Below are 72089 nucleotides of genomic sequence, written 5' to 3' on the forward strand. Positions count from 1 at the left end.
CTACGACTTAGCGGATTGCCGCCCCCAAACTGCCCCTTTCTTCCTCACTGCCCCTCCACCCCCAGATCTATCCACCGCCCCCAGGGGGGGGGGTGAAATCGCCCACTTTGGGAACCACTGCGCTACATGATGCGCTGCGTCCATGATACGCTGCATCTCAGATGTGTTGCATTCATGATAATTTGTAGCCTACCATGGATGCAGCGTATCATGGATGCAGCGTATCATGGATGCAGTATATCATGGATGCAGCTTATTATGGATGCATTGCATCATGGGTGCAGCTTATGTAAAGATATTTACCGTTCTTATATATATTTTAATACTACGATCTACCGCGGAATTTACGCCACAATGACTATTACAACAAAAAGTAATTGAGAAAGTAGTGTTTTGAAACTTAAACGAGACCTTATTAAGTCTCTCACCCACACTCTACGCTACAAAGTTTTTCACCCCTTCAGTACGATTGGCAACTATGTCCCCAATTGCTTCATCAAGCGCATCCTCAAACTCGTCATTATCGTTATAACGTTCCATATGGGGCCCAGTGGTTACACTTCAGAGTACCAGGATTGGAGCAGAGAGGTGTGGGTTCGATCCCAGCTCTGTGCGTCAGTTTCTGGTCAGAATCGGCAAGGAGGCAAAAAAGCTCAAGCCCGCAACATGCTGTGCATGTTCTTCAATGTTAAGAATCGGCGACCGGCCAAACGCTGAAATCGCTAAATATTTCACCATGCACAGATCTCACTTGACGGCTTCCAACAACGCACTGGTAGGGTAACGTGGGGCAGCGCGCCCCCCACTTTTTTTAGACTAAATTTTTGATGAAGTTTTAATTGATACGAGGTGGTTCTTTGTTTTGTTTAAAGGTGCAACTAATGAGGAATGTATGATGTGAATTAGACGCCTATAGAGAACCGGCGGTAGAGAACACGGACCAATATCTGCCATACTTAGCGAGAAACCCGCTATGGGCCCGTGACCCGCAGTGGGCTCGCTGCCCCATGTTACCCTACTTGCGGATGCAAAAATACTGTTTACCAAATACATTCCTCGTGTAGCCTATATAAGCTTTCAGCCGGCAAACTGAAAGTGTAAAAACTTGCAGTGCATACTTGCAGCTAATACTAACCCCGTGTAGTCAGTTATTCTCGGGACAGGAGGGTGTTAGGTTATCTGGGCGCTGGCTCAGCTCGAGTGAGGAGCGGCCTGTCGACCTCGTACATGAAGATAGGAGAGAGGTCGCAGTACTTTATAAAGGCTATTTAATTGAGTTGTTATTGCATTGACTTGTAAGTAGAAAGAAGTTCGCTGATTGCGAACTTCTACAACGGATAAAATTTCGCAAATAGGCTACGACTGCTAAAATTTCAAAATATTGGAAGAGGGATCACTTTCGACCATCATGGCTTTTTTCGTTATTTGGACTTTTTCGTATTTTTTTTATGAAATTTAAATTAAATGTTGTTTAATCTGTACTATGAACTGTATTATATCAGTTAGATATTATAACTATATTTGGTTTGGGCGACAGTTTGGTGAATAAATTGAATGTCTTGCGATTTCCACGTACTATTTTTTAATTCTAATAATCATTTTGATATGTTGTGTATAATGATGAGTTGTGTGCATGTGTGTAGCATTCATCAATGTACGGATCTGTACAAACAAAATTGCTGATATTATACTGCACGATGCCAAATATTTAGTTATAAATTAAAAAATTTGATCAAAACATATTTGCTTGAAATTATCGCTTGAAAAGCATCCGACTTCTCCCTCTAGTCTCAATATTATAGCGATATACGATTTCTATACATTAAACTAAACATGGCTTATACTAAAGTAGCAAACAAGCGTGACTTACAGCTATAGTAAACTAAGCGTGACTTGAAGAATAAGTTAGCTTAGCATGACTTAAAATTATAGTAAACTAAACAGGACTAAAAAAATAGTAACCTAAACAGGTCTTGAAACGATAATAGACTAAGCGTGATTTTAAACATTAGTAAAGTAAGCGCGACTCAAAGCTATAATATACTAAGCACGACTTTCAGAGAGACATTTGACATAATATTCCATTTCGGCTTCAAACTTACCAATGCCTTGGGAATTCTAACAAATAAAAGTCATTGTCTCAGAATTAAGTGCCAAACAATTTTTGAATCTATATCAGATTTTTGTGTTTACGCTGATCAAGAATTTAATGTAAAGAGAAGAAAATATGTAAATACTAAAGATACTTGAACTGGAATTTTCTGATCGCATAAGAAAAACATTTATTGTAGGGGCTATCAGACGCCATGGGTCCAGGCCCAAATCGAGCGATCAGACATCGAGCCAAACGTCGCTTGTGGCAAGTTAATTGTCACGTTGAATTAAGATTGACCGGCCACTGCTATCTCTTATAAATACTAAAATTTAGTTCTAATTACAGCTAGCAGACCGTCTTGATCAACTTTCATCAGCATTTCACGAAGAGCAAGTTTTCTTGAGCCCATTAAACATATTCCGATTATATGTGGATACTCGGGACACTGATGAGAGCTACTCTCTACCGATATTAAAATTAAGATCATTCGAGTATGTGGCCGTTTTGTTGTATTAGCTTCTCTAATTTAGTTAAAAGGTGACTGTACATTGTACAATGGTGATGTGAATTGCTATGACCAAGTCGATGTACAGATCTATACTTGCAGGGTGATGTGCTATGCAATGTACAGGGTAATGTGCTATGCAATGTACAGGACGATGTGCTGGGTGATGCTGCTGTACGTGTGCACTTGTGCGGCGCTGGAGGACCTACGGCAGAGTGAAGGTGGGTTCTGGGTGAACAGAACCTAGGCTACGATGTGCACGCAGTAATTATCAATAAAGTTATTCAATTAGAAATTACAAAAATAATAAGTGAAGTTGAAATTCATGATAAAATTCTATTGATTAAGAAAGAAACGTTACTACTTGAATTTATTGCTGAATTAGCAATACAGGAATTATTTGCAAGTTAAACGTACAAGCAATTCCTCAATGAATTTATATAACGGTAATACTTTCTCCTGAGTAATAATGCATTCATGGGCGTGGGTACATTAATGCAATGCCAATTCATTCAATGTATTGAATGTATTTTATTCAAATTTCATGAACCGCAATTGAACTAACCGCAGTATGCATGATTGTCTCGAATAATACAATAAAATCTTTATTTTATTGTAACGTTTAGCAACGATATCAACAGCAGCGAGTTTTAGATAATTCCGATTATTACATCTGACTTCTTACTTATATAGTTGCCTATAATTACACGAGCCATTACCAGGCACGTTTTGACACATTTATTTTAGGTGAAAATAGGGAGAACAATTCAATGCGTATTTTTCTCAGCAGTATCACCTTTATCAAAGAAGTATCAAAGCAGTATCAAGCAGTATCACCGATCAGTATCAAAATCGCCTTTAGACCGGCGCGATGCAAGGTAAAATTCAACGACAGGCATTTTGGGATCAAAAAGCTTCGTAACTTCGGATGTTTACATACATATATCAATACCTGCATTAATACGCAATTTTGTAATATAACTTCCATTTATTCCAAACATTTTGCTTTTTCTATTACAATAAAATAAATTCCAATTCTAAAACATTTGTATATACTATTTTTATACTGTCTACTGTCATGTTATCTGTTATTCTTATTCTCCTCAAATCATCTTCTTTTGCGTTCTTGTAATTGATCAACTTTCGATTACCTATAGACATAAAAAATATATAACACACATCTGTTCATGGCTTATTTGCTCCTCTAGTTTATGGGTTTAATGTGACCGAACTTTATTGTCGTGTTTGTTTGCATTGTTTGCAGCCCAATCATCCAAGTCTGTCGAACATTTCTCTCATGTTTCCCAATAATCGTTTTAGGGACCTCGGCCTCGCAGCAATGGCAGGGCCCAAACAATATTGCCTGCTCGTCCTCCGAAGCTAAATAATAATATAGTCATAGATTAACTGTCCCTATTTTATTTTGAAACGATTGAAAAAATAGCTTGTTACGAAACTAAATAGCTTTACCCGTACGAACAAATAATTCATGAAAATGCGAGTTACATTATACCAACGCTTCAACCCCAGTTTCTTGTGCTCCGAACAGTCCAGGTTCAGGATGAACAGAAAAAGCTCACGATGAACAGTCAGTCCACAGTCCAGAATTCCGACGAACAGTCCAGACTCACGACGAACAATACAGTCCCAGGGCGAACAGTGCAGGCTCCCGATGAACATGCTTCACAACTTTGAACATGCTTCACTTTGCGATCAGTATAAATTTATGATGCCCCAGTTTACAACCAGTATAAATTTCTGACATGCACCAGCTTACCACTTGTATAAATTTATGACATGCTCCACTTTACCACCAGTATAAATTCATAACATGCTCCAGCTTACCACCAGTATAAATTTATGACATGCTCCAGTTTACCACCAGTATAAATTTCTGACATGCTCCAGTTTACCACCAGTGTAAATTTATGACATGCACCAGTTTACCACCATTATAAATTTATGACATGCTCCAGTTTACCACCAGTATAAATATATGACATGCTCCAGTTTACCACCAGTATAAATATATGACATGCTCCAGTTTACCACCAGTATAAATTTATGACATGCCCCAGTTTACCACCAGTATAAATTTATGACATGCCCCAGTTTACCACCAGTATAAATTTATGACATGCTCCAGTTTAACATCAGAATTAACGTAATGGCAGGTTTCAGAGGGTTGCACTTTCTGATATGAATAGGATTTAATTAAGGACTATTTAGATCATATGTTTGCTTAAATTGCAAAATTACTGTGCAAAGAAAACTTACAATAATTCACCAGATTTAATTTTTTTTCATAATTGTCTCAGCTTTTAAATTATTATTTACGAATTGTTCCCTAGTGACGAAGAAATATCTCAGCTTTTAAATAATCAAATCTTTTGTTTTGTGTATCGTGTTATTCTAGCTCTAGCATGGTAGTGAGTAGAGAGAGTTGTCAATAGGTACTGCTTAGCTTGTCACTTCAAAGGCTTCCCTCATAGAATTACTTGCAAACATTCGTTGAAGTTGACTTAAGAAACCTCTCGACTTCCCAGGGAATATCCTGCACCGGCAACAGCCGGGTTGGTACGGTAGGAAGCTTACTTCCGCGTTAAATCATTAGTTTAGAAAGAGCAGTTTCAATACTTTACTTTTCTTAGAATTTGCCAATCATAATGATTGCAATACATTAATTACATGATCCAGAAGAATAAATTGGGATCATTCTGTCTGCCAATCGATTTTATGGCAGATTTGTTTATACAATCAAGTAAGATAAACTCTTTCCCTGTAAAATAGTCCATTGTCTAGTTGGAACCATTTGAAACAATTGTTATCCAGTTGGATAAACTATAATCCGTTTGATTTAAAATTGCTGTCCAGTTGGATAAACGGTTATCCATTTAAATTACAATTGTTATCCAGTTGGATAAACTATAATCCATTCGATTTAAAATTGCTGTCCAGTTGGATAAACTCTCATCCATTTGAACCAAAATTGATATCCAGTTGGATAAACTCTATCCAATTTAAATTAAAATTGATATCCAGTTGGAAAAACTGTCTTCCATTTGCATTGAAATTTATATGCAGTTGGATAAACTGCATGCATTCATTTAAATTAAAATTGATATTCAGTTAGAATAGATAAACTGTTATCCAGACTTTTATCCATCGGGAAAAACTGCTTTCTATTTGGATTAACACGCCCTGTGCAGGCCTCATATACCGCGCAACTCCATAACTTTATGGTGAACAAGGTGCGCCTGTTGTCTCTGAGTACAGGTAGAAGCTATTCTTTTTACTGTCTTGTCAATTAATGCTTAAGTAACATCTGGGTTCAATAATGATTTTTTTCTTTTCCGTTTCTCCTTCCTCTTTGTGGCCATTCTGTACCACCTCCTGTTCTCTTCGACTCTTTCCTAGTGGCACCGCAACAACAAACATGATTTTTTCATTGCTTTCGTGTATGTTATGGTGGATCGCGATCGTAAACTCAGCTCTGGACGCAAGAAAGTCCTGCAATGGCAACGACTCTTGCGGGCTCAGTAGAAAAATGACGAAGTATGTCGACTGCGCGTATAGCTCAGAAATGAAGCAAACTAAGAGGGTATTAGCCGCACGATATCACGGCTTATTCATCCATTAATATTGATGAGCCGCACGATATCGGCATTATTTCTCATTAAGTACCGTAGTACTATAACTCATTATGGATGATACACACGGTAACACGGTATTATTTATCATAAAGGATGAGCTGCGCGTTAACTCACTATCATTTCTCATTAAGTACCGTGGTTTTATTTTTCATTATGGATGAGTCACACGCTTCCGCCGAATAATTTCTCATTATAAATTAGAAGCTGGAGAGAAAAATTTCGAGCTGGGTGTACATGCACAAAGTTGAACGCATCCTCTACAAAAAAAAACAGTCATTTAATAAAGTATACAAGCTCGCAGAAGATAGTGGGATTCGTGTAGGGTGTTTCGTTGTAAGCTTACGGTAGAAGTAGTATCATGCATGTTTACCCACACTTAAAAAATAACACCTGACGTCATCCACCAACTGCTCCTGCCATGACAAATATAATCATGTTCGTCCCGTGAAGAAAACGGGCAGATGCTTGGGATGATGTTGTGGCTGTCTCTTATAATACCAAATAAAATAATACCAAATAAATTTAATAAAATAGAAGTGTCGGCACTGAAGAAATAGGCCCATGATCTGTTGCCGATTCTTGTCCTTTTCGTGACTTGATACCACAAGGGATCCGGCCTTTGGAACCCGATCTTTCCATAACTGACGATTGATTGAGATAGTTGCTGGACTTATTGCAAGGCTCGTAAGGTGCCATCGAAAAATATTCGCTCTCATAAAATTTCAATAAACTTTTCATGTACTTTGAATCGAAATAATCATCCGGCAGTTGGGGAGTTTGACTGGGGATCGTGGTGGGGCTACGACGGTATCTCGGGACCATCGTTCTGGGGCGTGATCAACCGCGGGTGGCGGCTATGCAGTGACGGCAGGCGACAGAGTCCCGTCAACATCAACCTCAGCAACATCGTCTACGACCACAATATCGGCAATTTGGTCCTGGACGATGTTCATGTGAGTAGCAAACATGTGCGTGTGTTTTGAACTTCCAAATTGCTGTGGCAAACCTTTAAATGGTTATAACTGTATAGAATTATCTGAAAAATTGAGTCATCCTAAATACGAGTGAAGTTAATCACACATCCTTAATGAGGTGAGGAGATGCATAGTGGCGCAATTAAAATCTAGCAGTGGTCACTTTACTTTCGGTGCGTGGAGCGAACGCGCTAGTGAAGAGAACTTGACGCGCTATATATAGATAGTCACAAGGCTGTGTTCGGTGCTTGGTAAATAAGATGCTGCAAATGTTTGCATGGACAAGACAAGAGGAAAAATCGAATATCCTTCGAGAAAAACATTTCTCCTCTGTTAGTGAGAAATATTTAGATTAGGTACAGAAACGAAGCGTAATGTTTCTTGACACCAGTGTCGTCCGGACGGACTATATAGGAAGTTGATATGAATTTTTGAATCTCAATTTCGCTTTGAAGGTTCAACCGAAGCACGTAAGTCTAAGAAACTTTTATACAATTTTTAGCTCACAAATGGCTTTATTTTTAGTATTCATCGTTACATTTTCCATTTAAAAAGGATTTAAATTCATATTTACTATTTTTCCCCCTCATCTTTAGATTTTCTCATGCATGCATAACTCCTCTGAATGTCTCGTGTCAATGTACGTCGGTTATTTCTTCTTGATGAACTTTATTTGTAATTCAGTTGGACGGCGTCTTGTCGAATACTGGATTTGGACTTCGCTGGAGCCCCCATCCTTCAAAGCTGGCATCACATCCGCCGAGTTTGCTGTCACCAACTACATATTTTTCGCCACATAAGTTGACAGAGATGACAGAACTGCCGCACGAAATAATTCCCAAGGAGTTCGAATTCAATCGAGAAATTCAGAGAAGTGCAAACGACGGAAAAAGTGACCAATACAGACTGTTGTTAGACAGGCTACCATTAGGAAAAATTAAGAGATATCAGGGTAAAGATAGAAAAATGTCCTCTTCTGAATATTTGAAGTCTCTCGCAATAAATCAGATGAATGTTTCATTGCTAAACCACATAGAAGATGAGAGGAATCCGTTAATTCGGGAATATATTTCAGTCGATGACAAAAATAACCAGCATTTGCGTCATGAAAAGAATCACAGTAGAAATATTTCACCAAGAGAGCGGTTGTTCGAGAACAGGATAAGGAATTTAAAACGCATGGTCCTCGAAAATGGTGATTTTTATGCAGACGACGTGGAAAAAAATACACCCGAGCATCGCTACTCCAGTAACCGCAACACTTCGTTTCTTGACAAAGATTTCGTTCTAAACAGAAGTCATTTCAAGGAACATGAGTTTTCGAATTCTGGAAACCGAGATTCAGTTGGGGAAACTCGCAACCTAAATTCTAAGTATGATGATGATGTTTTTGTTGGACGAACTTCGAACAAACAATCCATCCCCTTGAAAAACGAAGATCGTCAAAAATTCAGTCTCGTTACCGACAAAAATATTTCTAAAAATTACCTACCAGGTCAAGTGGATAACAAGTTTGTTAAAAGTAAGGACGTAATGCACAATCGCGGAATGGTCGGTCAGACGAACTCTGTCCTGCATTCCCCCCACAAAACGCGGAACGACAGAGCGATCATCTCGGGAGGACCCTTGCTGTACCGCTACACGCTGAGCCACGTCACCCTCAGGTGGTCAGGCTCTCCTGCTGGCTCCGAGCACAGCTTGGAGAACCAGTTCTTCCCTGCCGAGGTTGGTATTGCATCTTGTTTAAGGTAACACAGAAGCCATATCCAATGTTAAACAAAGAGAAGGAACCCAGGTAATCTGTAGCAAAAAGTTCACTCTTCAAACGCTGTTGTCAAACGTGCATTTACTTCGCTGCAGCCAAGTGTATCACCATGAAATGTATCCCATTGTTCAAAAATTTTCAACGAGAAGAGGTTTGAGTTTGAAAATCATTATTTCCAATAGAAAATTGCTAACTTTAATTGTACTTTTTTACGCTGTTCTTGAAAACAGGATACAGGGAAAGACACGGCGCCTAAATTTCGATCATTAATTTTACACAATTCAATGACAGCTGCTGCTTGAATATGTGTGTGTTTCGATGTGTGAAAAGGTGTGTGTTCCGGTGTGTGAAAATGTGCGTGTTTCGATGTGTGAAAAGGTGTGTGTTTCGGTGTGTGAAAAGGTGTGTGTTTCGGTGTGTGATAAGGTGTTTGTTTCGATGTGTGAAAAGGTGTGTTTCAATGTGTGAAAAGGTGTGTGTTTCGATGTGTGAAAAGGTGTGTGTTTCGGTGTGTGATAAGGTGTTTGTTATGATGTGTGAAAAGGTGTGTGTTTCGGTGTGTGGAAATGTGCGTGTTTCGATGTGTGAAAAGGTGCGTATTTCGATATGTGAAACGGTGTGTGTTTCGGTGTGTGAAACGGTGTGTGTTTCGTGTGTGAAAAGGTGTGTGTTTCGATGTGTGAAAAGGTGTGTGTTTAGGATTCAAGGTTTATGATTTCATATAAATTATAACAAGTTATCGTCAAAGAAGCTCGCTAAATATTTCTAATTCATGCTTCAGTCTGACACCAATAATCCGCCAATTTAAGATTTAGCTACTTAATTGACAGCGAAATGAGAACGCCATTCATGCATGCACCCGCTACGCGGTCTCGTACGAATGTTTTCAGTTTGTTAATTTGAAAACATGAATTGAAATAAAATATGTATTCACCTTCGCAAAATTCATCGCGCTTCCATGAAAACCGACATTTTAAAATCATATAATGACACCTATTGAGATCATCGATTTGCTAAACTTAACTTTATTAAATTCCGTTATCTGGAACAGTTTAACTTTTAAATCGGGTATCTTTTGATTTTATTGAGTTCTTAATGCACCACATATCCACAGTAACGTATTATAATGAAATCATTTAATTGATGTTATGTTTGAGTTACACTCCGAACAACACGAATTTTTACACAAAACTCATACCTGCATACATGATATTTTTTGCCCATGGACAAATTTTCTTGCTGCATGAATTAATTAAAGGCCCGTGCAAAGCTCAAACGAGAATCGCAAAGTTTACAAAGATTGAAGAGTTTATTGCTATAACAGATTCAGTTTTTCCGGCCACCTATGTCTTGTGTTATTCTTGTGGGCAAATATTACGATCAAAATAACGATTTAGCTATATAATTTTGAGGTTCCTGGTCCAGGGAATAAATAAAATCCCTAATTTATTTGCATTAGTAACGAAATAAATAACATTTAGTATTTTTCCACAATTTGTATTAGAAATTTTCGAAATGCTGATATATAATTAATTATTATTGAAATTAATTAATTATAAATGAAATAATTATTATTGTCCAGCTACAGATGTACTTCTACAACAGCATCTTGTACTCGAACTTCACGGCTGCCGCTGAGCGACCGAACGGAGTGGCCGCGATTGCAGTGTTTGTCAAGGTGAATATTTTAAGGTGAATGTGAAAGTACTTTCACAGATTAGTGAACAAAACTTGTTGATAATTCAACACGATTGTCATTAAAAAATGAATCTTTCTCTGCTACAGCAAATGTTCAGTTTATAATTGAAACTTTTACGTCTGGCTGAAATTTGTACAAACCATTAATTTTTCTACGATTTAAATATCATATAGAGGTAAACAATTGTTTAATTTCTCACATAATTCTTGATCCTTTGGATATAATTATATTCTATCATTCCAGTGCATTTCCCCAGTTAGGTCACACCTTTAAGGCAGTCATCTGAAAAAGTTTTAGATCGCATAATTTTCTAGGTAAATGAAACCTATATATATATACTTTGTTTATTGATAATATATTTTACTTCTCTATGATTTCAAATTTTTGTCTGCAGCTAAATTTTCTGTCAAATTAATATATAAATTCGGTAGCGGAACTGGCTCGAGGCAGGTTTTTCGCTAGAGGCTCGCACGGTCGTATCACTCCAAGTGACCGTGTTTCATTATCATGGCCGTTGAACTATCAACATATCTCAACATCCGACCTATAAACAACACTTTATACACTGCAAGATGGAAGTGTTAAAACGAGAATCTTTATAGTTAGGGGGGAGATAAATTAAATTATAAACATTAAAACTAAGCTTGACGAAGGCATGAATGAATCTAATTTTGCTGCATCATACAAACGTTTACGACTTCGTTCATTCGGAACAACTACGATCAATTATCAGGGAAGATGGTCCCGACGCACAACTAAACTTATCTATGTGAGAAGTAGTAGCAATGTAGTCGAATATTGATGGAGTGTTTACTAATATTAATTAATACATGCAACACCCGGCCTGTGTGCCTTGTGCATGTAACACACTGAATAATGTATACCTTGTGCATGCAACACACTGACAATGTATACCTTGTGTATGCAACACACTGAATAATGTATGCCTTGTGCATGCAACACACTGAATAATGTATGCCCTGTGCATGCAACACACTGAATAATGTATGCCTTGTGCATGCAACACACTGACAATGTATACCTTGTGTATGCAACACAATGACAATGTATACCTTGTGTATGCAACACTCTGACAATGTATACCTTGTGTATGCAACACACTGAATAATGTATACCTTGTGTATGCCACACACTGATTAATGTATAACTGCTACAGGAAGGTGACGCCCCTAGCGCTGTGCTGGGACGCTGGCTACAGCGGCTTCCCAGCCTGCGGCCCACAGGTCACGACGCTAGGATTGCATGCAATCACAACTAATTTGCAGTTAGAAGGGTAATATAAATTAGAATATATTCGAAGAATTGTTCTGTTAATTTTATCTAATTTTCAAATAAACCTAATTAAGCTTATCGTTCACTCAATTTAAGATTAAAACGCTATGCAATTTCCGCTGAACATCAGAGAAATTAATGTAAGAAATTATTAAAATTATATTATATAGTAATATTGTTTATAGCGTAGAAATTATGTTCATTGAGAGTAATAATGTTTATAGCTTCATTTGCTTGGTGTAATTAGTGCGTTACGTCTCCAATAACTAGCATTTAAGACGGGGTGTTTATACATCACTTGAGTTCAAATAGCGCAAAGAGCGATACGATGAACGGTAGAACTTTAAGAGTAAGTCTTTTCAAGCCCACGATGATTCTTCATTGAAGGACAGCGAACGTGTCAATCAACACAAGTAAATTGTAATGCAACAGAAAAATAATACATACTTAATTTAGCTATATTTAAATATGAATTACTGCAGAATAAATTAATATAACGCATGATGAATGTTAAGGGGACCGACCTCCTCATACGAAAACTTCTACAGTTATTATCCGATTGTCATGAAACTTCACATACATACGTAAAATGTAAAAAAAAAAACATTTTGCTCCTATGAATTTTTCGAAAAAATTGATAGAAAACGTGAAATTCATAGAAAACGGCTAAAAAGCTAAAAAAAGGGGTACNTAATAGGTGAATGTAATGAAGGTGAATGTAATAGGTGAATGTAATAGGTGATTGTAATGGGTAAATGTAATAGGTGAATGTAATAGGTGAATGTAATAGGTGAATGCAATAACATAACATAACATAACATAGTGATGTCGGCGCTGAAGTGTAGGCCTGATGTGGCCTGTCGCCGATTTTTTTCCTTTTCGTGCCTGGTTCATAGATCTAATATCGTATCATTTGACCGGATCTTTTCATGACTGGCGATAGTTTCAAGTAGCTACTAGACTTCCACTGGGTTCGATATGGTGCTAGGCATTTCAAATCTGAACATATATTTTTCCATAGCTTTATCTAGTCTGTTCTTGAACGCGTTCATACTTGGTGCGCCAACGATGTCATCGGGGAGGCTGTTGCACATGTCGGTGATTGACACATGTCGGTAGTTGAAGTAATGAAGGTGAATATAATGAAGGTGAATGTAATAGGTGTACCTAATGAGAGTGAATGTTATAGCTAGCACCTTCATTATCAAAGGCGCTTTTTACTCTTCATGGACGGATTCTATTCACAATAAATTATGATTCAAAACCCAATATTCAGCAAATGAATGTGTAAGCAATAAAAATTCATTATCTATGTAGCAGAGCATGACTTTTAGCCAGATGTATAATTACAAAAAATAATTTGAAAAATATTTCAAAAATATAAGTAGGAGTCAGGGAAAAAATATGTAGCCTAACTCGTGCACAAGTGCCGTTACCAAATAATGTAAATTACAATACAATGTAAGTTACAATACAATACAATAATTTAAGTTACTATACAATGTAAGTTACAATACAATAATTTATGTTACCAATAATATAAGTATGAGTCAATATGTAGCCTAACTTGTGCACAGGCGCCAGTACCAATAATGTAGTTACTATATAATGTAAGTTACAATACAATACAATAATGAAAGTTACCAATAATGCAAGTATGAGTTAATATGTAACCTAACTTACACACAGGCGCCAGTACCGCAGCACCGCTGCCGTCACTGCAGAGTTTGCTGCCGTCGCGTCACTACGTCACGTACGAGGGATCTCTGACCGAACCTCCGTGCGAAGAGGTGGTAACCTGGGTACTGCTGAACCGTCCTCTCTACCTCACCAGAGGCCAGGTGAGTGGTGCTGCTGAACCGTCCTCTCTACCTCACCAGAGGCCAGGTGAATGGTACTGCTGAACCGTCCTCTCTACCTCACCAGAGGCCAGGTGAATGGTGCTGCTGAACCGTCCTCTCTACCTCACCAGAGGCCAGGTGAATGGTTGTGCNACACATCTAGATGTGTATAAGAGACAGAGCCTGGACAGACTGCTTCTATGCAGACGAGAGTGACACGACGTTTGTGGAGTGACAGGACGTTTGTGGAGTGACAGGGCGTTTGTGGAGTGACAGGACATTTGTGGAGTGACAGGACGTTTGTGGAGTGACAGGACGTTTGTGGAGTGACAGGGCGTTTGTGGAGTGACAGGACGTTTGTGGAGTGACAGGACGTTTGTGGAGTGGCAGGACAAATGACAAAGTCATTGAATAGTGAATTTTTTTCATCAGCATTCCATATTCATCATTCTTACATAAGGTTCGTTGTGAGCGTTCAACCTTCAAGGTCAATAAGAAGTGCTGCAGCTAAAGTAATTCCTAAAATTTTAAATTGAAATCGTTTAATTTAAAATTAAATTTTTAAATATAAAAATTTATGACAATTAAATGACAAATAATTTTAAATTATTTTTCTTTGATTAATTCAAAAAATGTAAATTATTATTAAGGTATTTAAAGTTAGATTTTATATTAATTTAAATACTGAAATTAAAAAAACATTTTTGGAAGTACTTTAAAAATTTAATAATTTTAAGTTTGAATTAATTAATAAATAAATACAATTTAATTTGTATTCAATTTGTTTCATTCAATTAAATTTCAAAATTATCCACACGTGTTTTTTATTTAATTTAATAATTATATTAAAACTTCAATAATTGCTAACATAAAATTGATAAAATTTTTGCCGCGTTGTTATTATCATTATATATATATTTATATTTGAATTACGAACTCTTTCAAATGTTGGACATTCAGGACAAGACCATTTGTTGTACAGGGTAACTGAATCTGAGGCCAAAACTCCGTAGAGTTTTACTTGAATGCATTATAACTCTCTTTTTATACGTATCATATACTATTTAATTATCGAAACATCCACATTCATTTGTTTGAAATTAAATTACAGCAAAGACACATAACATCATGGGACATCATCATAACTTATTTTGTGGGATACATTGCATTTGTATATACTGTATAATTAGATACGTTTCGTTGTTGCATATATAATTAGATACATTGAATTGTTCTTTCTCGAGTAATTGGTGACGACTGGCGAAAAATGCTGCCTCAGTCGGCACTTAGAACTGCTACATTTAGTTCAATTATTTTCACGAGTCTTTTGCGAGTCTACAATGCAGTTTATTTAGAGGAGCGAATTTAAAAAGAAATTCATCGAGGCACCATCTGTTTTTTTGTGTTAATTTTTCGTTATATTGCCTTTGAAAAATGTCTTATTTATTGCGCAAAAAAAACGCCGCTGACCGCATGAATAAAAACTAAAATCGCCTAAGCTAGCAGCGGCAGTAGGGTTGTCCGATCTGCTTCGTACGTCTGTCATAACACGTCGAAAGCGGCACATGACAGGTATTATTCTTTAGAACTGATTTTAATTTATTAAAAATACTTTCCTATAAAGCACTGATAATGTCGATGTGATTAGAATTTTTGCTGGCAATGAATGCCTTTGAAAGACATGGATATTGGATAGCTATATTTTTATTCCATTCCAGCAATCCAATAGAGTTGAGTGTCCCTTTGCACGCTTCTTTTGGGAAAACTTTAGTGGAATGTGCGTGGCAGCGCAATTGGAACTTAAAATTTCAATTAGTGAAGAATTTTGATAATGGAAATGGTATTCTATACAATTTCAGGTTATGATTGCCTTATTAATTGCCTAAAGTTAAATATAACATATACAAGAATGCGCGCGTAGAATGAGGAAGCTCACGTATAAAAGTACAGCGGTCGTTACATTTTAATAATGAGCTCCTCGCTAATATTGATACATCACTTCTGTACTTCAGTGATGCTGTACTTCAGTGATGCTGTGCTTCAGTGATGCTGTACTTCAGTGATGCTAGCTGTACTTCAGTGGTGCTGTACTTCAGTGATGCTGTAGTACTTCAGTGATGCTGTACTTCAGTGATGCTGTACTTCAGTGATGCTGTACTTCAGTGATGCTGTACTTCAGTGATGCTGTACTTCAGTGATTTTTGTGAAATAAGGAATACATGGCAATCCAAGCTTTATTCAAACAAATTTCCTGTTACCTGAAATAAGAGTAACTGACATTAAATACTAATCAACATAACAATAATATAACAACAACAAACAATTATACGGCAGATTTAAAGTCAGCGATGTACGTGGTAGAGAACTTACATTACATTACAACGGTAGTTAGAACGTGTCAGCTCGACGGGTACATTGAGACTGATACGGTATTGAAGCCAGACAATCTAACATTAGATAGTTATCTAATTATGAACTTTATTCATACAGAAATAGGGTTCATAATAATAATAATAATAATAATAATAAAGTTCATAACTTTATTCATATAGGGTTCATAATAATAATAATAATAATAATAATAAAGTTCATAACTTTATTCATATATAAATCAGGACTATATTACAACAGTGATGTTTGCTGTGCTTCAGTTGCAGCAGCTGCGGTCGCTGAGGCGGGGGGCGGGTGGGGGGATGGCGGCCCCCGCCTTGGGGAACGTGCGCCCCACGCAGCCCCTACACGGCCGCTCCCTGCGCACCAACATCCCCCACACGGTGGGTTGCCCACCCTCATCCCCCACGCGGTGGGTTGCCCACCCTCATCCCCCACGCGGTGGGTTGCCCTCCCTCATCCCCCACGCGGTGGGTTGCCCATCCTCATCCCCCACGCGGTGGGTTGCCCACCCTCATCCCCACGCGGTGGGTTGCCCACCTTCATCCCCCACGCGGTGGGTTGCCCACCCTCATCCCCATGCGGTGGGTTGCCCACCTTCATCCCCCACGCGGTGGGTTGCCCTCCCTCATCCCCCACGCGGTGGGTTGCCCTCCCTCATCCCCCACGCGGTGGGTTGCCCACCCTCATCCCCATGCGGTGGGTTGCCCACCTTCATCCCCCCCGCGGTGAAAAATGAATTTGTTTTCAACAACTTTCACGGACTTTGTTACGTTCTCTTAAAATAAATTTATGTGAATATTTTTCTTAGCGGAAAATTACAGACTAGCAAATTTGCTTCAAATCGCATGGTAATTAGTTGTAGAATTAATGAATTGATACGTGCCTGTGTTGTGCTGTTACATTGGTCAGTTTTTGCACGAGATTTCTTCAATTGTATCCCAATTATTTAAAACGTTGAGCAAAATAATCAATTGAAAATGATATAAGCTTACTTTATGTCATCGAAGTTATGATCACGCAGCACATTTGTGATGACGTTACTTTCTCCACAGAAATGCCCATCCAAGTCTCGCTCGAAGGCACTTTACCGAGGTGGGTGATAGTAAATTTTCGTTGAAAAAGTATTGGTATTTTATGTAAAAAAGTATCTGAATGTTTCTCAACAATAATAATTTTAATCTTCAGCTTTTTACATGCTTCAAATTTAGTTGACGGTTATTTAATATTGTTTCTCGATAATTGAAACGATAAAATTTCACGCACAGAGACATCTATTTATAGCTACAAATTATTCCAACCTCATATAAGTACAAACATTCCTTATAGCATTGATGGTGAATTCTGGATTCGAAGAACACCATCCAGAATAATTTTTTAATGTAATTTCAGTCTCTCATAATGTCGTGGGTTGTGTCCCATCCAATTGCAGTCACGGTGTATCTAAATTCTTATTAAATTTAATCTTATTTGAATTAGTGATTCTTTTACAAAACTTTTAAATGTTACTTTGTTTCCTAGAAGGGCAGAAGTTTGTGTTAAATTAGAATTAATTTTTCCCATATGTTTAATTTTTTTGCCAAACTTTTTTCAGTGTCGGAGAGTGACGATCAAACGTGATGATCTTCAGGCAAAGCTTTCTACAGACAATCAGTTTTTCATATATGTTTTAATTGAACTTGGAGGATAATTTCTACATTTACAGAATTAATCAACACCGATCGAAAAAGATTAATTTACCACAACTTTTTTTTTTCCTTTTTCGTATTCGAAAACTTATTCACTTTTTTTACGCTAACAAATATGAATATTTTAGGTCGTTTCATATATATTTTTATATAAATAATGGAAGTAGATTCGTTGGGTGAGTGGAATTGCGTATATAACAACTCTAAAGCTGACATGCGTACAATGTGCAATCTTCCACGTTACTTATGGTGAGACAGGCAAGAAACAGGAAACAAAGCATTGTGGTCAGCAGCCACATTTGCGATTATTTTTTGAGCCACTTCCACATTTTGTTTTTGAATTGATAATTAGAAGCATACTTAGTACGTTTCTGGGGCCATACTTTTAAAACTCGCTAAGTTAACCTAAGTACTTACGCTCTATTTTCCAGTCTATGATTGGTGGATTTTGCTTGAAAGGCCGTCGATGATTGGCTGACGAACTTACGATCTCATAACTTTTTGAGAGTATGGCCCGCCGTTCTGCGGTGTTGAGAGATTTCTCACTTCACAAGTGCGGCGTTAGCTCATTTCCTAGCAGGCAGACCTCTCTCGTCGATATCTGGTGCAACTCAATAGCTTTTACAATTAAGATTTCATCTAAAATTCACGACACTCTTTTCAACTTAGTATTTTACTTGGAGCTACTTAATAATTATGAATATAAAACAACTAGTCATAATCGTGTTTTATATTCTAAACCTTTGAATAAAATCTGACTTGAAAATCTCTTATTTTTCTCTCCTTTTGGGCAAGGGAATGGCTTCAGTAAACCAGTGTTATTCGTTCGGCAAATTCTGATTCATAGGCTAATAATCTACTCAGTGGCATGCTTGAGCACGAGAAGAATATGATTTGGTGATTTTCAGCTACAACCGGGTGACTGAAATGCTCAACTTTTGCTCTGAATAATTATTGTAAATATGTGCTTATATTGCTCATAATAAATTGCCTGAATAAAAATTTCGCGATTACAAGAAACCTCTGGCAAAAATCACAATGCATATAAAAAATTTCCACCTTACATCCGACCATCGGTGCGAGATTTCACAGTTTTAAACTAGGGAAGCTTGGGTTTGTGACCAGCTGCATGGTAAGTCAAAGGCGAGTGGAAATGCCTCACTCACTACCCAACAGCGAAATTTGCCAATGGCAGTGAGTGCGGCATGTAAGTCATGTGAAGATGGACTCAATATAAGAAGTAAATTACAAAGTCCGACTTTTATTGACCCATCTGCGAATATCTGGGAAAGACGCTCGCAGGGCATCATTGTTTTGAGCTAAGGCAAGTTGACATTTAGGTTGAATTATGTACAATTTTAAGTTGATATTCATCTAGAGAATCATTCCAGAGAATAACAGGCAAAATTAAAAAATCATTCCAAAGAATGAAGAAGAAGGAAGGAATCATTCCAAGAAAGAAGGAATCATTCCAAAGAATAACAGGCAAAGGAAGGTGCATTGCGCGCTGGATCATTACTTACTATGATATAAGCATCACATGAAGTTATTTGATGCAGATTTTTGTTTCTTTTTTTAGATGTGCGAATTTTTATTTTTATTCTGCAATTGTTACAAATTTTCCCATAGTTTCCTTCTTATCTGTAAAATAATTTTTGAAATTCACCTGCACAATAATAATAAATTTCACCTTCACGTGATTCACGTAAGCTTTAAGAATTTTCTTGGGTGTGCATGAGGCTCTCTAGCACTTTTGAAAACTTCGAACAGTTTTCAGATCTTCGAAACTTCCTCCCAAAGTTATCTTATAAAGTTTGAAAAAATATTGTAGCTCGAACAAGAAGAGGGAACGTATAAAACGTTATCAGATACTGAATTTACGTTTAGTGTTAATGTAATTTAAACTCATTTCTTTCTATTTCGCGTATATTTTATCATAATTACAATATGTATCTTTTCCATGAATTTAATTGCTCGCCGTTAAAAATTCCCAAAATTTCTTCCCAAAAATTGGTCCCGAATTTTTTAAAGATGATCAACACAAATTTACAAGTGCAACGATATGTCATTGAAAAATATGCTCATGACTACCGTGAAAGCCTATCGAAATCAAATGAAAGCCTATCGAAATCAAGTGAAAGATAATAGAAAACGAATGAAAATGTCCGATTGGGTTTGTCATTTCCGGATCGAGTGATCAGAAGTGGATGTTTTAGCGCTGGAAAAGGAATTTTGGGATATGCCCAAGCTGGGCTTCTTTAATCGAGCGAAGTCATCATGTCCAAGCTGGGTACTATACTTGTGATCTCAGCCTCACCGCACCAGCGCAGTGATCGACCAGCCTGAACACTGCGTCTTGAACACGGCGCTGAAAAATACCAGAATTTAATACGAGGCTCTTGCAGATAAGACTTGAATGAATGTAGCGGTATCAATAAGTATGTAAACTACCATCTGTCAATTCGAGTAATTTTCGTGGAAGATGAACATTCGTTACTGCAATACACCAATATTATTGGAAGTAACAATCTTGGTATACACATGCACTACAATTATTTAACCTCCAAAGCAGTACTGCATTTCTGTCTGTCTGTCTGTCTGCATCTCCCCCGCCCTGTTTCAATTCAGCGATGATGTACACGTCACTATTAATTAAAAAATTCAATCTTTTAGCGGAAATGGTCTGTGGCATCATTCATACGCCCGTCTCTCTGTCTCTGTCCATAAAAAGAATAAGTAGCCAACGCAATCTGTTGTTGAACCTGTTAGGCCGTACGTTAATCATCCTTTTGACCTGGTACTTACTACACGGTGCTCCTATACGAACTATGTAAGTCTAAGTAACCTATAGCAACTAAAAATCTTCTCACTTATTGTTTTCTCCATAATTGTGTTCATTGTAAGAGCGTGTTAACGTTTTTTCTGGTTCTTGTGTATAGATGTTTTGCATTAGTGTCTCATAGGTAATTTGTTTTCAGCTTACACGTTTACGAGTAAGTGAAGACCCCCGTCCATCTTCTTTACTCCATACGAGTTTACTGCCCGAAAGAGCGTACGACATGAACGGCTCGCTCGAAACATGGTCATTAGATCAAAAACCCGTTAAAACAAATCAGAAACTTCCCGTTTTTTAATTATGCTTCCGAATCTTCATTTGCGATATCAGAAAGTCGTTAGCTCCTCTGTGACTAAATTTTTTATGCAAACAAAGATGATTGAGACACATTCATTCAGAGGTATTACAAGATAATTTTTTCTACAAGCATGATCATAGCGGGATAATGGAATGACACATGATGTATAGAATGAAAATCCATACAGAATTAATGTTTTAATTCAATATTTACCGAAAAGATGATCGCTTTGAAACATTTATTCTTGTCGAAAAGCCGAAATTTAATTTCCATGGTTGGTGATTTTTCTCATTGAAAAAAGTTCACCATTCATAAAAAATTCTGGGACAGTTTCAATTCCCTTGCCTAATGTAAGTTTCTCATAAAAAGGGTCGCTTTAAAATAACAGCAACATAAACTGGACCAAATTTAAATTACGATATATATTTTATGTTTCTATATTCACGACTAACCAAATATAGGAATTATCAAAAGAATATATAAATAATGAAATTTATAGATTATATCTGAAAGAGAACGATTTAAAGGAAGTTTTAATCATACAACATATGGCATCATGTTCTTTATTTACCGCAACTCCGAAGGAATTCCCTTTCGATATAAATTTTTACACATTTTTAAAAATCCGTTTCGCCCGCTATAAGAAATGCCACCCGATTTCATGCAGAAAAACATCAGTAGATTCTGGGAGGCAAAAAACAATCCTCGATTCTATCTGTAAAAATAATTTTCCGTTTCATCAGCCAAAAAATAAGATAGACCCCATTAAAAAAAGCTTAGAGATTTGCCTCGGAGAAAGGAATCAAATGGCGGAAGCAATTTGGTCGCCGCTGCTGCTGCTGCTGCGTGGCTTGCTGCAGGTAGTGACTGATTGCTGCTGCTGCGTGGCCAGTTAGATGATAAATAGGTCATAATTTTCAATTTCTGGTAGTTAGATGATTAATTAGCATCCTGTTTTAATAGAAGTGTAAAATAATAAAATAGGAAATAATAGCCTTTTGCAACAGAATTTATAATCAGCAGGAAATATATGCATAAGTTTCATTTCATTTTATTGTGTATTCATTTAGTACTGGTACCAGGCACTAAATTTCTTAATTTTTCATAATTTGTATCTATATTTCAAGCGAGCATCATTGAAATGTTTTGAGCCTTCAGATAGCTTCTCCATCAGCCTCTAAACTGGACTGGAATATAGCGTGAATGTGTCCAGTGTTGCAGCGCGACTGGAATATAGCGTGAATGTGTCCGCTGCTGTAGCGCGACTGGAATATAGCGTGAATGTGTGCGCTGATTGCAGCGCGACTGGAATATAGCGTGAATGTGTCCGCTGTTGCAGCGCGACTGGAATATAGCGTGAATGTGTCCGCTGTTGCAGCGCGACTGGAACTTAGCGTGAATGTGTCCGCTGTTACAGCGCTACTGGAATATAGCGTGAATGTGTCCGCTGTTGCAGCGCTACTGGAATATAGCGTGAATGTGTCTTCGGGAACAGTTGGAATACACGTGAGCTATACACTTCTTTCTCATGCTCGCGTGTTGTCGCATCACTCTGTAATTTTTTATTGTATTATGTCACAGTTTGCTGAAACGAACAAGCGGTAAATATGGGCGCGTAGCCTGTAGTATTATTCAAGTAGCGAATTTATTCCTTTCAAGTTTCTGCATTAATGCTTAAATAATTGAAATATAACTTGCATGCATTTTGACGTGGGTGGTTATTACGATGTTTCAATCTGCTTAAGACAAATTATAAATAATCGAGAATATTCTCTTTGACATCCAGCTGGTTTACGAACCTTTTTATGTGTATCCGTTGAACCTGCGTTCTCGGCACAGACTATACGTCTCTGTATGGAAGATAAATAGCCCCGTATCGACAAGTACAGCTCGACGCGTAAGGTTTTAACGCTGTTTTTCGCCCACATTTGGTTGTTTATCGTCGACTTGCCTGCCAATTTCGCTCCAGGCCGATACCACAGGGAGAAATATGGACGAAGCCTGGGCTTCTGCCTTATTTATTTTTTTATCTTCTGCCATTTGTCGTAATTTAGAGCGATGGCAGAAAGAAAATTCGATTAATTTTTAAATTAGGAAATTAAATGGGAAGCTTTCGTCATAATTATTAGATCCAATTCAATTCACTTGGAAATGGTATAAAAATATTTCTATGGAAATCGGTTTTAGTTTGCCTTAATAAGTAAAATTTTATTATTTAGAAGCAAGTGACAATTTAATATTTAAAAAGCATCCTTCTAAGCGAGGGGACATTTGCATTCCATTCACCAAATGACCCAGGGCCAATGAACGGACATGCTCACCCAGGACCAGTCCAGTCCTGTCTTGTGTGTTATTGTCTCATGTGAAATACGAGATTAATTTGTACTAACATGTTGTTTTAATACGAAATACATTAATGATAATATGAAATACATTACAAATGCCACAAATGGAATCGCAAATGGAATCGCAGACACAGCTTGCATTATGTGAGTTATGTTACCTAAATTGTTTTGTTTCCTAGAAATTTGTGGCCTCTGCTAGTGGCAACATTCGCTTCACGATGTTGTGAGCAGATTTTACTGTAAAATTTGCTTGACGTTGAATAGCCCCAACATTTCATTATCATGAATTATGAAATGAGTCTTTATTTCTGGTTTTCTATCATGTCTATTTTAGAAGCAGTTTTTTCCATATGGCCGGAAAATGTATCTAATTTAGCGATTCCCTTCATCCATTCATTTGGCTTTATTGCAGTTGGTATCATAGATGCCCAAATTTTAACGGCTGTTACGGGATAGTCAGTTCTTCATAGACGGTGGCACAGTGGCAAAGACCAGCCTAGTGTCCTGCAAAGATCACCATCCTGGACCCATGTAGTGAACCGCTGCAGTGGCTCGAATTTTACGCGCATTGTACACTCGAACACATTAATAATTCTCTAGGTTCCCTCCAACACACAACCATGCACGCTTGCCTGATAATGCCTCCTGCAGCTGCCTGTCCAACACGCTACAACGCACTCCTTCTAACGCCTCTTATAGCAGCAGCCTCTCTGTCACGCTACCTCGCACGTCTTCTAACGCCTTCAACACGCTACCCTACACGCCCTCCTAACGTTTCCTGCAGCTGGCGCTCCTGTCACTTCAAGTGACGCGTCAGTATGCAGGTTTTCAAGGATTCGAGTATGCAGGTCTTAATCGCTCCGCATCCGAACTGCTTCAAGCCAACAAATTCATAACATATTTCTGTATTTGCATTGCATAACTAGATTGATTTTTCGTTGCGCCTTCACATTATTAATTAACGCATGTACTGACGTACTTGATAAACAAAATATAAAAATTATTACTTAATGAATCATGAACGTCAAGAATTCAAAACGAGTTTTAACAGCTGGCAGAGACATCGTGTATGCGGCACTCGAATGTTGTTGCATGGCGGTAAGTCTTTGGCAGCAGCAGCGCTCTCTTCTGTGCCAGGGGCCTCCGAATAACATCTCTGGCGCACATTTTAGATTATGGAATATTGAAACTCGGGACAGTCGCCTTGGTATTGCAAATTCGATTGTCCCGCGAGATGACGCATAATTTGTGGCTACGCTGAAGTGTGACGTGTTCGCCACGACCGCGAAGTGTCAAATGGATTTAGCACTTTGATGAGTATATTATTATGAGTATATTTAGCACTTTATCGAGCGATGTGCACATTTTTGGTACAGATTTTTGATCGTCGCATTCAGTGGTCATAAGTTTTCTGGTGGGTTGAGGTTGAGTTTGAAATTTTATTTTCGAGTGAATTAGCATTCAGCCTGTTATTATGTCCTTATTTTGTGTTGAATCCCATCGAGGGAATAGCATTACAATCAAGGAACTAACTGCTTGTCTGAGGTAGTAGAGGATTACCCTCATGTGGCTAACCAAACTTTTCCATCAATTCGCCCGAACAAGGCCAAATATGAAAAGAGCCTAGTAAATCTGATTCACTCGTAAAATTTACCCGAAATTTCTAGATCAATATGGATCACACGACATACCACATGTGTGGTGTGTATCACATGACATAAAACATGGTGTGGTGCGTATCACGGTATCACACAACATAACACATGTGTGGTGAGTATCACACGACATACCACATGTGTGGTGTGTATCACACGACATAACACATGTGTGGTGCGCATCACACGACATACCACATGTGTGGTGCGCATCACACGGCATAACACATGTGTGGTGTGTATCACACGACATAACACATGTGTGGTGCGCATCACACGACATAACACATGTGTGGTGTGTATCACACGACATAAAACACTTATGGCAAGCACCCAACATGAGTCATGCGTGAGTATCAGATGGCGTCTCGCAATAAGACGTCGCAGCGGTAACTCCTCTATTATGTATAACTGAGTCACGTACTAGGGATAAATCCAAGATATTTCCACTTGAGACACGAGCTGTAGCGAAGCCATATTGTGCTGTCAGGCTTGGAAGCCAGAGATTTGTTCCGCACGAATAAATTTGTTATTTCTTAGGATGAGACTCATTTATCACGTGAAATTTTAGACATTCTTTAGGTGTAACATGTAGATATTGCTTAAACATTCATGCTTCTCAGGCTATGCGAGTTGCTGTTTCGAGCGATTGTGTGGAAGAGGTGGAATATATTTTCAACTGACTAAAAATAATCGTTGGTATTTTAATCCGCCAGTTTTCTACAGGACCTTTCTCAAAATAATTCCGGAACCTTTCCCAAAATTGCATTAGTGGAAGTCATTATTCATGTGCATCCAGGACACAAAAAATAATATCTTGACATTTTTTGGTTATATTTTTGGGGAATATTTTTACTTGGAATAATCTTAAAACTTTACTTAATTAAATGAAGACAAGTTTAGTCAGCGGAAGCAACCTATACGTAAATACTTGAAGATGATAAAATAAGGCGCTTCTTGTTTCTTGGTTGCTCAAATGTCGTCAATATGCTGGAAATGGCAGACGCAACATGATCTCTTTAATAATATGAATGTAATAATCTTTTCTCTAATAGCCTGGAAATAACTTAATAAACATGTTCTATTTATTAGCAGGTCATACTAAGGTGGATGAAAGGGATTTACTACATATGTATACTGCATCCAATCCTGGCAAGGAGGTCGGCTGGTAATTTTTCCGTAGCACATGCATAACTTGCGGCGGTAAGCAAAGAATACTATATAACATCCTCACTAATGATAAATGTTCCATGATGCATGTCAATGCGCTCAACACACTAGCATTGTATTTGTTCCTATGTTCATATTATGGTGCAGTTTCACAGCGCTGCTGACACGGCAGTCTAAGCGGCGGCTGTATCATCAAAAGGCTTATTCACATAAGAAGTAAATTTCATTCAATCCATACATTAAAATTAAATAATGCGAACTGAATACATATTTAACTGCAATTATTCAAAATAATGAAAGATTTGCAAATTGCCTATTGGGACCCTACCAGCAGTGATAAAATATGCATTACACAATTACGTGGATGTTGGGAAATTTATATGTAATCAAGAAATGGAAACGATTTTGTCTTGTGGGAGAAATAGTTGTAACTCATTAGAATTTTCCGAAATTGCTGTGCCAGAGAAAAGTTTGCCTAGCAATAGTATAATATATAATATGAAGCTTCTACTTTTTCAATTATGTCCGGTATCAATCAGGCGTCGCATATTATTCCTTATAATTATATTCTAAAATTAAATCATCTGCAATTGAGACGTAATGTTCTTTATAGACGTGGTGGATATTGATGGAAAAGTACTACACTTGAGTCAGCATGGACACCATCACGTGACATCTTGAAATGTTACGGATTATACATTTCAAGTCTAATAAAATATTTTTCGCAAACGATTTCAGTCGCGTAAAAAATCAGACAAGAATAAAATTGAATGAAATTTTCGAGAAACTCGACTGTATATTGTAATTGAATGTATCAATTGTAAAAATTCGTTTAATATTAACTTTTTCTCGAATTCAATACAAAGTTTGATGTTTTTCCTCAAAAGATCTTTCATACGACTTCCCAAGCGTTACGGTAGGCCGCGATTAGTTCGTAATCACGTAGTTCTATTTATGAATAATTTGTAATTAGAGTCAAAATAAGAAAAATCAAACTTTGAGGTTAAAAATAAATAGCAAAAAAGTCAAAATAGTTCATATATAAACAGAATTCACAGGACAGCGTAGAATGCATTCGAAATTCTTAGACTACCTCATTAATAACGCGAAAACGAAACAAAGGTTCGTTCGATCAGGTAAACAAAATATCACCACACAATTTTGAAGCTACGCGTATTACCATGAACTTCTTTTCATTTGAAGGTAAAAATTCTTCCAAAATCGTCACCTTTTATGCAAAAATCAAGTAAAAAAAACTAAAAAAACCTCCAGAAATAATAGTTAAATTATTAAATGGAAATTCGCATTACATAATTAAGTGCAAACAAAAACATTTATTCGGTCGGATTCTGTTTTCAAAGCGTTTTTTTTTTCTTTTTGCAGGATTCTAATAGGCAACTCTCTTAGGTCTAATATTTTTCAACAAAAAGTAAAACTTTACCTGTGCTATGTATGTATTATATACGACACGTTTCTTAATTAAATATGTTTGATTTAAGATAAATTTGTTTAGAAAAATCATAGATTCATGACACGTTTCTTGGAACATCGCTTTACTTTCAGGACATGAATTTTTTATAAGACGCTTTTTAGTCACGTCGTTGTCTCATGACACGTTTCTTTGTACACGTCGTTGTCTCATGACACGTTTCTTAGTACACGTCGTTGTCTCATGACACGTTTCTTAGTACACGTTGTTGTCTCATGACACGTTTCTTAGTACACGTTGTTGTCTCATGACACGTTTCTTAGTGCACGTACTCAACTAAAGACATCACTAGTCAATATTAAAGTGTGATTCACTGCCATCAACTCGTGACCCGTGTTGTAGTCGACGTTTTCGAAGCCCCTTCGCATTTTTGGAGTTTCCCCACAAGTGTCATTCCTCGTACCAGTCATAGGACCGCCATGTACACAGAGGTCCCAACTTTCACTTTCTTTGTCTGAATAGAAGCCAGCGTGACCTACTTGTGTAGTATGACTCATTTCGAAGCCAGAAAAGACGCTCTTTTTGAGAGACCCACTTGCGCCGCTTAGATTTCTTCGTTAATTACAGCAATCGAGTCGACACTCGGTGTCTGACTGTGAAGGTGGCAACAGAAACCAAAACGTCTTCCAGAAAAGTTAGTGTTTGAAGTGAGGTAGCGGCCAGGGAAGAGATTTAGTAAAGTTTTGAAATTGTGAATCTACCCTCGTGAAAAGGTAAAAATTTGCTAAAACGGTGTAATTTTCCATGTAATGTGTGAGACGTAGATGATTTTTAGTCGTCACTCTTCAAGTTGAAAAATCATTCGCGTTTATTCGGTTGCATTTATTGCGAAGCTTCAAGAACATAAATTATTCATTGGAATTCCAGGATGAAGCCATAGACATATGTTTTAGAGGTCTAATATTTTTAAATTGAATTAAAATTTCAGGGCAGAGTCAGGGAGAGAAATTTGAGAAGTAAAAATACATTATTCAGGTTTATTATTTTAGTAAGACACTTTTCATCTTGAATTTCACAACATGACTCGTTTGCATTTATATTTTATTAATATTGAGTAATATATACCATCAATCGATCATTTTATGTGCTGAATCTTACTCAAAAATATTTCTTTTGAATCGCACTAGAATCATTCATGAGAATGTAGATATCTTCGATGAGTTATGGAATATTCGATATTTTTTATTGCAATATCCCGTTACAGTTTCCGAAAACAATTTTTATCAGAATCTCTGATTATATTTCGTGAATATTAAGTGTGGCGTTAAAGACAATTGAGGCGATAATTCCGAAGTCAAATATTTGTTTCATCAGATCATTAAGTGACCATTTTTGTTGTTACTCGCGCGACAGGATGCAGAGAAGCAGCGCGTTGTCTGTGGTGTGTGCCGTGCTGGTGGTAGCGGTGGGGGTTGTGAACGCTGCAAGTTATTACCCTTTCCCGTGCAATGACTTGGACTGGTGGGTCGACCCACTCGCTGAGACCATGGAGGGCAAAAACATTGTGAGTCGCCTTTACTTATTTATTGAGGGTAAGAATATTGTGGGTCACCTTTATTCATTCATTTATTGACGGTAAGAATATTGTGAGTCACCTTTATTTATTTATTTATTGAGGGTAAGATTATTGTGAGTCATCTTTATTTATTCATTCATGGAGGACAAGAATATAGTGAATATAATAAACATATTAATTTATTTAATTATAATTAATAAATTCATTAATTTAATGAAGATAATTTGAATAATGAATTTAATGAATTTAATTTGATTAATTCAGTAATTTTCTTTCATTTTAATAACGAATTTTAATTTAATTTGGAATCAATTCACTTTAATTTTAATATTTAACGAACGAAGTAAACTTGCACATCCGCCAGAATTGATTTAAACATTTAAACAGTGCTTAATTTTACAACACTTCTCTTAACTTCTCTTTTTGTTGTTAGTTTGTTTGTCTGTCAGCTACAAATCTTATAATCGATATTTAGCACACTTCCATACCTGTCCAATCGATCTGAAATGTTGCATACTTGCGTAAAGTTAGGGACACTGCATGAATGCATTGACAGAATTAATAATTTCGAAAATTTAAATTTTTAAATATTAAAAAATTCAAAGATTAGCTTTTTTAATGTATGTGAACAAAATTAGAAATTCATTGTACATGCGTAACATGAGACACTGAATTCTTTAGAACTGTTGTCCTTAAAAAGAAATTTTTAAACGCATATTATTATTATTACACTTCTCTCCAACTTCACTTTTTGTTTGTTTGTTTGTCTGCTACAAATCTTATAATCGATATTTAACACACTTTATACCTGTCCAATCGATCTTAAATTTTGCACATTTGCGTAAAATCGGAGACAGTGCTTGAATCAATTGACATAATAAATAATAAAAATAAATAAATAATTTTTCAACATTAACATGAATATTCTACAATATTTCTTTTTAACATTAAAAAAAATAATTGTACATTAGTAACATGGGAGACACTGGCCTATTAGGAAGTGTTGTCTTTAATTAACAATTAATTTTTAAACGCATGTTATTACTGTTTACTGAGATCATCCATCGGAAAGTATCATGAAACGTTACCAAAGTTAGAAGGAAGATTTTTTGGTTGGTTATTGTTATTTTAATTGGTATTGGATGGTAAATGTATTTAATTGGCATTTGGATGGTAAATAGAAGTTTTGTAGCAGCAGTAATTAGGGTTATAAACTTATATATTAAAAAACATAAACGGTTTGCAACATGTTATTCACGAGTCAATGTACAGTGATGTGTCGTAATAATCACATCGATATATCTTGAAATAATCAGGAAAAATCTTAACTTGATTTCTAGTACCGAAACTAGGCACCGACTTCATTGATTCATTGACAATCCATTACTTCCGATTAAGCTGCTATAATTCATAATTTTCATGAGAAGTAAAGAAAAAATTTTGTGACGCACTATACTCTGTAACGATTTTTATATCAATAATAATCACACTACAGCTAGAGGTACGATGCATTAATTTAATTACTGTAAATACCTCATGCACAGCTGAGCAAGCTCGGGCCCATGCACGTCATGCTATGGGACCCAACCGACGCTGAGCAGACGGCTTTCGTATGCGCTTCACTGCTGCTCGATGTTGACGCGGGAAGCTTCAACGCCACGGCCATCAAGAGGTTAGTCTTACTGTTCACTGCTAGTTAGGTGCTAGTTAATTTTAATGCTCAGTAATACATACGGTGGCAAGCTTCAACGTCACGGCCATCAAGAGGTACGTCAGTCTTACTGCTCACTACTAGTTAGGTGTTAGGTAATGCTCAGTGATATTTAGGGTGGGAAGCTTCAACGCCACGGACATGAAGAAGTTAGTCTTACCGCTCGCTGCTAGTTAGGTGCTAGTTAATGCTCAGTGATATTAGGGTGGGAAGCTTCAACGCCACGGCCATGAAGAGGTTAGTATTACCGCTCACTGCTAGTTAGGTGCAAGTTAATGCCCAGTAATAGTTAGGGTGGGAAGCTTCAATGGCCATGCAGAGGTTAGTCTTATCGCTCACTGCTAGTTAGGTGCTAGTTAATGCTCAGTAATAGTTAGGGTTATGGGTTAATTGAGGTTTTATAAGTAGCGTGCAATGTTTAATAATTAGCTTGCTTGGAGTACCTTGCAAGTAGGAATGAATTTCTAGGGAGAAGAGCTGTGACTTTCTTTTAGCAGTGACAAACTAAAGCCTCTTTCACACAAGGCGGCAAATACCGCCAGCGTAAAAAAACGCGATGGTATTTAACGCGTAATCATTCACACGACGGTTTTTAACGCTGGAATTTTATTATATAGTCTTGCAGTGCTGTTTTATGCACCATCACTCTATCTTTATGTAACACTATTTATGTTTATGTAACAATATATCTTTATGTTTAAATAATGGAAATATATCTTTCATGAAATATATCTCTATCAGTTTATGGAAATATATATTTATCAATATATATCTTTATTTTTATGTAACAATATTAGTCTATAATCTATCAGTCTTGCAGTGCTGTTTATTATTATGCACATTAAATACGGCCCCACTGTCTGTACCATACTAGCCAGTGGCGTAACGATATCAGTAATGATTTCCAGTCCCGGATAAACTGCAAAGTACTAGCAATTTAAATTGAAAACTTTCCAACATATTGAAGAAAAATATGGAAAAGAGAAACGTTATTGAGTTTTACTTCTTTCCCCCTCCTCCCAGCGACAACTCGTCCGTTTCGGTGACGGGCAACCTCACCTACATCATGGGACCGCCAAGCTCATACTTCGAGCTCACGATGTACGAGGTCGTCCCCGATGCTGTGGGATGTGAGTTGATATAGCGGGGGAGGCGTGGCAAGTGGGAGCACGGAAGGATGGGAGGCTGTGGGATGTGAGTTGATGGAGCGGGAGAGGCGTGGCAAATGAGAGCAGGGAGGATGTGGGATGTGAGTTGATAAAGCGGGGGAGGCGTGGCAAGTGGGAGCATGGAAGATGGGAGGCTGTGGGATGTGAGTTGATATAGAGCGGGGGAGGCGTGGCAAGTGGGAGCATGGAAGATGGGAGGCTGTGGGATGTGAGTTGATGTAGCGGGGGAGGTGTGGCAAGTGGGAGCATGGAAGATAACAGGGTGAAAAAGAAGGAAGATTAAAAGTGAAAGGAGGATCAGATGTGGGATGTGTTGCTACTGTAATGTGGGGAGGTAGAGGCAAGTTAGTGTAAGGAATACTAGAGGACTGTGGAATGAGAGTTGGTGGTGTCGGGAGCGGAAACAGTTATCCGCTCTGCTCCCTTTTCTTTGCATTTATATTATCCATGACTTCTATAATAATTTATTGTATCATGGTTTGCGCTCGCAGTGTTCGGGTTCTCCAGCAGCGGCTCCATAACGCTATACCCTGAATTCGTCTCCTCGACTGAACTAATTCTACTCAGCTGCAGGAATCGCTTCCTAGGCCTCACGAAAATCCGTGAGTTATTTATTATAACATTCAACTAATTCTCATCTCGTGTTGAGTGCTAGTTACACAATGATTGTGGAAGACTTTTTTGTTTGAAATTGAGTTTTTGTAACTTGGTTCTTTAACACCAAGAAAAAAAATCATTATTGACCGTCTTGGAACGCTAGGGCAAATTGTGATTTTAAAGTGCTTATTTACTTATCGCAGCACCGAAAGTCCTTTAGCTCTGCAAATTATTGAAAAATTTTCATTAATTATTTAAATTAATTTCTTTTATATTCAATGGCTTTCCTACGCACAATTTGGCTTTTCATAAATTCAGGCATTCCAGCCATCATGTTCATTGTTGTAGTTGCAATTGAAAGTGTAGTAAATGAATTTCATAGTTAAACAATGAACATTGCTGCTGTCATTGCAATACGTTACACCATGAGTGTAGCCGCAAATGTTGTTTTGTCTCCAGTCGTTTTATAGATAGCTTTACATCACGATTTCTTGCAATATATGAACAGCTTATTCATTCCCTGAAATGAAAAACTGTACTTATTAATTATTCTATCATCATCGTATATATAATATTCAGAATTAGAACGATATGATAATAGTGGAGGTTGCATGTCCCACAGAGACGCTGTACGTCTTCACGAACCAGGACTTGACCGCGCTGGACAACACGTGCCTGATGTCGCACGTGGCCACCGAGACAGAGGTTGATGTGCAGCCTGTCCCCAACCTGGCCAAGTGCATGCCACCTAAAGTCGAAAGTTCCGGTGACGAGCAGTAAATGATTATTGCCTTAGGGTACGCACACAGTGAAAGCAGGTTTGCCCGCGCGGGCAACCTGCTCCAACCTGCCTCAAGAATGAACATAGGATAATAATGTAAGTGTTCACAGTGAAAACCTGTACGAACAGGCTTCTGTATTCTATGGTTTCAGGCACCAGCCTGAGTAGGTAACCAGTACGCTGGCAACCTGCTTTCACTGTGTGCGTACCCTAACATCGCTGGAGATGGCCAACACAATTACATCTCTAACAATGTGGTGACCGCCTATAGGAAATCTCTACGGAATAATATTCAAATATAGCCGAACAAACAACGGCTAAAGAAATGTAGAGGTGGAATTTTTTCCTTTTGATATGCATTATTAAAGTCGAGAGGGGATTTAAAAAAATATGGGATAAAATTTATTTTTATGAGTTTATTTAATATTTTTATAATCGAAAAATTCGTACGTCTACAAAACTGGCCATCGAATAACTTTGTATCTTTCTCGATCTTGAGCTTCGCGAATATCCTAGGTCTATGTTAGTTTTGGTCTTTATTAAAAGAATACATAAGGATATGCAAATGAAAATTTTACATTTAGTTTTCCTCTATAGCGTAAGGTGACAATTTTATTCAGAAATAACATCGTTGTGCTTAAAAATCAAATGAGCGTGTTAACTTTTCCATTAAGGTTGTAGCAGAACACAAATGCATTTTCAAAAAGTTGCCAATAAAATTGAATGAATCACGGAAACTCTAGTCATCTTTATTTCTCCTTCTAATTCTTTATGATGGAGCTGTTTGCCAGGCAAACTGGACAGATATACATGTCTATAATTGCTTGCTGTCGACATTACGGCAAAAAAGCTGATTGATTGAGTCAGCTGATTCTTCACACATTAATTAGTATATTTTCGAAAATACTCAAGGAAGAAGAGGAGCTGTGATTGACCATTTAGTTTAAGTTGGAAAAATGCAAAACTGTTAAGCGAGCCAATTTTCAGCCGCGCTTTGATCCACATGCGTTTAGGTCTAGTGAGGCGTCGTACTTCCCAAGACGACTCATGCCAAAAAGAAAGTTAAGTTTCTTTTGAATTGGGCTGCGAATCGTCTGCAGCGGAGCTTGAACTACAATCATGTTAACTTTAGGCTCTTAAAAACGACATTGAAGGCTCTTAAAAACGATTGAGCTCAATTCTGTTCCCGAATGAGCATCATTGTTACAAAAATTCCAGAAAATTCAAATTATTACAAGATTCCAGAACAATATGAAATATGAACCAACACCAGGGGCCATGGCAATAATCTCAAAAATTACGGTGCAACTCATTCGTGCAACAATATTTCTTTTCGCTTCGAGTCACCGACACGAGGAACAAACACTGCTCGCATCGTTGACGCACCGAGTATAAATGCATTCAAGAACAGAAGGCAAAAGCTGTGCAGAGGTAAATATATATTCAGTCTTGAAGTGCTACCCCATAGACCTGATAAAACTCCAGGTTTTTCAATTCAACGTAAATTTTAGAAAGATCTGTTCAAGAGACGTTTTTAAATTTCCTGTGAACGAGTCGTAAAAATTACAGTATTCGGCGACAGACCAAGTTTGGCCTATTCTTCAGCGTCGACACTAATTTTCTAATATGCTATATTATTTTCATATTTCATATGTCAACAACTTAGAAGTAAAGGAAACGGCCAGAAAATTCACCATTTCTTATGAAGAAAAACGTTTTGGAGTCCAGCTTCATCGTCCATTCAAAATCTAAAACTTTGCGCTTCACTAAAAATTTGCACTTCAGAAAAGTACTTCACTTTGCACTTTAGAAAGTACTGTGATCTTCTGTAAGGAATTCATACAAGCATAACGGCAATTTTATTGAAACTCCAGCGAATAAACTTCGGATCCAGTATATAAAGTAGAGTACAGAACTGCAGTGGATGCAGTTGAGGAAACTGAAACTAGAAAAAAATAGACTTTACTAAATGAATGCCCCAGAGATTGAGAAATGATTATAACAATTATGCTCAATAACTCCAATTTAGCGGTACCAAACTTGACAGTGAACGCATCTCCCAGTCTAACCTCGAATGAAATAATGTAAACAGCAGAAATAATGTAGCACTGGCTGCACTTGAGGCATATGGAACACACAGCAAAAGAGATGCGACGAGAATACCGGAGGTTATACTGTAAATTAACGGTTAAGAATCAGATTGGACAGACAAGTAAGCGCTATTGTATCGGATTCAATTATTCATGATGGGTGGCCCAGTGGTTACAGTTCAGAGTACCAAGATTGGCACAGAGAGGCGCGGGTTCGATCCCAGCTCTGTGCGTCAGTTTCTGGTCAGAATCGGCAAGGAGGCCGGGCGGTTAAGCACAGCAGAATTGAAGCAGTGAGTTGCGTGTTCGAGACCTCAAAATGCTGTGAGTGTTCTGCGATGTTAAGAATCGGCGACAGGCCTACGGCCTAATAAAACGCTGAAACCGCTATTATTATTATATTATTATTATGACGAGGATCAAGATATATGGATCAAGTATACAAAGCAAGATTAAATATTTCGAGACTAACCTTTCTAAATTATAACCGCTGGGGGCAATTTAGAAGTGGCTGAAATCCGTTTAGAGGTACAAAGGTGTTTGACAGTGCAATTGAGTGCAATGGTTAGAAAATTAATGAATGGTCGACCCAACTTGTCTAAGTTAGTTAATATGGTTAAAGCGCCACAGGGCTTAAGGCTAAAGGCTTGAAAGCCGGCAATACTGCCAAGTCTACTTAATGCGTTAGAGACGTCTTAAAGTGTTGGGTCAGAACAAATGATAACGTGGCATTAACTTGAAAAGTGGCCCATAGCATGCATTAAATCAAATAGATAATAGGAAGTGAATTGCACTCTGGTCACTGTGAGCAATACATGAGCCAAGAACACCATTTGAGTCACCTTCGTATCATATAAGCTGTCAAAAGATTGATCCTAATGCTTCAGTAGTTCTCTCGAAGTCAATAATACTAATCTAACTTAATCTTTAAAATCTCCGTTAAATTAAAACGGAATATGAATTTAATTATACGGAACAAATTTCTAATATACTCCGGGGCGACGGCATTGCAATTTTCAATTGCAGTTGCGCAGGCGCTCGCGGCAAAGTTCGGCTGCACGTCGAGGAGGCCTAGGCTCACTGCGAAGAACAGGAATGTCGTTTGCTTGAGCAATGGAATCAGTAGGAGCATCGGACTTAACCGTGCTCAAAGACAATTCAAGCGGATACAAAAGTGATATTGCATAAATACCTGATGAACGGTCGGGACGTATTAATTCAACTGATCTTGTTCGACCATCTTTCCCCGTTAGTAGCTTAGTTACCCTTCCCATTTGCCATAAGGGCCTAGGTTTAATTGGAGATGAAATAAGTACAATCATCACTACAATGTCTCCCTCGCGGATCTTATCACACCAGCCATCTTGATATAGATATTTACTCGATTGACGCAATGAAAGCAAATATTCAGAATACCAGAGGTCTCTGAATTAAGCTATATAGTACGGTACTTCCTCCCGCTTCTCCAGCGTCTCGACGAGCGCTTCACGTGAAGTAGGGGCTAAAGCATCCCGGTTGTCAAGTCGCCAAAAATCAAATGAGAATTTTAAGAACCGGACAATAAAAATGAACTATGTGATATCATATCCTGACTGAAATAAGATTCGTCTCTGCACGTAAGTGGTCGCGAGTTGACCGCGGTTTGTACGTCGCTCCGGGTTATGAACTGGAAATAATTCAATCTGCTTCGTCCCACGGTCTTATACAGGCAACTTTTCACACTCCTAATCAATCTCTCAAACGCACTACCAACCCACGCAGAATAGAGAGGTATTTTAAGTTGCTTGATGTTATTACATCACAAGTATTCGTTCAAATCATTATCGGATGAAGACGCGGTTAGCAGCGTCCCTGCCTGCAAGAAAGAAGCATTGTCGCTGTACAGTGCCTTTGGAATGCCGTACAGATTACAAAAACGCAAGAAAGCCATCAAGAAATCTGCCGAGGACATGGAGGGTACAAGTTTTAAATGAATTTCTCTAATATTTAGGCGAGTAAAGATTACTAAATACATTTTAATGGAAGCACCCCCAAATTGAACATTGAAATGGCCCGTAAAGCCAACTCCTACATTCTCGTAGGGACGCACGAAATTAACTCCGTCCCCGATATAATCAGTGCGCTTCGGGTATCTGAAAGATAAGTTATTGACTTTCCTGCACGGTACACAGTCTTTCAAACATCTTTTAATGAGAGGTCGACACTGAGGGACCCATAAACCAGTATTACGCAAAAAATTTAGAGTGGAGGTTACTCCCAAATGCTTGCACCGCTGATGGCAGTCAAGTATGATAAGTTCTGTCAGGAAACTCTGCTTAGGAAGAACGATTGGATTTCTGACGTCATAAGACAAATGATCACATTTGTTAAGCCTACCCTCGGATCGCAAAAGACCATGGTCATCAAGGAATAAATCCAAGTTGTTGACTAAATTAGGTACCGGTGAAGCCTGTTTGGAAGATGAAAATTTGATTTCGGTGGGAAAGTGCAATTTTTGTTCATTTCTGAACCAGTACAATTTTGCTTTCTCCATGCATTCCAAATCTGAGATGTTCAACTTCCTATACACTTCGCTGCAAACTGTAAAAGAAGTGCAATTATTCTGTACAATTTATGAAGAGAAGAGAATTTGTTGACCGGCACAACTGGCAGATCTGTAGAGTTAGTAAGAGCACACGAGATTAATGGCAAACTGTTTTCGACCTTACTATGGAGGTCAACTTTGGGCCAAGATGACAGACCATCGTTCGCTAAAAACTCAGGTACATGGCACCACAGTGGCAACCGCTTCTCGAACCCCTTAGCTGACATACCCCTGGTCAACATATCAGCTGGGTTAATTTCAGTAGGAATATATTTGGATTGACATCTGAAACCAAATTTATGAAGAAAATCATGAGAAAATTTAGAAATGTCATGCAAGCGGTTGTTGGCAAATATATTCTTAGTTTTAGTTTTACCATTGAGAATCCAAGCATGAGCAATTTGTGTGTCAATTCCAAAAACAACGTTCCTAATTTGAGCTCTGTCCATTGAAGACATTAAGGTATCAAGACATTTGAAAGCTAGGAAAACTGCTGGTAGTTCCGGAGTTGGCACACTTTAAGATTTCAATGGGGCAATTTAACTTTTCGCGAAAATTAAATTTGAATTAAAACCAGATTCGTCTACGTAGACTGCATAAGCAGGAAACCTATAGAAAGTCTTAGAAGCGTCACAAAATAATACCAATGACACGTCACGCCCTGATTCTACGATTTTACAATCAAATTTGAAATTCATCAGTTGCTGGAGATCGCCTTTAATGAATGCCACTGTTCGCACAGAGCAGAAGGCAAGGGATCATCCCAATTAAGTTTTAATTGCCAAATCTGGCGGAGCAAAGCCTTTCCCTTCACAACAACTGGACTTGCTAGTCCTAAACCTAAAGGATCGAATATTTTTGCCAATTTTAACAAGACGATACGTTTAGTGACTGTGTTAATAGCCTTTACATTGAAATCTGGTAAGGATACCGCTAATTGATCAGTGACAGGGTAATTTTTATATCCGAGAACTTTCTTGCATTCGGCGGAATGATCTGACGATCTCCCATCTGCCTTGACGATGGCCTGTAAAGCAGGGTTGTTGGTGAACCATGACCTGAGGTCAAATCACCCAGTACTCAAGCGGTCTACTGCTTGTTGGTAGGGCAGTTTTAATTGGTCAAGTGAATTACCAGTGAAAAAGAAATTGTCCACATAGACATTGTTCCTTAAAAAAATATGAACACAGATCATCTGGGAATTGGTTCAAGTGTTTGGCAACCACATAATTCAAAATGAAAGGACTTGATATGAAAGCGAACACAATGGTGGTGTAACGGTAGACTTTCAATCTGTTGTTCTTCCACCAAAGAATACAAAAACGGGATCAGCTTCTAAAGCAGTGGTTCCCAAACTTTTTTAGGCTGGCGCCCCCTTTGGCTCCCTAGTGAATTTCTAGCGCCCCCCCACAGATACATATAAAATCATGCGCCTCTTACTATAAAATTTAGTTCGCTGCAATTTTAAAAGATAAAGGTTAAACACAAATGTGTATTTCACAAATAGGACCCTTTTAGTGGACCAATGTGTTTTTCAGCTGTTTTAACCGTTTCAGCACTAGAAACCTAGGACGTCTCGGGCTAATGTACGACCGGACTCGTGCATGGCCGGTCTCACGACCAATCCCCAAATTCAGTTATCAAGTAATATCTCCCAAACTAATGAACGCAGCTCAATAAAACTTGGAACATGTATTCATCAGAACTTAACGGTGACGTTTAGCTTGCAAAAATTTGTTAAATATCACCTTCATTCGTGAGTTATATTGCGATACAGGCCGAAATTCGCAGTGATCAAAGAAATTCTTCCAATTAAACTACCGAACAGATTTGAACGAAATTTTGAATATGCATCCCTAACTACCAAATGGTGTTTCTTAGACTGAAAAAAAATTATTGTACCATCGTTTGCGAGATTTTTTTTCATTTTACCGTCATTCTTGATTTCACACTTCCTTATTCGCTTTCGTTCGCAAGTTATACAGATATAGGAGAAACAATCGGCTTTTCTACCGGCTGGTTTAACCAAGAGCCGTTTACGTACGTAAAGCCGTATAACTCACAAACGAAGGCAAAACGAAAAAATTGTAACGAGCTAAACATCACCGATGCTGAGGTTAGGTATTAAAATACTAAATTTCTTTCAAATTTGTTCAGTAGTTTGCAAGACATTTCTTGATTACTGCGAATTTAAGCACGTATTGCTGTTTAAATCACGAATGAAACTCGCAAACGACGGCACAATCGAAAAAATGTTCACGAGCTAAACATCACCTTTTGGTAGTTAGGACTATAAATTCAAAATTTCGTCCGAATCTGTTCAGTAATTTGGAAGAAATTCCTTGATCACTGTGAATACGGCCCGTGCGTATTGCCAAATAAGTATGGCAAAAACAATTGAAGGCTAAATTAAAAAAAAATTCAAGAGCTTTACATTACCGTTAGGTCCTAATGAATACGTGTACCAAGTTTCATCTAGTTAAGTTTATTAGTTTGAGAGGGATTCCTTGATCATTGAATTTGGAAATTGGCCGTGAGACCGGCCGCGAGTCCGGCCGTTAATTTGTCGGAGACGTAAACCCAGGAGTGGTTAAAAAATATAACTCAGAACTCACTGCAGTGAGTGACAGAGAAGGCATTTTCTCGTCGACGAAAACGTGAAGTCACGGACGGACATGACGAGCTAGTAACGGACGGACATGAGCACAATAGCGCCTTTTTTTCATAAATGAGTAAATGCGCTAAAAACAGATCTGGGTGAAAAAACCATCGCTGGGAGTCATGATGTGCTGCACGTGTTGTGTACAAATCGTCAAACAAAAGTTCGAACTTCTGACTTCGACTTCCGACTGCCGCCCCCCAAACGCCCTCTTCTTCTTTACCGCCCCCCAAAATCTTTCCATCGCCCCTAGGGGGGCGATATCGCCCACTTTGGGAACCACTGTTCTAAAGCAAGTTTAATTTGGAGAAATGCTTTTCTTGTGTCTGCAGTGACTAAGTAATTACACTGTGCAACAAAAAATTTTTTTTTCATAACTCAAACCAAAATACATTTCTCTAAAGGAATCGAGGTCGCTGATTTCAAATCTGCAAACAGAAGTACTCTAGCACGTATAGTTTTCGAGATATTCAAAAAATAATTTTGATGAAATTCATAAAAATGCAACATCTGGTAAACTGAACATGAATAAATAATATTGGATTATACATTTCAAACATCTTATTTATGTAATCAAAATATTAAAAATGGTAATCAAGACAGTTTTAAAACTAATCTTACCTAATTGCTATGATATTTTTTTTACAAATGCTTTTTCCTATTGATTTGCGACAGTGAGTAAATTCTTCCTCCCTTTGTAGCAACCAACAATAGTCTTCCATCATATTTGGATTAAAGCGACCTTGATACAGATTTTCCAAAAGCACAATATCTTGGTGAAAACGCTAACCATGCTCATCACTTACATATCCCCAAGGTTTTCAGGGAAAAAATCAAAGTGGGAAAAAAGCATTTCCAAAGTGGGAAAAAGCAAGGGAAATATTCAGATCATTGGAACAGCAAATGGCATACTCTTTTTTTTAGCTTAATCATTGTGTTAAAGTGACATAGCAGTTAGAACAGCAAATATGAGGTGCCCAATTTTTATCCTGGTCCCCAACTTGACAGCCAAGATAGTGCCTGTATGCTATCTTCACCTTGGAGGCCAGATTTTTTCTCTGATCTTTTGGGGTGAATTTGCCACATATGTAACAGAAATTGCCAGGGTTGTTGTTACAATTTAGAGTTTAAGACATTATGGGAAATGTAGCTGCTTTGGCTACCAGAGTCCAGATGAACTCGACAGTTAGTCATACATTTACCGTTAGAAACAGCAGGGGTTAAAGTTGGCAAAATAAAATTTGAATTAGATGAAGATGCAATGCAACAATGGTTCTGCAAGCCATTTACTTTCAACTTAGGACAAAGAGCCAAAATATGCGAATTACTTTTACAAGTCTCACAAGGAAAATCCAGTTTGGCATTGCAATTATCCAAAAAAGGTCGAAACCTACCTTCGCTGAACATGAATTTAATTATACGGAACAAATTTCTAATACTTCATCGAGAGTCGGCCTTTAGACATCAAATTTTTAATGAAATGCAAAGTTTCAGATTTTGGCGATGGAGCTAGATTCCGAAACGTTTTCCTTCATAAGAAATGGTGAATTTTCTGGCTATTTTCTTTACTTTTAAATTCTTGATAAACTCTCGATTTAAGCAGTCAAGCGATCTTAATTCTGCTATGTCCTGATGTTTGTTATAAGGTTTGATAATTATTCGTTGATTAACGGATGCTTGTACATTTTAAGAATGCAGCCATTAATTCTATATGTCACCACAGTTACTACGGGCTTTAAAAATGTTTCTGGTACCTCTCCAGTCAAAATTCAGAAGTAGCTGTTGGTTGCATTTGTTGCCACTCTCGCCTTAGAGATGAATCACGTGTGAAATGGCCGCCTTCCCTATTTAGCCGCCCGATAGAAGGTATTTCGGGTAGTTCCATGGTAAAAAATATAACGCCAAATGACACACGAAATCAGCGGCTGGTCAGGCCATCATTGGCTTACCCTGCTGAGTAGCTTGCGTGAATTCTTAGCGCAAGCGTGACAAGCCCCTGCCTTTAGTTGTGACACTGCATGTGCATTGTGCATGGGTACGAACTTATCAACACGCGAGCATTTCAACACTGCTGCATTTCGTGTACGTCAACATGCTTGCGTTACGTTATCTTCAACACGCTTGCAGTGAGTGCGTGTTGCTCACGCGAGAGTTGTGAGATTCAACACTCGTGTAATGCATGTCTGTCAATGCGCGTGCATTGCGTGTGCATAGAAAAAACTTGGGCATTGCGTTATCTTCAACACTCTTGCGTTAATTTTATGTCATTGAAAAACACGTGGGCATTGCGTTATCTTCAACACTCTTGCGTTACTTTTATGTCAGTAGGATTGCTACTGTGCCCACCAACACGCGTTTTCAGCAGCGCATGCGTAAACAGCGTTATCTTCAATACGCAATTTAACGCTAACATCACTTTTCTGTTAACGCGCTTGCGATGTGCGGATATGTACAACAACACGCGTGCATTGCGTTATCTTGAACACGCTTTTGGTACTTTTATGTATACATATGTGCGTTGCGTTCCAGCAACAAGGGTGCATTGTTTTTGCGGCAACACGCGCAAATTACATGACGCCTGGCTTTGTCATGAAATTACTGTTATAGCGCCCACATGTACATACTATTCCGTACTATTGTTCCTACGAGTAAGTTACTTCGCTCTAGAACTAATGACCATTGTTAGCATTGACTCGGCTCTTGTACGTTCAAGACCTAGAACTACTGTTCTCTTTGTAAGTATTCTGTAAATAGTTTCGTTATGTGTAAGACCTTCACTGATGAATATGTTCCCATTACGTTACCGTTTTTCATGTTTTATAGTAGTGTTACTTTGTTCCGGGATGTTGCGTTCTTGTTACCTCGTATTGACTTACCTCGCCTTGTGCTTACAACAGGCTTATAAAACCCACGCTTGCGAGGCAAGACTGATAAACAACCCCCAATAATACTCTACTCAAAGGTGGGGTTACCCACTACCTCCCAGTGCCCCACTACCCCCGACGCTCTGGTGTCGGTCCATTCACTGTCGGACTGTCAGTAGTTTGGTGCTTTTTGTCTCGTGCGGATGAATCGGGATGATAATTAGACATTCTTCTAATATCGTGTATCCTTAGTGTGAATTGCGATGCAAGCAAATAGAAAAGAATTAAGTTTCTAAAGGCAGAACATGTTAATTTAGGAATCTTTAGAAACGCAACTTCTTTAAGTGTTTGATGTTCAGTGTCTCCTTAAGAGAAGTTCTTTGGCGGTTGGAATACCCGGCATGACAACATTCAAGAACACACCGTCGAGCTTCAAGATTTTCACCGGCATATTTTTTGCTGAAAAATTTAACTTGGGTTAAATTTTAGCACTAGGCAGTAGGCTACTAGAGTGTTATTCCAGCTGCTCGTGTTCTTATACTCGAGGTTACAATTTCTTATTCTCGAACCTAGACATTAGGATCGTTTGGTGGGCTGTGGAACCGAAAGCTTAGATTCGTAGAGTCAATTGACGTTGCGTGCTCAAGTTGAGTAGGGGCGCCTGCATGGCAACCTTATCAACTGGTCGGCGGACAGCTTTCTGCTGAAGACACACGTTACAACAGGGTTACAGAGTATATTTGCAGGTAACTAAGTTGCACGGTTCCGTTATTGTGAACTCAATTCGAAGTAAAATCGAGCAATTGTTTTGAATTTGATTACAATTGAGACTTTCATTAAAATTGAGTCTGGTAGATACCTATACACTAGACTGTTGCTTGTAAATGAAGTTGGAAAACTTTGGGTTTGAGGACTGATTATTGCGTGAAAATGCTTGGCACTGGTGTATAAGTGATGGAATGTTTGGTTTAAATTGTAAGTGGGAGAATGATTTTACTGACTGGTGAATTGGAAGAATTTTTTGGACTTGCTGAATGGATATTGTAATTTGGTAGTGATGAATGTCAGATAAATGGTACTGGTGAATATAAGACTAATGTGAGAATGTTTGATTTAATGTGAGAGGATGTTAATGGTTAATGTGAGAGGATGTTTTGCGCGTGTGTATTTCGAGAATTTTAAGCACACTGGATTGGGAAGAGTTACATTACCGCGAATAATTTCTCCATACATATTGGGTACTTCATAACTGGAAATAGGAATTTGCTACTATATTGAATCTGCGCTATGTTCGAATGGCTAGAATTGAGCTATGTAGATACAATAGGCTGTTATTTGCAAATATTTTGGGAGTATTTTGAGGACGGATTCAGCTGATTGCGGGAGAGTGCTTAACAGTATATGTGAATATTTGGTGCTGGCGAATACGAGAGAAGGTTCAATACTGGTTAAGGTGTGATAATGTTTTGCTCAGCCGTAAGTGGAAAATATTTGATACCGTTACTCCCACAATATAAAGGTAGGAGTGTTGGTACGGGTAAAAAGGTAGAATGTTTCGAACATGGATGATGTTGGATAATATTGAGCGGTGTTGAATATTGGAGAATGATGATCGTTGAGTGCTATTGAATATTGAAGAATGTTCGGTTTTGGGCTATGTGTAAGAATGCTTAGTGCTGGTGAATATTGTTTTGCTCTGGCAATGTGAGAGGATCTTGGATTCTGGTAAATACAGTATTAGAAAATGTTGTGGTAATGTGGAAGTATTCACCGTAAAGTAAAGGGTGATAGGCGGGAATTTTAGTAGTATTTCGGCAACATTCTACCTTCCTGTTCCATACGTACGTAGATTTCGCCATAGTGCTGTGGGGCCCCTTGGGGAAGACTTCTGACGCGTGTCTGTGCTCGTCAGAGGTGCTATTGGATTTCGCGTTCCTAAGGGGATCGTTCCTGAGCGCCCAACCGCTGAGCTCGCGGTGTCTGACTGCGGGTCTTGGTTGTAGGGTTAAGTTATTATGTAGCTAGGATTCTTTAAATTTCCTTGCTCTGTCTCTCATACGCGCGGCCGACGTCCCGTGTAGGCGTCCTTTTGTTCGAGTGTCTTAGTTTCGATTGCTTTTCACCTGTCCCTCCTTGTCACTTCGTCTCTTTGAGATGCTAACGCTCTTCTTTCGAGCCAGCTTCAGCGAGCTAGCCATCTGAGACCTCCCGCCCCTTGTGGGTGATGATTAATTTGAGATTTTTAAATACTTGGGACCTTCCGCCTTGCTGCTACTACTACTACTACTACTGCTAGTGCTGTGGGGGCAACGTCCTCTTCTTCACCTATATATATACTAAGCACAGTTCTACATCGCTCCTGGAATAACATAATGGAGTGAATAAAAAGTTGAATTCGCATACTTCAATGAAGCGCTATAATCCTCACTATACTTATGTTTAAATATGACTCATATTTCTTTGACTCATCATAATTGTTATGATGACTCATCATGACTCATCATAACAATCAGATTTTTGGCCGAATTGAATGGGTTCAACGGATTATGATGATTTCACCTTTAATGTGTTGTTTATCTGATTAACCATCTGTGAGACGACTGCTCGCAAGAGAGTCCATCTCATGATTCGTGAAGAAAGGGAAAATTTTGAAGATTATTTTATTTACTGATGCAGCTCGTGCTCATGTTTTCATTAAAAATTAGCCTATCCCGCATCAATTTCGCAAGCAGTTTGATTTTATACCTTCATTCTACTGTGCTTCCTAGACGCCATCGGTCACTCCTTATAGATTTAGTCTTGTTGAAATAGACATGCAATTTAAAGCTTAAGCTTCTTGCTGCGCAGCTTCTCCATATTGTAGGTTCTACTTTCTCATAGCATGCTGAAACGTGGAACTTTCTTCGACATACTGATAGTATGAGCTTGTAGCCTACATCGACATACTGATATAATGAACTGTGAACTTTCTTCAGCCTACTGATAGTATATGAGCTGGTAGCCTACTTTGACATACTGATAGAATGAACTGTGAGCTTTCTTCAACCTACTGATAGTATGAGCTGGTAGCCTACTTCGACTTACTGTAAGAACGAAAGCAAGAAAATCAAAACATAAACAGTTCGAAGCCGTTACAATAATTATTTATTGCGACTCGGCCGAAACTTTGAAATGATCAAATTTGATCTATGATGCGGACTGCGCCGTAAGCTGAATTATAAAATTGCAGGATAATTGAAACTGCGACTGCCTTATATCGGTCCGTTCGAAAATTTGGAAGCGGCCTATAATTCAAATTATGTCAACCATTCACTTCTCGAATTTAGTTCTAGAAATGAAACTTATGTCGCGCGGTAAAATTTCATAGGAAGTAGGTATCAATTGCAAGTAATATAATCCGCAATGATTTATTGAATTACAAATGTTTAATAGTATGAGGATAGTTTTTAATTTTACCTGTTTTAACCTTTTTCTACCACCGGTTAAATAAAACAATTTCTTTTCGCCACTTGTTGTTGACAGTTCAACGAAAAAGCACCGTATCTCCAGCCCAGTATTGGCTGCGGTGACGGTAACTGGCAGCTCACTAAGCGCAGGTGGTCCAATTGGTTGACTTGAGTTTGAAGCCGCCGTTGCTGGGCAGAGACTTCACGGTGTTCAGCAAGCATGTTGAGTTCAATGTTGCGAGGTCATCCATCTGACTGCTGAACACGTACAGCGAATCTGTAAACAATAAATGTGTTATCTTGCTAGGAATTCTTATCAGGCTAATGACGGTGCACGCTCATGCCGATAACAAATCGAATTGTAGTACTTGGTCACCAATGACTGTCGTACATAATTTCACAGAACATTGATTATACGAGGTCAAATGTAGTCGGCACTCTTCCTAATTGATGCACATACTGTAAATAGCCTCGGACTAAATGTTGTCGAATATCAATAGTAAAATCGCCAGTGTATGTCCTGTACGAAAAGCATGTTTCCAGGCAGACTCACGGAGTGTGTTTAGAAACGTTCCACGGCAGGTCCTGATGACGATCTCCGTAGGCGAGACGTACGCGAGGTAGACGCTTGTTGAGCCTGTCGACGATGACCCCAAGACTGCCAAACAGAAACCAACGATCCAATGGGAATTAGAAGTTAATAAAATTCATAAAATAGGACACGATATAGGAAAATTTATTTTTAGGGATTTTTTAATACATGATTTTTTAATACAACTGATGGCTATCGCATAATTTATGATAGCCATCAAAGTTATGACGAAACAAAAATCATCAGATCTTCGAAACAAAAATTCGTATTTCTTTCAGCGAAAATCTCATTGACGTAGCAATAAGAAGGAATTAAGCATAAACTGCAATTAGCTGAACCGTCACCAACCCAAAGACGGGAAAGGGGTGAGTGAGGTAAATTTTTTCAGCTGAAAGACGCCGTCGACTGAAGAAGACGCGCCTTTTCCCCCATACTCTACTGCGGCCCCCCTGTTCGGACAAAATGAAACGTTTCTTTATGTCATCCTTGTCTCATCAGCTGATGAATTGGGAACTTGCCCTAGTTTTTAGTTCCTGAATCAGTTTCTTTATGTCATCCTAGTCTCATCATCTAATAAATTGGGATCTTGCCCTAGTTTTTAGTTCCTGAATCAGTTTCTTTATGTCATTCTGGTCTCATCATCTGATAAATTGGGATCCTACCATAGTTTTTAGTTTCTGAATCAGTTTTTTTTTGTGTCACCCTAGTCTCATCAACTGATAAATTGGACACTTGCCCTAGTTTTTAGTTCCTGAATCAGTTTCTTTATCTCACCCTAGTCTCATCATCTGATAAATTGGGATCTTGCCATAAATTTTAGTTCCTGAATCAGTTTCTTTATGTCACCCTAGTCTCATCATCTGATAATTTGGGAACTTGAGTTGGGAACTACCTCACATGTTGAATATCATAAGCTCTACAGGAAAATTGATATCTTGAACGAAAAATATTATTTGTCCAATGGCCAAATAAATTTCAGAACACGAACGCACAATGTATTATTGATAACGAGCCGCATAATCAATTCGCTTCGTAATTTCGACTAAATTTAAAGTTATATGATGCAACAGGGAATAGTCAGACGATAAGTATTCCAAATATTGTTTGAAATTATCATGCCTATTTAATTGACATATTTTGGGAGATACATTGGGGGCAACACTCACGTTTTATCTTTACCCGCGAGGACAAGAGTGATGTTCCTGTAGTCGGGCGAGAGGTTTAATGCCTGACATCTCATTTTGTCGTCTTCAGAGGTACCGTCGTAGGCAATCAGCTTCATCCCAGTTACGGGATTCGCTACCTGAAATGTGACAATAATATTAAATTCTTTATTGTATCTATTTTAATTATTGCAACTTTCGTAGGTGTGTATAGTTGTCATTCATCGTTAAGAGGTATGTCATTCGCTATTCAATAAGTATAATATCGTCTGCAAAGATAAACGCATCCGAGTCGAACTTATTACACTTTAACAATTTTTAGCTAGCACAGTTATTAGCCAGTTTTACCCAAATTTATGTTCCCCGAAAATATAGGCTCTGATTTTTATACACAAAAAGTTGTCCCCTGAGCCTTTGGGCCACAAATCTCTGTAAAAATGTTACAACATGAAAAATGTTTCCACGCACATAGTCGTTCCAGAATTGTTGGGTCATCACGTATGGGTCGGTGACACCAGCGCCGCCCGGGCAGGAAGAGAACACCCCTCCCAAAATTTCTGCTGATGTCAGCGTCGCCAGCAGCGACAATGTCACGGCAGCCACGCGCAACATTGTAGGGCTTGGCAAGTCCCTGTGCGGTGATATGCAATTTAAAATATACTGCAAAAATGAACTTATACAATCTGTGAAAAGTATAATGGTTTGTTGGCACCTCTGCTAAACTAGCTAAATTATCAGAAAGGTATATATAACAGATTTCCCTGATGGCACAACTAATAACTGTTGAGTGATATATCTGCGCTATCATTTGCTCTAAGAGAACTTGCTCTCCGTTAGTAAACTTCTATTGAATAATAGCAAAACTATATTTATACTGGTGATCATATTTCTCGAGATAATTGGAGTGTTATGAAAAATTGCGCACAGATTTTCAACAGATGATTATTGATACGTGAAGCAAACTTCAAAATATATGAGATCTGACGACTGTAGAAACAATTTACTAAAAACAGATGCTTTTGAAATTGAAACAGATGCTAAATTGAAGCCATGCTTTTGGGTCGCTCATGATGCTGTGGGATACGAGTTACTCTGGTGTGGAAATGGTAAATGGTACAGGTTCTGATAAGAAAATGTGAAACCCTTTTTTATGTTGTTAATTTCTGTCTTTCTGTTTCTTGGTATAACTATTTATTTTCTCCACAAGTTGTTCTAATCTCAATATTGCATTTTATTGCACGGGCAACAATTAAACTGATTTTTTATTCAACATTCAGAGACAACGGTATCAGACTTGGTCTCGTCGCGAAAATATTCCTTTTCTACGAAATAATAGCGTGATCAAGCATGGAGTTTGCGATGGTTAAACGTTTAAAATTAAGCATTTATTTCTGTACTATATTAACTTCTTAACTAACTCTATTTGAAATCTTTAGAATAGCTGTTTTATTACTCCTGTACAACTCCATCTTACCTAAAGGAGACTTTATTAAATTGACTCAAAGATCTAATTTAAAAAATGTTGAAAAATTTGACAATAGAATTTCCGGATATATCCTTTGAATTCACCCCGAAAATCAGTGCCGTCATGATCGAATGCAAAAGAGGTGCATTGCATTGCACTTCTGTGAATTTTGTACCTGAAGTTCTTGGCATGAACTTAGGAAATTCTTCAATGAAAGTCAGGAGGTGAATGCAAAACAGCCGGAAACCATTAAACTAAAACCCAAATGTGTTAATTATTGCGATTCATCACGCTGAAGTTGCCGAGCTGTGTATTGTAGGCTTCAAAGTAAAGTGACACGAGCGTCAGCGCACAGATCAATATTCGTGCGTTCTGTGTCTACAATAACATTTTTACATGAACTGCCGTAAGTTGCGCAGGGAATCATTTGAATCTGTTTTCAGCTTGGTGAAATGCGCAGTACAAGACATTAACTGATCTTAAAAAATAACTGATTATAATATATTCCACTGCTTTTGTTATGTTTTTAACAGATTCGAAGCTCCCGTCATAAGATTACCAGTTTTTTCATTTTCCGATTTAGGTACATTGAGCAGAACAGATATTACTGAAACTACAAATAGAAAAGCAAGCTTTATAGTACTTTTAAGAAACTTCAATGATTAAAAGTTGACACTGAAACATTAAAATGTAGTACAGCTAATGGATACGAGTTCAAACTCATAAAGCTTGATTTTCATTGCATAAATTATAAAGCTAGATCCAATATTTCACCAGTCGGAGAATTCTAAACTAAAAGCTTCAACGTTGACTCGTTTCTGTTTATAAGCTATGTTGAAACTTTGAAATCAAAAGATAAGACCAGAAATATTTAAAGTTCAACTTTGAAATCAAGGAATCTTACTTTTACAAGTATCGAAATTGAAGTTGGTCAATTTGCACGCTGGAAAAGTTACAATGTTCACCAGAGGCAAGTCAGTGCACGAATGAGTCTCGTATTTTGGTGTACTCACCTCCTGGACTGATGGTAGGGCTACAAAAGCTGCTCTTGAAAAGCAGTACGTCATTATTAAACAGGTGCATCATTTTTTGTATATAATTACCGCATTAGAATCGACTATCGTCATTATGAATTCTTAGCACTCGTTCTAATTTGAATTTGGTAAATCGAGAGCAACCGACACTCGTTTCTATAGCAGATCTGCTCTCGTTTATAAAGGAATAAATATTAAGTCCAAAATGTTCTATCAAAAGACGATTAGCTGAGAGGACTATAAGAACTGGAATAAGGTCTTTCTTTTAAATGGTTTCATTAGAGTGAGAATTTTTATAAAATCACAAGCATGAATACGGATTTTAGGTTCACATAATCATCATACGCAGAAATTATTTTGAATGTTAAATAGAGATATGCTTTTAAAATAAGTCATATCCATAGATCCTGGCCTGTAAGTAATGTAATAAGTAACCGCATACATCAAAGTGAAAGTGCTCAAAAAGTTTTAAAATGTTTTTACCCGAACTCGCGCGTGCGGATTCCGTTTTGAACAAAAAAGTGAACTGTTAACTGTGATTGCAAGCGAGTGCATAGACAATATTTGTATTTAAGAAACACCTAAAAATCACGGGGGAAATATGTACCTGTTGAATTTCAGTTTCTTATATATATATTGCAGTCTTGTCAACGCAAAAGATGTCTCAAATGACGCGCTCCGAACGAAGTTTGAATTGTTCTCTACATAAATTACATTATATTTTCGAATATTTCTTACTAGTTTATAACACTTGACAAGATGAAATGACTTATCTCAACCTAATTGCAATTTAGAGGGAATTTTGCATTATGTGCAGAGAATTTTGCATTATGTAGAGGGCATTTAGCATTACATATGTACAGGGAATTTTGTATCATGTGGGGAGAATTTTTCATTGTAGACTGGGAATTTTGCAGTATGTGGAGAAAATTTAGCATTATGTACAAGGAAATTTGCATTACGTAGTGGGAATTTAACCCTATTTCGAGATTATTAATCATTTTATATAATACTGTAGTCCTCATTCTCATTAAATGAACTTGCAAAAAAAAACAGTTTGGTAATTTTATAGTTAATAAACTTTAATTATTAGCTGTAAAATATTGCTGCCTCTATACGGGTATTCAATTTTTTTCAAATCTATCAGATAATCTTCAATTTCCTCTTGGTTTCTATCAGATTCAAAGAAAAAAACCTAACCATTAGTAACTTGAGATTTCGCCAAGGTGCTGTGGGGGAAGCGTCCTCTTCTTCACCTATACTGAGACCACTGGTGAGGTGCCCTTATTGTAACGCTCCGAATGAAACTTGTGCACGGCTTTCATTCGAACCATAAAGTACTTAATTTATTATTTTATTTCTGATCAATGTTTTGGATCCATTTATTATTTTGTTCCTGCTCGCATTAAACAGTTCTACATGGCTTCAGGAATAACGTAATGGATTGTATAAAAAGTTGAATTCGAATACTTCAGTGAATTGCTATAATATTCACTATACATATGCATAAATATAACTCATAATTGTTTGCAACAATCAGATTTTTGAAGGAATTGAATGAGTTCAAAGGATTGTGATAATTCTACCTATAATGTAATGCTTATCTGAATAACCGTCTCCGAGACGACTGCTCGCAACAGAGTCCATCTCTTGATTCACGAAGAAAGGGAAAATTTTGAAGATTATTTCATCTACTGATGCAGCTTGTGCTCATTTTTTACAACACTTCTCTTTAACTTCACTTCTTGTCTGTCTGTCTGTCTGTCTGTCTGCTACAAATCTTGTAATCGAAATTTAATACACTTCTACCTATCCTATCGATCTGAAATTTTGCACACTTGTGGAAAGTTGGAGACAATGCATGAATCAAATGTCAAAATAAATTATTTTGGAAAGTAAAAAAATTTTTTTTTTCAATATTAAAAAAATTGAAAAAATAATTTTGTCAGCTACAAATCTTATAACTGATATTTGACACACTTTTACCTGTCTAATTGATCTGAAATTTTGCACACTTGTGTGAAATCAGAGGCAGTGCATGAATCAATTAATAAAATAAATAATTTTGAAAAAAATTATATATTAAAAAAATTTATATATTAAAAAAATTGAAAAATTAATTTTTTTAATATTCGAAAATTAAATGAGAAATTCATTGTACATCTGTAAGATTGGAGATACTGGATTCTTTGGAAGTGTTGTCTTTAAAAAGTAATTTTTAAACGTATATTATTCATTTAAAATTAGCCGATCCCGCATCAATTTCACATGCATTTTGACTTTATACCTTCATTCTATTTTACATCTTAGACGCCATTGGTCCCTTCTTCGTATAGATTCAGTCTTTTTGAAATAGACATGTCATTTAAAACGTAAGCTTCTTACTTCACAGGTTCTCCATATAGTAGTTTCTCATAGCGCTCTGAAACGTGGAACTTTCTTCGACATACTGATAGAATGAACTGTGATCTTTCTCCGACATACCGATAAAATGAACTAGGAGCTTTCTTTGACATACTGATAGAATGAACTATGAACTTCTTCAACCTACTGATAGAATGAACTGTGAGCTTTCTTCAACCTAATTGACACTTATCCACAATAAAATATTTTGGCACCCACGGTCGGTAGAGTCAGGTAAATTATTGTGGCAACATTTTACGGAGTGGAGGCTACGGTCCATAAGCTGCAACCCGCTATATAGTAGAGCTTACTCAGCTTAGCACATCACCGATTAATGGTCTGTTCGCCTCACTTCTTTTTGGGTTTTAATCACTGCTATAAGTATTTCATATTTTATTATTGTTAGCTCAGTATACTCCTATGTCTACTTGTTTTAGTTGCGACTATATCTTATTAATAGTATACTATCTCATAGAATAGAATAGAAGTGTCGGCGTTGAAGAAATTGGCCAATGGCCTGTTGCCGATTCTTGAACTTTTCGTGACTTGATTCACAAGGGATCCAAATTTTGCTGTTCATTATTCTTGCCAAGGTGGATAACTTTACATTTGTCAGCGTTAAAACGCAGCTGCCACTTATCAGCCCAGTCAACCAGCCTGTCAAGATCACCTTGCAACTGTACTTTTTGCGACGTATTCTTCACCGTATTATAAATTTTTGTGTCGTCAGCATACATCGAGCAAACGCTAGACACAGCTCCTGGCAGATCGTTTATAAACGCAACGAATAGAATAGGCCCGAGAACACTTCCTTGTGGCACGCCACTGCACGCATAAGTTATATATAAATATATCGACTCATAAGTTCGACTATGTTGTGGATAGTTATTGCGGATAGAAAATTTCGGAAGACCTGGTTGCAACGAGAGAGTAATGATTAAAAAGTCTAGTGTGGAAAAAGATCCCGGAGTTTATGTCGACAAGGACCTGGAATTTTCTAAGCATGTTGAAACGCAAGCTAACACATCCAACAAACTTCTTGGACTAATCAGGCGCTCATACGAGTTCCTAGATGCAGAAGTGATGAAACAGTTGTTTGTTGCTGTCGTGCGCCCGAATCTGGAGTTTGGAAACGTTGTCTGGTCACCGAGATTTGAAAAGGACAAAAATTTACAAGAGAATGTTCAAAGACGTGCAACAAGGATAATTCCAGGCTTGAAGGGCAAGTCCTATGAAGAAAGATTAAAGATTATGAAGCTTCCAAGCCTCAGTTATCGACCTCTGCGTGGGGATCTCATTGAAGTATACAAGTACACTCATGTTTTGTACAAGGTCACCGAAGGATTACTAGAATTTGAAACAAGAACCAACACCAGGGGCTACGGCTATAAACAAAAAAACTGCGTTGCAATTTCTCCACGCGCCAACATTTCTTCTCGCTTCGAATCACCGACATGTGGAACAGCCTCCCCGATGACATCATTGGCGCTCCAAGTATGAACGCGTTCAAGAACAGACTAGATAGAGCTATGGAAATTGGAAAAATATATGTTCAGATTTGAAATGCCTATAGCACCATATCGAACCCGGTGGAAGTCGAATAGCTATTTCAAACTATCGTCAGTAATGAAAAGAACCGGTCAAATGACACGATTTTAGATCTTCTGTGAACAAGGCACGAAAGAATCGGCGACAGGCCATAAGGAAAAAAATCGGCGACAGGCCACATCAGACCTGTGATTCAGCGCCGAGATCACTATGTTATGTTATGTTTCAGGTTCTTTGTTCACGCCATCTAGCATTCAAATTTTGCATTAAGAACCAGGCAATAAGTCCAAGCTATCTCAAACAATCGTCAGTTATGGAAAGATCGGGATAGTATGAGCTGGTAGTCTGCTTCGACTTACTGTAAGAACGAAAGCTGATAGAAAACCAATACATAAACTGTTCGAAGCCGTTACAATAACTATTTATTGAGACTCGACCGAAACTTTGAAATCATAAAATCTGCTATTTAATGTGGACTGCGCCGTAGGCTGGATTATAAAATTGCAGGATAATTGATACCCCTAGGCACGTCTTACTTTTATTCTCCAACTGCCTTACATCGGTTCGTTCGAAAATTTGGGAGCGGTCTATCATTCAAATTATATCAACAACTCACTTCTCTGATTTAGTTAACTTTTGTCGCGCGGTAAAATTCAATAGGAAGTAGATATCCATTGCAAGCAATATAATCCGCAATGATTTATTGAATTACAATTGTTTAATGGTAGGATGATATTTGATTATGATACCTTTTTTAAAATTTTTTTAACACAGGTTAAACAAAACAATTTCTTTTTGCCACTTATTGTTGACAGTTCAACGAAAAAGCACCGTATCTCCAGCCCAGTTTTGGCTGTGGTAACGGTAACTGGCAGCTCACTACACGCAGTTGGTCCAATTGGTTGACTTGAGTTTGAAGCCGCCGTTGTTGGGCAGAGACTTCACGGTGTTCAGCAAGCACGTTGAGTCCAACGCTGCAAGGTCATCCATCTGACTGCTGAACATGTACAGCGTATCTGTAAACAAAAAATGTGTTCTCATGCTAGGAATTCTCACCAGGCTGATAACGGTGGGCGCTCATGCCGATAACAATTCAAATTGTAGTACTTAGTCACCAACGACTGTCGTACATAATTTCACAGAACATTGATTAGACAAGGTCGAATTTAGTCGTAACTCTTCCTAATTGATGCATATACTGTTAATAGCCTCAAACTAAATGTTGGTCGAATGTCAATAGTAAAATCGCCAGTGTTTGTCCTGTGCGAAATGCATGTTTCCAGACAGACTCACGGAGTGTGTTCAAAAACACTCCACGGCAGGTCCTGATGACGATCTCCGTAGCTGAGACGTACGCGAGGTAGACGCTTGTTTTGCCCGTCGACGGTGACCCCAAGACTGCCGAACAGAAATCAACGATCCAATGGGAATTAGAAGTTAAGAAAATTCATAAACTATGGCACGATTTGGGAAAATTTTATATTAGGGATTTTTTAATACATTAAAACAGATGGCTAATGCAGTGATGCATAAGTGATGATGGCTAACACAGTTTTGAAGAAACGATAAAAAATGAATGCATCAGATCCTTTGAAATTAAAATTTGTATTTAGTTTGACGTAACGATAAGAAGGAAGCATAAACCACAATTAGCTGAACCGTCACTAACCCAAAGACGGGAAGGGTGCGAGTGGAGGAGATGGCCCCAGCTGAAAGAAGCCGTCCATAGAAGAAGACGCGCCTTTTCCCTCATAAGGGGGAGGCGTCCCTCTGCTCGCATAAAATCGAATGTTTCTTCATGTCGTCTTAGACTCATCATCTCATAAATTAAGAACTTGCCATATTTTTAGCGCATTTTCTCATTTTTGGAAAAATGCACTATAGTGCTCGCCATGTCCGTCTGTCTATATGTCTGTCTGTCCGTCCGTGCCCTCAAGTTTTCGTCGACGAGAAAATGCGCTCTCTGTCACTCACTGCAGTGAGCACTGAGTTATATTTTTTAGTTCCTGAATCAGTTTCGAGCACATGATTCAACTGAATTTTTTTACTCCATTGAATACACGAGTTGCTGGAGTGGCAGAATTTTCATTAGTTATTCGTCTTATCTTATTGGTTCGACGTCGGTCACCTGTTGAGTATCATAATCCTTTAGGAAAATATATATCTTGAACGAAAAATATAATTTTCCCTATGAACATGTACATTTTATAGCCGCGAACGCACAGTGTATTATTGACAATTAACGAGCATCTCAGTTTATTCGTTTAGTAATTTCGACAAATTTAAAGTTGAATGATGTAGCATGAGAATTTCTGTGATAAGAAAAACTTTAAATTAGTATTTGATTTTACTTCGTCATAACTTTATTTGAAAGTCAGGCGATAAATGTTCCTAGTGTCGTTTCTGACTATCGTGCCCATTTAATTGACATATTTTAGGACATTCATTGTTTATTGTAGAAGACACTCACGATCCAGTTCTTACTCCCTCGAGGCCTAGAGTGATGTTCCTAAAGCCGAACGTGAGGTTCAATTTCACACAGCTCAGTTTGTCGTCTTCTAAGGTACCGTCGTAGGCGATAAGCTTCATCCCAATTACGGGATTCGCTCCCTGAAATGTGGGTATGAAATATAATTCTTTCCTATATCTATTATCTTAATTATTACCACTTCCTTAGGTGTGTATAGGTGTAATTCATCATTATAAGGTATATCATTCATCATTCAATAAATATGATATCGTCTGCAGAGATAAACACAACTGAGTTGAACTTGGTATACTTGAACAATTTTTAGCTCAATGAGAACATGAGCACAGTTATTAGCCAGTTCTCTCCAAATTTACAGTACCTGTTGACCGAAAGTATAGGCTCTGATTTTCTACAACAAAAGCTATCCCCCGAGTCTTTGAGTTCCAAATTCTCGGTAAAACTGTAGTGACATATAATATATTTCCACGCACATAGTAGTTCCAGAATTGTTGGGTCATCACGTATGGGTCGGTGATACCAGCACCGGCCGGGCAGGAAGAGAGAAACCCGCCGTAGATTTCTGCTGATATCAGCGTCGCCAGCAGCGACAATGTCACGGCAGCCACGCGCAACATTGTAGGGCTTGGCAAGTCCCTGCGCGGTGATATATGCAGCTTAAAATATACTGTAGAAATAAACTCTGACAGTCTGTAAAAAATATTATGGTTTGATAGCACCTGTTTTTATCCAGCTAAAATATTAACAAAAAGGTATTTCCCTGATGGCATAACTAATATATGTTGAGTGATAGATCTGCGCTATCAATTGCTCTGTGAGACTTGCTCTCCCTCAGTAAAATTTAATTGAATTATTGCAGTACTTTTTTATTTGTACTGTTATCATATTTCTCGATATAATTGAAGTGTTATGAAAAATTGCCTACAGATTTTCGACAGATGTTTGTTGATACCTAAAAATAAAATCCAAAATATATGGGGATCTGATAAATGATTTACTAAAGACAAATGCAATTAAATTGAAGACATGCTTTTGGGTCGCTCATGAGGCTGTGGAATATGAGTTGCTCTTGTGTGGAAATGCGAAAAAGTACAGGTTTTGATAAGAAAAATATACACTTGTTTTTATGTTGTTATTTTGTTTCTTGGTATAACTATTTTTATTTTCGAAATTTGTTGTTAGAATTTCATTATTGTATTCAATTGTACGGGCAACAATTAAAATTGCTTTTTATTAAAGGTAAAAAAACTATATCAGCTTTGATCTCATCGCGATGTTGTTCCTTTGCTATATAAAAATTCCGTGATCAAGCATGAAGCTTAGGAGGGCTAATCGTTTCAAATTAAGCATTTATTCCTGTACTATATTAACTTTGAACTTCTTTGTTGCATTGCAAGTTTGAAAATAAGACATCGATTTTTTTGCTTCCTTTAGAACAGCTGTTTTATTACTACTATAGTATAACTCCATCTTACCAGAAAGAGACTTTCCTAAATTGACTCAAAAATGTAATATAAAAAATTGGGTATAAATGTGACAATAGAATTTCCGGAAATAGCCCTCGAATTCCACGTTAATCGTTGCCGCGATGACTGAATTCAAACGAGGTGCATTGCATAGCACTTCTGTGAATTTCGTCTTGAATTACTTTGGCATGAACGAAGGAAATCTTTCAATGAAAGTCAAGAAGTAAATGCAAGACAGCTGGAAACCATTGAACTAATACCAAAATGTGTTAATTATTGCGATTCATCACGCTGAAGTTGCCAAGCTGTGCATTAGAAGCTTCAAAGTAAAGTGAAACGAGACTCAGCGCCCAGATCAATATTCGTGCGTTCTGTGTCTACAAAAACCGTCGTACATGAACTGCCATAAGTTGCCCGGGAAATCATTTGAATTTATTTACAGCTTGCTGAAATGCGCAGTACAAGGCATTAACTGATCTTAAAACATAACTAATTTTAATATATTTCCCTTCTGCTTTTGCTAATTCTTTGACAGATTCGAAGCTCCTGTCATATAGGATTAACAATTTGTTCATTTTCGGATTTAGCTTCTTTGATTAGAATAGAAAATTCAGAAATTACAAATAGAAGAGCGAACTTTACAGGACTTTTAAGAAACCTCAATGATTACAAGTATACGCTGAAACATTAAAATAGCGTACAGCCAAAAGATGAGTTCAAACGCGCAAAACCAAATTTTCATTACTTAAATTACAAAGCTAGATAAAATATTTCACCAGCCGGGGGATTCTTAACTAAATACTTCAATATCGATTCGTTTCTGTTTATAAGCAATGTTGAAACTCTAGAACTTAAAAATCAAAAGACAAAACCACAAATATCGGAAGTTCAACTCTGAAATCAAAGAATCTTACTTGTACAAGTATCGAAATTGAAGTTGGTTAGTTTGCACTCTTTAAATGTTACAATGTTCACCAGAGGCAAGTCAGTGCACGAATGAGTCTCATCTTTTGGTGTACTCACCTCCTGGACTGATGTTCTGGCTACAAAAGCATCTCTTGGAAAGCAGTACGTCATTATTAAACACTTGCATCGTTTTTGGGAATTAATTACCACAATAGAATCGACTATCGTCTTTATATATTCATAGCACTCGTTCTAAATTGAATTTTGTGCACCGAGAGCAACCGATACTCGCTTCTATAGCAGATCTGCTCTCGTTTACAAACGTATTGATATTAAATACAAATATGCTTTATCAAAAGATGAAGAACTGAGATGCCTATAAGAATTGGAATAAAGTTCTTCTCTTAAATTTTTTCATTACAGTGGGAATGAATAGGAAATGAAATTTTTTCCTTAAGGTTTTTATGGAATTTTACTTTATCGATGTTGACCGTACATTATGGATTTTATCGCTCGATCGTCAATTGCTTTAATTCTGTCAGGTTGGTGCCGAAGTGGCTTACAAGGCGCGTATGTCAGTTCTCTTATGAATAGGTTACGGCAAAAATAGTACAGAGATAGGGTTGCAATGAAACACTGACACATTTCATATTAAATTGTGAAATTCAAGTTCACAACTTACGTTGACAAAAATCTCTAGTATATTAAAAAAAGTTAAATCAGTTAACACAACTAAAATCTTCTACTTTTACCAGAAAACTTCGAGCCGTAGAATGTTCCCGTAGAATGGTACGACTCACGCAACGACCGTACCTCACGCGCGCGTTTGCAGCCGTATTCTCAGTGGCCGTACCGCAGCTGTAGCCGCGCGTCACTTTTCACAGTTGCTCTTTCTTCATAGCCGTATTTCCCGCGTTATAGTGATGTCTCATGGCCGGTCTAACCCTAGAATTTATGATGACCGTACTAAGGAATAGTGGTGTTCGTTTTCACAGTCGATTATGTTCTTCAAACTCGCTGCCGTACTGCTGCTAATGGTGAATGTGACCGTACCGATGGGAATTGCCAAACAGTGGTCTGTTCTTGCATCTCCATGATTACCGATGGTATAATCGTTGGACAACTCTTGGCTTCTCGCTGAAAGGTTGCAAATTGTATTCTAGAAGGCACCGGTTGGAAACGCTCGACAAGAGTGATAGACCGGACCTTAGACCAGTCGTTACCCAGCAGTCCTGTGTACAACAGGACTGCGTTCCTAAATTTTTGGAGTATCAGAGTGCAAGAAACGAACCCCGATGAAGGACAGCCTTCATTACACTCGCGTTGTCTCGCGGCTGAGTCACAGCCGTAGCAATGCTGTTGACCTTAGTTTCCTTAGTATTTGTTCGGGACGTAGCAGTCTCAGGCCACGATGGATCGACGCCTCTGATTATCGCTCATCCGCCTTCATTTGGGCCAGCTGATGCACTATGCTGTTGCTTGCTTCTCGCCGTCGGTAGTGGTGCAGGGGCGGTCGATCAGGGATTGTGCCCAGGAACACGTCCAGTCGTCTCTTGAAAGTCTCCAGGGTGAACTCCCCTTCTCTTAGATCCCTTGGTAGGACGCTACCCTATCAAAGTTTTGATTCCTGTCAGCCGCTGGCTCAAGGGTGCCTCAAGCTCGCCCAACGGTATAAATCAGCGGCTCTATGTCCGCTTTAGGTTCCGGTTGCCGGAGCGAAATAAGCGCTGAGGAGATTCTTGTGAAATACCTGTCGAGCCTGGGGCGATCGTGGGGCACGCGTATTTGGTACGTGATACGTTCGGGACAGACACGGCCGAATCTGAAAAAATGCGTCAAAAAATGCCCCCTCTCTTCACCCCTTTATGGGGGAAGGTAGGAAAAAACGGAAGAACCGTTGTACATAAAAACGAATAGATTTCTAGTTTCTAATAATGTTCAGCTTTTAAAATCTATAATTTTCAAGTCTAATACTTCACAACATAACTTTACACTACGATTACACTATTTAAACATTACTTGATTACACATCACTCCCACTACGATTTACAGGATCGAAATGAGAACGTGCGTCGTTAGGCGTGCGATCATCACTAGTACAACGAGCGAACTAAGCCGATCGCCGCTGCCGCCCGCGAGGCAAACGAACGTGTATCGTCCTGTGCAAACGAACATGTAACGTCTTGTAATAAACTTACTGCCTCAAGCTGCATCACGTTAAGGCCGGTCCACACGCTCAGTTTTACACACGATTTGTCTGCGCAGTTCTAATCGTTGCAGTTAAAACGTTGCGTGTGGACGGGAAAACTGCGCAGTTTTGAAGCCGCCGGGAAAACCGCGCAGTTGCATCGAAATCTGAGCTACAGAGCATAGATTTCGATGAACTGCGCAGATAAGTCGGAACGTGTAGAGTGTAGATCTGTAGACGGAAGCGCAGTTTTCCGATTCAATTTGTGCTCAGTTTCAATGAGTCTGGCGACAATGGCTGACTTTCGGTAATGTTCTCGGGAATTTATTGCTCTTCTATACGAAAGTTTTTCTCGCATTTGGCGAGTAAAATTCAAGGACTATAGTAACAGGAACAAAGAAAGTGGAGACATACGAGGGCTTAGTAGAAAAATTAAAAGAAATCGATGTAAGCGCAAACAGAGAAAGAGCTGCAAAATAAGTTGAGGAGCATTTACCGTAAATAATTGGAAATAAATAAAAAATCGATTCCATCTGGACCTGGAGAAGAAGACATCTACAAGCCATCTCTCTTGTATTTTGATTCCTCGCATTCCCTAAATGATCCAATCTCTTTTTTAACAAGGCACAATGCCAAAATTTATCTGCCTTCTCCATGGCACGTCTCGGACAAATTTACGGCCGGACTCGCGGCCGGTCTCCCCAAATTCGGCGAGCATGAAATATCTCCCAAAGTATTGAACGTAGCTCGATAAAACTTGGTACACGTATTCATTAGGACCTAAAGGTGATGTTTGCAATTTTGCCTTCATTTGCGAGTTATACGGCTTTATCTAAAAAATTGTCACGAGCTAAACATCGCCGTTGGGAGGTTAGGTTTCTATATTCAAAGTTTCGTTCAAATCTGTACAGTAGTTCTCACGTATCGTCATATATATAACTCACGAATGAAGGTGAAATTCTAAAAATGTTCACGAGCTAAACATCACCGGTGAGTCCTAATGAATACGTGTACCAAGTTTTATCGAGCTACGTTCATTACTTTGGGAGGTATTCCATGCTCACCGAATTTGGGGAGACCGGCCGCAAGTCCGGCCGTAAATTTATCCGAGACGTTACTTGGTTAAGATACGGCGCAGCACCGATGAAGGTATTAGCGCCCCTATCCGAGACGTCTCCATGGCGATATCGCGCAAAACTGAGCAAACTACTCGGATAAGTCGGCACCGTGTGGACGCTCTAAAAATTGCAACGATTTCATTCCGACTTGAAACTGCGCAGACCAATCGTTATGAAAACTGAGCGTGTGGACCTGCCTTTAAACACGAATAATATTTAAACATTTAAAGAGGCTAGCCACAAATTTTGTCCTGCGAACATGATAAAGTAATGAGGAACAAGAACCGTAAAGCTTTGGCCAGGTTTTGTCATCGAGGTTGTTTGACCTAATGACTAAACTTTTTTTAATTCGTTCAAAAAGTAGTTAGGTTCACAGAGCAGAGTTATGTACGCTATGTATAACACTCACGCCCAGTAACCGCCATTGAATAAAACGATCATATTTCACTGAAGGAATTATTTGAACCGCACCACAATATGATGCAATTGTGAACCTCACCTGAAAATATTAAAATTTTGTAGACCTTGTCTGAATAACCGAAGGTACATTGTTTAATGCCCGTTATCAGGCAATTACGCACTGTCATCACAATATCAAGCAGTTTCATCCCAACTCATAGCGACCTCAACATTTAATAAAATTCTTGTAGGCCCTGAATGCATAACCGAAAGTTCATCTGTTGCTTTTTCTGCCAATTAACAGCTTACGTATTAGTTATGTGTGTTATGACAAGAATTAGAAATTTATCTCTTGGAGCTTCACGAATTACTTTTTTACTGCCACGTACTTAGCAAGTATTTTTCTGCTCTTGCACCTCTTAATCATATTTCCATGCCTTCAAGCATGCCTTCAAGTTTTTAAAGATAGCCAATATATAAATCAAGATATTTTTATCCTATAAATAATAAAATTATTATCTTACAACACGTAAGCTTAAAAAATTAGTAAAATCAATTCTCATTTCGTTCCATGATATGCCTTGACAAACGTACGCATGTACATACATGTACATACGCCCTATATGATGAGCGGGAGATGGTCATGGTTCGCTCAAATAACAGCTTCTGTCCACAGAAGCCTGGCCAGCTGCTTTTTTTCGGTCTGACTTCGTATATTCGGCCTATCGAGCAATCGACTCCCGCAATCGGCTCGTGAATACCCGCTGAATGCAGTTAGGTGGCCTCTAAGCGCGTGATTCGCCCCTAAGCCGAATATAGTGTCACTGAGCACAGGTATCAAAACTTTGATAGGGATAACAACCTCGGCCCGGCCACGGAAAGGGATCCTTCCCGCAGGGATTGAAATCTGACCGCCGATCTGTTACGTAGTGGGGGAATCCTGCACAGTCTCCCCTTCCTTCCGTTATGGCGTGTCTCAATCCTGAAGGTCTCGCTTTCGAAGTTTGGTGCCATTCCGGTTATCATTTTCCATGTGTACAGAATGATATACCTCTCCCGTCTTCTCTGTAGTGAGTACAGACCCAGTCGTTGTAACCTCTCCCAGTAGATAAATTCCTCCATCCCACTGATCCTGGAAGTGAAGATTCGTTGGGCCCCTTCCAGTTGCCGTATTGCGCCTAGTGTGAACGGAGTCCACAGCTGGCAGCAGTATTCAAGGATAGGTATTACAAGGGTCTCTGAAGAGTGTGATCATGTGTGTGTGACCGTACATATATGGCGAAGTCGTGGCCGATGCTTAATAATTTTTGACGTTGTTATATCGGAATCGTGGTGTTATGAATGACTCGACATTTCGCGCGGCCATTATTTTGCGGCCCGCCGCCCAACGGCCGAAGCCGTTGCGGAGATAGCTGCCGACCGTACTGAAGTGACGGTCGCCCCAGTACTAGAACCTACCGCGGAGATAGCTACAGACCGTACTGACGTGACAGTCACCACCGTAGAACACCCTTTGGCGCCAATTTTAAGGTCTTTTATAGACGCTTGTGTCGCCCACATTTAAGCCTACCCTCGAAGTGACGCCGCAACAGTTTCGAAATCCGCAAGGGTCACCCGTTTGATGCCCTAGCCATTCTAAACTATAAACAAAACCTTGGTCTCACGGTCTCGAGAACAATATCGTCTTATGCAAGCTTTGCCCAGTTTCAACCCTAATTTCCATAGCCTTCCCACACTTCACAACAGCTATTTTCAATATTGTATTATAAAATAGTCAGAATTACAAACTCTTTATTCACGAATTTGACATAACCACAAGCATGAACATGGATTTTAGGTTCACAGAAGCACAAGCAAAAATTATTTTCAATGTTAAATAGAAATAAGCCAGAGAAATATATTCGTATGAATACAAGAAAGATTGTCTATATAGTCTACATGTTAAAATTTGTTTAAATATTTTTGTTGCGAAAGATCAAATCTCTTTGAACATATGTCGAGATATTTAGCGCTATCTGGACAACCATTGGTTAATAGAAAATTATTTTTGATTTATTATATCCGTTATCTAAAACATACTCTTTTATTTATATTTAATCTAAAGGGTTGACTAACTACGAAAGTAGGCTGGTTGAAAGCTGGTTCCTTAAAACTTGTCAATTTCTGTGATTTATGAATTCAAAAATTTACCTAATTAATAAGTCGATTTATTTCGGTATAGAGAGATGCGAACATCCTCAAGAATAGCTTCACTTCTCCCAGATAATCTGTTATTGAGTCGTCCATGTCCATGAGAAAAATTTAGTGCAGTTTTGTCATCACAAAAGATGTCTCAAAGGACGCGTTTCGAGCAAGGTTAAATTGTTCCCGCAATAAATTACATATTATATTTACGAATACTTCTTACTGGATATTACACTTGACAAGATGAAATGACTTATCTCAATCAAAGCGCAATACATTATGCAGAGAGAATTTTGTGTTATGTAAAGAGAATTTTGCATTATGTAGAGGGAATTTTGTATTATGTATAGAGGGAATTCTGCATTATGTAGAGAGAATTTTGTATCATGTAGAGGGAATTTTGCATTATGTAGAGAGAATTTTGTATTATGTAGAGAGAATGTTACATTATGTAGAGAGAATTTTGCATTATGTAGATTTATCCCTATTTCAAGATTTTAATCGTTTCTTATAGTGCTAAGGTCCTCATTATCTTCAAATAAGATTAAAAATTAACAGTTTGGTAATTTTATGCTTGATAAACTTTAATTATTACCTGTAAATGATTGTTGCCAGATAATTTTCATTTAATCATAATCAGATAATCTTCATGAATTAAAATGAAAAAATAATCAGATAGTCTTAATTTTTCCCCTATATTTCTGTCCGATTCAATGAAAAACGTTTTGTAACTTGAGATTTCGCCAAGGCGCTGTGGGGGCAGCGTCCTCTTCTTCACCTATACTATGCCCGCTGGTGTGGTGCCCTTATTGTGACGCTCCGAATGAAACTTGTGCACGGCTTTAATTTGAATTATAAAGTACTTAATTTATTATTTCATTTCTGATTAATGTTTCAAGTCCATTTATTATCTTGTTCCCGTTCGCATTAGACAGTTCTACATGGCTCCAGGAATAACGTAATGGAGTGATAAAAAGTTGAATGCGCATACTTAAGTGAATTGCTATAATCCTCACTATACTCGTGTATAATTATAACTCGTATATCTTTGCAACAATTAGATTTTTTACCAAATTGAATAAGTTCAAAGGATGGTGATAATTCCACCTATAAGTAATGTTTATCTGAATAACCGTCTCCGAGACGACTGCTCGCAAAAGAGTCCATCTCTTGATTCACTAAGAAAGTTAAAATTTTGAAGATTATTTTATTAACTGATGCATCTCGTTCTCATTTTCAGTGAAAATTAGCCTATCCCGCATCAATTTCGAAAGAAGTTTGACTTTATACCTTCATTCTACTGTGCTTCCAAGACGCCATCGGTCACTCCTTCGTATAGATTGTCTTGTTGCAATAGTCGTGTCATGTAAAACTTGAGCTTCTTGCTGAACAGCTTCTTCATATAGTAGTTTCTCATAGCGTTCTAATTGTAAAACTTTCTTCGACATACTGATAGAATGAACTGGTAGCTTTCTTCAACCTATACTGATAGTATGAGCTGGTAGGCTACTTCGACATACTGTGCGAATGAAAGCTGATAGAAAATCAACACGTTAACAGTTCGAAGACGATACAATAATTATTTATTGCGACTCGACCGATACTTTTAAATGATCAAATCTGCTATTTGATGGGGACTGCGCCGTAGGCTGAATTACAAAATTATAGGATGATTGAAACCCCTATAGGCACGTCTAACGTTTATTCTCCAATCAGGCGACTGCCTTACATAGGTCCGTTCGAAAATTTGAGAGCGGCCTCATTCAAATTATATCAACCATTCACTTCTCCAATTTAGTTAACTTATGTTATGTCGCGCGGTAAAATTCAATAAGAAGTAGATATCAATTGTAAGGTGTATAACCCACAATGATTCATTGAATTACAAATGTTTGATAGTAGGAGGATATTTGATTATGTTACCTGTTTTAAACTTTTTAGCTCCGGTTAAATAAAACAATTTCTTTTCGCCAATTGTTGTTGATAGTTCAACGAAAAAGCACCGTATCTACAGCCCAGTTTTGGCTGCGGTGACGGTAACGGCAGTTCACTTGCAGGCGGTCTGATTGGCTGGCTTGAGTTTGAAGCCGCCGTTGTTGGGCAGAGACTTCACGGTGTTCAGCAAGCATGTTGAGTCCAAAGTTCCAAGGTCATCCATCTGATTGCTGAACACGTACAGCGAATCTGTAAACAAAAAATGTGTTATCTTGCTAGGAATTTTTATCAGGCTGATGACGGTGCACGCTCATGCCAATGATAATTCAAATTGTAGTACTTAGTTATCAACGACGTACGGACATTCCACAGTACATTGATTAGACGAGGTCAAATTTAGTCGGCACTGTTCCTAATTGATGCATATACTGCAAATAGCCTCAGAATAAATGTTGTAAAATGTCAATAATAAAATCGCCATTGTATGTCCTATGCGAAATGCATGTTTAAAGACAGACTCACGGAGTGTGTTTAAAAACACTCCACGGCAGGTCCTGATGACGATCTCCGTAGGCGAGACGTACGCGAGGTAGACACGTGTTGAGCCCGTCGACGGTGACCCCAAGACTGGCGAACAGAAACCAACGATCCAATGAGAATAAGAAGTTAAGAAAGTTCATAAACTATGGCACGATTTAGGAAAATTTGATATTAGTGATTTTTTTAATACATTACAACAGATGGCTGATGCATAAGTGATGATGGCTAAACACAGTTATGAAGAAACTATAAAAAATGAATGCATCAGGTCCTTCGAAATTAAAATTTGTATTTTAGTTTGACGTAGCGATAAGAAAGAAGCATAAACTACAATTAGCCGAACTGTCACTAACACAAAGACGGGAAGGATTCGGATGGAGGAGATGGCCCCAGCTGAAAGAAGCCGTCGATTGAAGAAGACACGCCTTTTCCACCATACGTGAATGCGCCTCCCCTGCACGTATACAATGAAATGTTTATTTATGTCATCCTAGTCTCATCATCCGATAAATTGATAAATTTATCAATCTGATATCAATCATCATATGATAGATTGATAAATTGGGAACTTGCCCTATTTTTTAGTTCCTGAATCAGTCTCGAGCACAAGATTCAGAGGAATTCGCTTATAAGCGAATTTGCTGGAGCTATACTCCATTGAATACACGAGTGGCTCGAGTGTCATAATTTTCATCAATTGCTCGTCTTACCTTATTTGTTCAACGTCGGTCACCTGTTGAATATCACAAGCCCTATAGGAAAATTTACATCTTGAACGAAAAATATAAATTGTCCAATGGACATGTAGATTTTATATCCACGAACGCACAAGGTATTAATGATAACGAGCCGCTTAGTCAATTCGTTTCGTAGACAACACTAACGTTGCATTTTGACCCGTGAGCCCTATAGTGATGTTCCTATAGTTCATCAAGAATAGGCCAAATTTCTGACACCTCATTTTATCGTCTTCAGAGGTACCGTCGTAGGCGACCAGTTTCATTAACGTGGGGACCTGCAATGTGATAGTAATTTATAATTCTTTATTTTGCCTAATATCTTAATTATTACAATTTTCGTAGGTGTGTATAATTGTCATTCATCATTATAAGGTATGTTATTCTTCATTCAATGAGTAAAATATCGCCTGCAGAGGTAAACACAACTAAGTCGAACTAATTAAACCTGATCGATTTTTGGCTCGCTGAGAAACATGAGCACACTTATTAGCCAGTTCTATCCAAATTTACGTTGACCGAAAATATAGGCTCTGATTTTTCTACACAAAAAATTATCCCCCGAGTCTTTGCATCACATTTCTCTGTAAAAATGTTACAACATGGAAAATGTTTCCACGCACATAGTCTTTCCAGAATTGTTGGGTCATCACGTATGGGTCGGTGACACCAGCGCCGGCCGGGCAGGAAGAGAGAAACCCGCCGTAGATTTCTGCTGATGTCAGCGTCGCCAGCAGCGACAATGTCACGGCAGCCACGCGCAACATTGTAGGGCTTGGCAAGTCCCTGTGCGGCGATATATGCAGCTTAAAATATACTGTAAATCTAAACTCATATAATCTGTAAAAAATATAATGGTTTGATAGCACCTCTTTTATCCAGCTAAATTATTAACAAAAAGGTATTTCCCTAATGGCATTACTAATAGATGTTTAGTGATAGATCTGCGCTATCATTTGCTCTGAGAGATTTGCTCTCCCTCAGTAAACTTTAAGTGAATTATAGCACTACTTTTTTATTTTAATGGTCAATACATTTCTCGATATAATTGTAGTGTTCTGAAAAATTGCGCACAGATTTTCGACAGATGGTTGCTGATACTTGAAGCTAAACCCAAAATAAATGTGAGATCTGAAGAGTATAGAAATGATTTACTAAAAGAGATGCAATTAAATCGAAGCCATTATTTTGAGCCGTTAATGAGGCTGTGGGATATGAATTACTCTTGTGTGGAAATGGGAAAAAGTACATGCTTGATGAGAATATCTGATACCTGTTTTTATGTGTTTTCTTCCTGTTTCTTGGTATAACTATTCACTTTCGCCATCTGTTGTTGAAATCTCATTAAAAATGCGACATTCAGGTCGACCGGCCATCAATGGTGTGCTTATTGGTAAACGTTATCTGATCCGGGATTTTATTCGCCATTTGAAATGGCGGTCCTTCAACTTATCAATATAATCCAAATTTACTAGTGCTTTTATTTATTATAAATTAATGGTAATTTTAATATATTATATTATTTTATTTTATATTATATTATATTATATTATATTATGATATTGTTACAAAAGGTATTATTATTTTGAAGGTATTATGTATAAATGAATGAATCTTGCATGGTTTCTGGGTAGCAGCGATTGTCAAGATCGATGAATCAGGCGAGATGCGTAACGGGCTATTGAAGCAATGTCAATGCCATTTACCTGGGAAACTGGATCCGAAAAAACATTTTCAGTCGACCACAAACAAATTGTTTTCTTGTATTAGGTTGCAAAGTTGTACATAAATGTAACTGTAGAATTTCCGGAAATAGCCCTTGAATTCTGTCGTAATCAGTGAACCACTATAATTGAATTCAAACGAGGTGCATTGCATAGCACTTCTGTGAATTTCGTCCTTGAAGTTCTTTGGCATGAAATTACGAAATTCTTCAATTAAAGTCAAGAGGTGAATGCAAGACAGCCGGAATCCATTAAACTAAAACCAAAATGTGTTAATTATTGCGATTCATCACGCTGAAGTCGCTAAGCTGCATGTGTATTGTAGGCTTCAAAGTAAAGTGACACGAGACTCAGCGCCCAGATCAATATTCGTGCGTTCTGTGTCTACAATAACATTTTTACATGAACTGCCATAAGTTGCGCAGGGAATCATTTGAATTTATTTTCAGCTTGCTGAAATGCGCAGTACAAGACATTAACTGATCTTAAAACATAACTAATTATAATATATTCCGCTTCTTTTGCTAATTTATTTGACAAATTTGAAGCTCCCGTCACAGGATTAAAAATTTTTCATTTTCCGATTCAGGTACATGGATCAGAACAGAAATTTCTGAAATCACAAATAGAAGTGCAAGCTTTACAGGACCTTTGAGAAACCTCAATTAATATAAGTTAGCTCTGAACAATCAAAATATCGTACAGCTAAAGGATATGAGTTCAATCACACAAAGCATCATTTGCATTGCATAAAAAACCAATTTAGATCCAATATTTCACCAGGCAAAGAATTCTAAACAAAATGCTTCAATGTCGATTCGTTTCTGTTTATAAGCAATGTTGAAACTCTGAGACTCAAAAATCAAAAGACAAAACCACAAATATCGGAAGTTCAACTTTTAAATCAAAGAATCTTACTTGTGCAAGTATCGAAATTGTAGTTGGTTAATTTGCACGCTGGAAAAGTTAGAATATTCACCAGAGGCAAGTCGGTGCACGAATGAGTCTCATATTTTGGTGTACTCACCTCCTGGACTGATGTTCTGGCTACAAAAGCATCTCTTGGAAAGCAGTACGTCATTATT

The 72089-nt window shown here is 38.0% G+C and overlaps 5 protein-coding genes across 5 annotated transcripts; 2 read left to right on the forward strand and 3 right to left on the reverse strand.

Annotated features, from left to right (window-relative positions):
- Positions 1 to 2742: 2742 nt before the first annotated feature.
- LOC108681557 (carbonic anhydrase-related protein 11) lies at positions 2743 to 17915 on the forward strand. Its single transcript, XM_018170602.2, has 10 exons — positions 2743 to 2821; positions 7022 to 7206; positions 7912 to 8103; positions 8788 to 8952; positions 10575 to 10670; positions 11869 to 11935; positions 13674 to 13825; positions 16477 to 16599; positions 17272 to 17311; positions 17811 to 17915. Exons 1-10 carry the CDS (start codon positions 2743 to 2745, stop codon positions 17834 to 17836), a joined length of 1125 nt encoding a protein of 374 aa, XP_018026091.2. The 3' UTR covers positions 17837 to 17915.
- Positions 17916 to 28284: 10369 nt separating this feature from the next.
- On the forward strand, positions 28285 to 33532 carry LOC108681558. Its single transcript, XM_018170603.2, has 6 exons — positions 28285 to 28410; positions 29051 to 29201; positions 30758 to 30885; positions 31948 to 32054; positions 32585 to 32695; positions 33313 to 33532. The coding sequence occupies exons 2-6, from the start codon at positions 29052 to 29054 to the stop codon at positions 33468 to 33470; spliced, it is 654 nt and encodes a 217-aa protein (XP_018026092.1). The 5' UTR covers positions 28285 to 28410; position 29051; the 3' UTR covers positions 33471 to 33532.
- A 13527-nt stretch (positions 33533 to 47059) lies between these two features.
- LOC108681564 lies at positions 47060 to 51312 on the reverse strand. Its single transcript, XM_018170609.2, has 6 exons — positions 51239 to 51312; positions 49338 to 49500; positions 48873 to 49009; positions 48055 to 48155; positions 47668 to 47772; positions 47060 to 47391 (listed from the first exon to the last, which is right to left on the reverse strand). The coding sequence occupies exons 2-6, from the start codon at positions 49479 to 49481 to the stop codon at positions 47255 to 47257; spliced, it is 624 nt and encodes a 207-aa protein (XP_018026098.1). The 5' UTR covers positions 49482 to 49500; positions 51239 to 51312; the 3' UTR covers positions 47060 to 47254.
- A 4532-nt stretch (positions 51313 to 55844) lies between these two features.
- LOC108681563 lies at positions 55845 to 60284 on the reverse strand. Its single transcript, XM_018170608.2, has 6 exons — positions 60188 to 60284; positions 58281 to 58443; positions 57790 to 57929; positions 56989 to 57089; positions 56613 to 56717; positions 55845 to 56335 (listed from the first exon to the last, which is right to left on the reverse strand). Exons 2-6 carry the CDS (start codon positions 58422 to 58424, stop codon positions 56199 to 56201), a joined length of 627 nt encoding a protein of 208 aa, XP_018026097.1. The 5' UTR covers positions 58425 to 58443; positions 60188 to 60284; the 3' UTR covers positions 55845 to 56198.
- A 7472-nt stretch (positions 60285 to 67756) lies between these two features.
- LOC108681565 lies at positions 67757 to 70068 on the reverse strand. Its single transcript, XM_018170610.2, has 5 exons — positions 69904 to 70068; positions 69428 to 69558; positions 68897 to 68997; positions 68526 to 68630; positions 67757 to 68252 (listed from the first exon to the last, which is right to left on the reverse strand). Exons 1-5 carry the CDS (start codon positions 70045 to 70047, stop codon positions 68116 to 68118), a joined length of 618 nt encoding a protein of 205 aa, XP_018026099.1. The 5' UTR covers positions 70048 to 70068; the 3' UTR covers positions 67757 to 68115.
- Positions 70069 to 72089: the final 2021 nt, after the last annotated feature.

The sequence above is a fragment of the Hyalella azteca genome, unplaced genomic scaffold (assembly GCF_000764305.2).
Source record: "Hyalella azteca isolate HAZT.00-mixed unplaced genomic scaffold, Hazt_2.0.2 contig7576, whole genome shotgun sequence".
Taxonomy (NCBI): Eukaryota; Metazoa; Arthropoda; class Malacostraca; order Amphipoda; family Hyalellidae; genus Hyalella; species Hyalella azteca.

What these genes read in the sequence shown, in the direction of transcription:
- LOC108681565 (XM_018170610.2), bottom strand. Translation starts at nt 70,047, where the DNA reads ATGTTGCGCGTGGCTGCCGTGACATTGTCGCTGCTGGCGACGCTGACA. An exon ending in CGAATCCTTCCCGTCTTTGT is followed by an intron (nt 68,631 to 68,896) that starts GTTAGTGACAGT and finishes TCTGTTCGCCAG; the next exon opens with TCTTGGGGTCACCGTCGACG. An exon ending in AGTGTTTTTAAACACACTCC is followed by an intron (nt 68,253 to 68,525) that starts GTGAGTCTGTCT and finishes TTTTGTTTACAG; the next exon opens with ATTCGCTGTACGTGTTCAGC.
- LOC108681558 (XM_018170603.2), top strand. Translation starts at nt 29,052, where the DNA reads ATGCAGAGAAGCAGCGCGTTGTCTGTGGTGTGTGCCGTGCTGGTGGTA. An exon ending in AACGCCACGGCCATCAAGAG is followed by an intron (nt 30,886 to 31,947) that starts GTTAGTCTTACT and finishes CCCTCCTCCCAG; the next exon opens with CGACAACTCGTCCGTTTCGG. An exon ending in CCTAGGCCTCACGAAAATCC is followed by an intron (nt 32,696 to 33,312) that starts GTGAGTTATTTA and finishes CATGTCCCACAG; the next exon opens with AGACGCTGTACGTCTTCACG.
- LOC108681563 (XM_018170608.2), bottom strand. Translation starts at nt 58,424, where the DNA reads ATGTTGCGCGTGGCTGCCGTGACATTGTCGCTGCTGGCGACGCTGATA. An exon ending in CGCACCCTTCCCGTCTTTGG is followed by an intron (nt 56,718 to 56,988) that starts GTTAGTGACGGT and finishes TCTGTTCGGCAG; the next exon opens with TCTTGGGGTCACCGTCGACG. An exon ending in AGTGTTTTTGAACACACTCC is followed by an intron (nt 56,336 to 56,612) that starts GTGAGTCTGTCT and finishes TTTTGTTTACAG; the next exon opens with ATACGCTGTACATGTTCAGC.
- LOC108681564 (XM_018170609.2), bottom strand. Translation starts at nt 49,481, where the DNA reads ATGTTGCGCGTGGCTGCCGTGACATTGTCGCTGCTGGCGACGCTGACA. An exon ending in AACAATTCTGGAACGACTAT is followed by an intron (nt 49,010 to 49,337) that starts GTGCGTGGAAAC and finishes GTCACATTTCAG; the next exon opens with GTAGCGAATCCCGTAACTGG. An exon ending in AACGTTTCTAAACACACTCC is followed by an intron (nt 47,392 to 47,667) that starts GTGAGTCTGCCT and finishes TATTGTTTACAG; the next exon opens with ATTCGCTGTACGTGTTCAGC.
- LOC108681557 (XM_018170602.2), top strand. Translation starts at nt 2,743, where the DNA reads ATGTACAGGACGATGTGCTGGGTGATGCTGCTGTACGTGTGCACTTGT. An exon ending in GGACCTACGGCAGAGTGAAG is followed by an intron (nt 2,822 to 7,021) that starts GTGGGTTCTGGG and finishes ATCATCCGGCAG; the next exon opens with TTGGGGAGTTTGACTGGGGA. An exon ending in TCTACCTCACCAGAGGCCAG is followed by an intron (nt 13,826 to 16,476) that starts GTGAGTGGTGCT and finishes GCTGTGCTTCAG; the next exon opens with TTGCAGCAGCTGCGGTCGCT.